This window comes from Cnephaeus nilssonii, assembly GCF_951640355.1.
Source record: "Cnephaeus nilssonii genome assembly, chromosome: 8".
Classification (NCBI taxonomy): domain Eukaryota; kingdom Metazoa; phylum Chordata; class Mammalia; order Chiroptera; family Vespertilionidae; genus Cnephaeus; species Cnephaeus nilssonii.
The window spans coordinates 44134116-44206204 of record NC_137079.1 but is presented as its reverse complement, the minus strand read 5'-3'; the positions used below and the strand labels follow the sequence as shown (position 1 = coordinate 44206204).

Genomic DNA, 72089 nt, shown 5'->3' with positions numbered 1-72089 from the left:
ACCTTCAGGACAATGAGGTTCTGATCTAATGCCAGATGTTGGGTGACATTTAATGCCAGTGGTCTTGATCTGGCATCTAGAAGGGTTCTGGAATCTGGAGAAGGGCTGTGCATAGATTAAATATGAGTCCAGAAACAAAAGATAATTTTGAAAGGCATTGGGGGTCAGAGGAGCCTGGCTGAAGAAACCAAGTTCTCCTTGTCTCAGGACCCCTTGCTTTTTATTAACACAAATTGTCCTAAGCCAAGTTGGAGATATACACTTCAAAGGTAGAAGCATTGTCAGATTGGGGAATAGCCTACAGCTGTTCAGGTGTTTGGCCAGTAGAAGGCAATAACATGTAGATTGAGATGCCCTGAGCTGTCTGGCAGCAAACAATCGTCCTTTTCAGGTTTGGGGAAATGCCTTCAGCCATTCCCAACAGGCGATAACATATGTGACTCAGCCCTTGTTGAGTCCCCAAGTTAAATCAACCTTTCGATGAAACTTGCAATTATGACATGCTGGAATTGGATTCCAGCACTGATCAGCATCAAATAATCTTGGGAGCAAAGCCTCTGGTCTGTGGTCACAGAGACAAAGTTTCAGTCGAACTAGAGATGGCATCCAGGCCTCAGTTGTGTTTCAGCTCCAGGCCCAGAAAAATGGAGAAATAAGACAAATTGACTCCATGGCTGACAGCAGGACCAGATGCAATGACCAATGACCCCTACCCTAGCTCTGACCAATCAGTAGAGACCACAACCCTGACCATGACCCTGACTCCCTTAGTCACCATGATTAATGATTTTTCCCCTATATAACCCATCCCCTCCAAGCCATCAGGGAGCCAGGCCTTTTGAGCATTAGCTCACCTGTGTCTCTGGGCATAGGCCACTTCCTGAAAATAAACCCTCTTTTTTTGCTGCAAACTCTTATTCATGTCTTATTGGGCTGTAATGCATGCAGGCAAACAGACCCTTTTGTCTGGTAACATTTTGTTGACATGGTACCTGGGTTCCAGGAGCAGCTCTATCTTGGGCCTAGAAAGTTATTTCAACACTAGCAAATCTGGAGTTTGCCAGAGAAGCAATGCAACTCCAACTTGCTACCTCTCCATGCCATTGGCCCAAGAAGTCCCTCTATTATGATTATTTAACTCTGAGATACACAATAGGAATTCACACAGGAATAAGCTTTGACTCTGTTGTATACCTTTCTCGCCTCTGTGAAAAATTTACTCATGCCTTAGTTAACTTAATTTCATGGAAAGACTTGTTAAAATAGTTACAATAACAATAAAACCCTTTATCTGCTCTGCCATTTTCATTGTGATTTTCATCCTTCTGCGCATGTGGATGGAATAAGTGTACCATGCCACCCACACACTTCATGTTGCTTATCTTTTCACTTTAAATTGACATTTTATCCCACAAAGAGAGTAAAATCTGTTGGTTTGGAACTCTACATTAAATACTAGAATTAAGTACCTAACTGATGTTTTTATACTTTGCCCTCAGTAGAGTCAATCCTCATGATTTGAGTGTTTGCCAATGTGTCTACTAGTTAAAAATCATTTGTAACCCCGAATCAATACTCAGGCACTTCCACAGCCATTCAGACATGCATATGCACAGAGCGATAAAAAATATGAGTCATGTGATGCACATATTCCAGCTGAGGTCGAACAAGGCGATGCTTTGCTTTCTCATTTCAACTCCCCTACTGTAAACTTGTGTCCATTTTGCAGTCTATTTGAGCTTTTTGGGTGGTGATTTCACTTTTTAAAATGGCCCCCAAGCATAGTGCTGAGGCACTGTGTAGCATTCCAAAACTCAAGGTGCCTTACAGGGAAAATAAGTGCATTAGGTAAGCTTTGTTCAGGCATGTCGTAGTGTTCTTGGCTGTGACTTTAATGTTAATGAATCAACAATATATATTAAATAAGATGCCTTTAAACAGAAACACACATAAAACAAAGTTATACATTGATTGGTTGATGAAAATGTTGAGGCTTGCAGGAACCTAACCCTGTATTTTCCCCTGGGGGAATGATTTAGTATTTGCTAATTCACTGCTGTGACTGTATAGAATGTAACTACCGTGACTAATAAGAATCAACTGTGTCATCAAAATTGCTGACTTCACGTTCTCTGCTCAGCTGGCTCTAACCAAAACTGATAGCATTTGTGATGGTTTGGTTGTGAAATTAAATCATGTCCTTTTTTGTTTGTTTGTTTAATCTTCACCTGAGGATATTTAAGGAGAGAGGGAAAAACAGAGAGAAACATCAATTGGTTGCCTCCTGCACGAGCTCTGACCAGGGCCTGGGCTGGCGCTCTATCCAATGAGTCAAACCGGCCAGGGCAAATCATGTCCATTTTAAGCAAAGTGTTTTTTATAGTCTCCTCTTTAGAATCTTATATTATAGATTTTTAAGTCTTTTCATTTCAGCCACCACTGGACCTCTCTCTAAGATCATGTTTCCCAACCTTCCTCTCCATTTACAAGGTTCTGATGTCAATGGATGGGCTATCTGAGCCCAGAGGAGTCCTACCCTGTGGTTTTGACCAGCATTGGCCCTGTCCACAGCTCTGAGGGCTGAGAAAATCAACATCTCGGATATAAATTGGCTGTGATATCTCTCCTATAACTCTGCTCTAAGGCATGAGACATTGAAATGAGCTATCACAAGGAATATTTGGAAGCCTTCTAGATTTTGCTGGTCTGCTGACTCCACTGAGGCCCTATATGCCTTTGTAGAACAGAGTGAATTGCTCTCCTACCTCAGTCAGTACCCCCCGCAGGCACAGCTACATAACTTACCAGGCCCACAGCCAAATAAAAATGTGGGGTACAGCTTTGTGGATGTGTGACCTGTACACTTGCACAGGTCCGGTGATCAGAAAGGCCATGTGCTTGCTTTAATGCACTATTGAGGTTTCCACAATTGAGTGTGTATGTTTTCTTGGAGGCTCTACTGCCAATGTATTCCTAGGTTTCAATTAACTGCTAAGAAACTCAGAGCTAGATTTGGTGTCCCATTCTGTAATTAAATTATGCCAAGAACAAGACATTATCAATCCCTCTGCACCTTTTGCTTCATTTTTATCTTTTTGGTATTTTAAATTATCCCCTGCTTTATATTTTATTTACTTTTGTCAGCCAAAGTTTCTGAAGATAAGCAAAGCAAAAATCCCATGGAAATGAAATGGCCCTCTAGTCCTTTTTATAATCACAAAACATAAACTTCAGATTCATTAGCTGAGATTCAATGAATGATTACTGAACCCTTGAGTGTCAGAGTCATTTTTGGTGTCTTCATATGTGTTACCTAACTGACTCCTTGCAACCCACCTGTAGTGAAAGAGGTACTGACACCACTTTATAAAAGAAACTTAAGGTTCAGAGAACATATATAATTTATCCAAGTCTAGAACTAGCAAATATTAAAAAAGGAACTTAGATCCAGCTTTCTGATTCTTAGTTTAGTGTTCCTTCTGTTATAATATGCAGCTTCTCCTCTTTACCTTGGTAGATTTTTGATGATCATTTAATCCTAAACCCTTCGATTTTACAGATGGGCAAAATGGAGCTAGTAGAGGCCAGGTTGGTTACCCAAGACCATTCTGCCAGCAAATGGAAGATTTGGGATAAGGTGCCCCATCTCCTGTCTCTGGGCCCACATTCATGGCTCTCCCATGCTTTTTTTCTTTAATCCTTCCCACCTTCCTTACCTTTAGGGTCATGTTGTGGATCTCATCATCTTCAATGCTTTGATGATCACTTCCTTCAAATGAGTTCCCAAACCAGTGACTCCAGCTTTGGAACTTCCTCTTGAATGCAGTTTGCATCTTTAATTTTCTAAAGATTGCTAATTCAAAGAGTCAAAACTATTATTTATTCATTCAATTATTTAACCAATATTTACTAAGTGGCTTTTAGGTGCCAGTAGGGGAAATATAGTTCATTTTGGTTAGGTTTAACAGTTTAAATAAATAGGCATTATTTCATTTATGTTTTATGGCCTAATGGAAAAGAATATTTGAGACTGAGGCTGCAGACTAAAATTAGTCTTGGCCAAATACCATTTACCTGACAGCAGACAATTCTACTTCTAATGCTAGTTAGTAAATATCCAAAGACCTAAGGCATTGAAGTTGGAAGCCCGACAACAAGTATGTATTTCCAGAAAGTAAAATAATATTCTAAAAATTTTAATTATGCCTCCCCATTTTCACAAAATCTCTGATATTTTTTTCAGGATTTTGATTGTCCTATTCTTGTCCTTTGCTATTAAACCCACAGTTAACCAATTTACATTCCATTGAGGTTAAATCTACCCACACTTGATTTCCATCTCTGTCCCAAATATATACAATTTTGTGAAACTTATCACTAGTATTAATCTTCCCCTGTTTGCTCCATTTTTCAGTTACTTTTCTAAAACATTAAGGAGTAAGCATAACATTAAATACTCCAATAAGTACACAAATACTATGGGGGGTGGGGGGGAGGCGGGGAAACCCTAACAACTCTGTTGAAATAGCGGTTGCCTGGCAGGTGGCACCTTATGCAGCATAACTCACAATGCTTATTGGTTTGACAATACATGCAAATCCAATGTGCAATTTGCAAGGCAATCTACGTGTATCAATGCATAATTTTCAGAAGAATATTTCTATCACAGTCACATATGTGAAAGACAACAGGTAAAATAAGCAAAGTAAAAAAACAAAACAAAAACAAGACCTCAGAGAGGTTACAATTCTATATTGAAGACTCAAAGTGTCTAGGCATGCCTTAAGTAGGGGGGCACACAGCTGAGCAGGGGAGAATCTCTTCACTTCTCTTGCTTGTTCTATGAGGCAATAAATAGCTCCAGCTCCAGACTGAGAGAGGTGGAAAGTTAGTCAACCCTTTTCCTCCCAATTGTTCAATCCCCTTCTGTTTCTCTCTCAGAACCGAACTAAGGAGAAGGCAGGATCCAAGGTAAGTCTGCAGTAAATCGAGCCTGAGCCCACCATTGAAGTTCTTAATCTCTTAGAAAGAACTGGAAGTTGGGAACATTTTCTCTGGCTTCACAGCACAGAAAAAAATGAAATTGGTAATGAAGCAGAAGCACCATGTCAATTGCTTCAAGCTCGCTCACATTTAACATTTCACACCCCATTTACACTTCCGTCCTCTCCCCACCAAATGAGAAAGGCAGTGGTGCCCTTTGGGGCGGAACAGGAGGGTTGGCTTCCTGGAAGGGCCTCTCCCTGTCATGCCCTTTCTTCCCTTTTTTCCTCACTCTGTGGTGAGATGTCTTCATGCCACCTGAAGCCACAGTGTCTCAGTGACACTCCTTCCCACCTGAGCATCAAGAAATCACACAGCGTCTCCCATTGTGAATAAAAGAGCATCGATCCCACAGCCAGGGCTCTGCCTAGTTTTCCAGATATCCGTGCACACTCTACAGAGCCTGCTTTTCAGTTTTCGAGCGACAATTGCTTGTCTTAATCAATAGGATTTAACCTGCAGCGTTGGTTTCACACACCAAGCATTCTAAAGAGATTTGACAGATAATGTTAACCTTTATTGAGCATCTTCTCTGTTCCAGGCTGTTATAGGCTGAATTACTAGTATGTCCCCCCAATCTGACTTTGGTTGTCCTCTCAAAATTCATATGTTGAAATCCCAATCCCCAGTACCTCAGAATGTAGCAATATTTATAGGTAGGACCTTTAAGTGGAGGTGATTGAGTTAAAATGAGGTTGTTCATGTGGGCCCTAATTCAATCTGACTGGTGCCCTTAGAAGAGGAAATTCAGACACATAGGAAGACACCAGGGGTGTGAATTATATATGTAATATAATTCGATTAATTCTTACAACAACCTGTGTGTATATGGAGCAGGAACAACATTCTTAATATGTTTTTTGCAGACAAGGAAACTAAAGTCCAGAGCAGTAAAAAAATAGAAACTTAAAAAAAAAAATGTAGGTGACAAGTGATTGAACTAGAATTTAAACACTGGTGCTCTGCGTCCACAGGCCATGGACTGAACCACTACACCCTCGTGTCCTTCTACACCCAAAGGCGCCCTTACTTATGCACCGATGCTTCTCTTGCAATCTTTAAGGAACAAAATTTTTTTTTCCTTTGACTCAATTGAAGGCAAGGATTGTGGTGCCTGAAAATCCTAATATATAAAAAGCCAGGGGCTGTCACAACCAAAACAACCGGATGGACAACCGAACAGGCTGCGTGGGGTGACCAGGCCGGCGGGGGTGGGGGGTCAGTTGGGGGCAACCAGGCCGGTGGGGGTGGCAGTTGGGGTCGACCAGGCTGGCAGTGGGGGCGGGCAGTTGGGGGTGACCAGGCCAGCAGACAGAGACGTTTAGGGGTCATCAGGCTTGCAGGGGGGGCAGTTAGGGGCAATCAGGCAGGCAGGCAGGTGAGCAGTTAGGAGTCAGTGGTCCAGGATTGTGAGAGGGATGTTCGACTGCCGGTTTAGGCCCGATCCTCAGGATTGGGCCTAAACTGGAAGTCGGACATCCCCCAAGGGTTTCCGATTGGAGAGAGTGCAGGCTGGGCTGAGGGGACCCTCCCCCCCATGCATGAATTTCATGCACCAGGCCTCTAGTTAATAAATTAATCAGCTCCTCTGCTTCCTTACTTTATTTTTAAATTCCCTGAAGAGAAGTTTATCAGTTAGGATTCTTCATATTATAAGATAAACCCCAACCCAAACTGACCTACATTTTTTTAAAAGGTGGAGTACCCCAGTTGTTTCAAACTTTTCCTCATGGAGGCAAAATGGCTGTCATGATTCCAGACCTCACATCTTTACACCATATCCCTCAGGGGTGAGAACATGTTTTTTGTCTTTATTTCCTAGAATCCTCAGTAAACATCCCTTTCCAATGTTTTGGCCTTCAGTTTTACATTGGAGCCAGGGATATGAAATAGAGTAATTGATTTAAGACAATTAGGTCCCCACCCAAATCACAGAGCTGAAGGTCTCAGGATGGAAATGAAGACTTCCCTGAGCCTTGCTGGAGGTTATTTAGGGGCTGGGAGGAGGGGTAGATGGGGAATTACTATTTAATGAGTATAGAGTTACTATTTGGGAAAAGTTCTGGAAATAGCTGGTGGTGATGATGTGCAACATTGCGAATGCAATAAATGCCACTGAATTGTACACTTAAAATGACAAATTTTGTCCTGGCTGGGTGGCTCAGTTAGTTGGTGCTTCGTCCTCTACACCAAAGTTACAGGTTTGATCCCCATCAGGGGAGGCAACTGAGATCTCTCTCTCTCTCTCTCTCTCTCTCTCTCTCTCTCTCTCTCTTTCTCTCTCAAAAACAATTTTTAAAAAATATCCTCAGGTGAGGATATTTTTTTAAAAGACAAATTTTATGTTATATACCTTGCCACAAAAAAATTACAGTAATTTAAAAAGTAAAAATTTTCAAAAATGTTCTGAACACATTTCACTTCTATGCCAGCTGAGGCCAGTATTTTATCCTCAAAATGCCCCTATACCATTGAAAATAACCCTTGGGAGCCCTCCCTAATACCTGAAACAGTGCCCGGACCAACGGGCATGGAAAGAAACCTGCCAAATGTCAAGAGAGATCATGTTGAACACTGACTTGTGGCCGGGCTCAGGAAAGACTGTGTTATTCATGGGAGCCTGGAACTCTTATCTTACGCTGCCAGCGAGTTCACAGAGGGAGTTTATTAAGGTGGCATCCTTGTTTTCTCCTGTGACTGTGAATAGTAGGTACATAGGGAGAAATCCTAGCAAAGTCTCCCAGGGATACAGCGTTCTTCTCTCTGACAGCTGCAACAAAGGGGAGCAGATTGCTCTGTGATAAATGCCACTCAGTTGCATTGTCCGCCCAGCAAGAGGAAAACCAGGTCCAAGGCAGCCATCTAGCTGCAAGGTGAGCTCACTCTGACTTCATGTTTTGAGGACCTTGTTTAAAAACAATGCATTTGCATCCATGACACCCAGCGTCAACTTCAGAATGATCTTATCAAGCGTGCTTTTGTGCAGCTAAGCTGGAAAAAGTGGGCTGTGACAGATTGAAGCCAAAAAGGGACACATTTGCATGTTACTGGGTTGGAAGAGCCCTTTGATTGTCGGTGAGGCCCGGTGATGCTGTCAAGCACTGGCAGGCAGCGCACCTGAGACGCCCTCCCCGCGGCTGACAGCGCACGCGGCTGAGAGTCAGCGCCGGATCAAAGAGTTGGGACTATCTCAAGTAAAAGCGTTAAAAACACAAAAAAAGCCTGCATCTTGATAAGAGGACAGGCTGTGGAGAGAAAGGAACAGAAAGAAAACGACCTTGAGTCTGTAAAATGTTACAAGCCTCAGAATTGTAAAATGCCTGAAATGAAAAGAAAATGTGCTGCTCGAGTAAGAGTCTCAGAGCTGAAAGGTTGGGAGTTGTGCGCTTGCCACATTGAAGCAGAGAAAGAGGTTCATAGATAACCGGGAGCATTCTTACTTAGATTACATTTCCGTTCAAGGCCCACCATTTGCTTGCATAAAAAAGTCTGAGACTGAAGACACCAACCCGCGTGCATTGTAGCTGAGCAGGCCTCGTTGGTGTGAAATGAAAGGCTTTGACATACAAATAGTTTTCATAAGAGAAAACACTGGTTAGTGGCAATAGTCAAGACACAACTTGCTTTTTAAAGAAGCAAATTAAAATATTGAAGATGAGACGTTACGCAGAAACAAACAATAGATGTGCTGCTTTGGAAATTAAGTTTTCAGCAAGGCATTCCGTATGGTGACATATTTATCCGTAGGAGGAGTCATGATCCTCCTCTAGGGAAGACTGCTCCTTACAGCATCGTGCTGTTTCCCATCTGACTCCCCAATTTCAGTTCTTGGTTTTGGGGTGTTTTTTCCCCTTTTTCTCCTCTCCATAGGAACAGCTACGGTCCCCGTGTCTGGAATCCCCACTAGGAGAGAAAAGAATAATAGGCAGAACCAGCTGGAAAATTTGAGTCCCAATTTTTTCACGTAAGCAAAACTTCTCAGAATAAGCAAATACAACATGCCCTGCTCCCATTTTGCCCCTTTAATCTTTACCTGGGTATACATACTAGAATAAGCATGTTAAACTCGCGGCCCATGGGCATGTGGCCCACAACAAATATTTGCGGCCCAGCCAATATAATAGTATGTAAGAAACGTTTTAATAAAAATTTTGTAACTTAAGTTTTACAATATCCTGTTATACATAATCCTATATAATAAAAGGCTAATATGCAAATCGACCAAATGGCAGAACAACCAGTCGCTATGATGAGCACTGACCACCAGGGGTCAGACGCTCAGCGCAGGAGCTCAATGCAGGCTGGGCTCATGGCTGGCAAGCGCAATGGCGTTTACGGGAGCCTCCCCCACCTCCAGCAGAGCTAAGGATGTCTGACTGATGGCTTAGGGCCGCTCCCATCAGTCAGACATCCCCCAAGGGCTCCTGGACTGCGAGAGGGTGCAGGCCGGGTTGAGGGACGCCCCCCCCCCCCAAAGTGCACAATTTTCGTGCACTGGGCCTCTAGTTATTAATAATGAACTACAACGTTTGCTAATGACTAATTACTATAATCATGTTGCATTCATTTTCCTTACTTGCCTTATGCGTAGGCACACCATTTTTCTCCACTAATACTAGCAGCGAATATTTTAGCAGCCAATTGCCATGTCATTAGTCTTGTACTGACTTGTTTGGTGTGCACAATAGGAAATATTTTACTTTTGGAGAACAAGAAAAATAGGTTTATTTGCATTATGCTTATTAATTTGTGCAGTTATTCAGTGTCTGGTAAGTTAATGTTCAAGAAAAAAACATTAATTTTTATTTAAATGTTCTATTATTTTATGTTAACGATTACTCACTTATTTCAGCCCTTTGTATTCAGCATGTCTCTATTGAAATAAACCTACGTTTCTATGAAAATTGAAGCTTTTGGGGTTTTTGCGGCCCACATAAACTTAAACCTTGTTTATTTGGCCTTTGTTAGCCTTTGAGTTTGACATGCTTGTACTAGAAGAAAAGGATTTACAAACACATTAAAAAAAAATGTTGTCTTTATTACTTGAATCCCTTTTTCAATCACCTAATATCAACCACTGTAGGCACCCAAATAAATATTTGCTCTTGGTACCATCAGGCCAATAGCCCAGGCATGAAAAGTGAATTTCCCACCATGAAGGATGTTGCCTGACACTGAGCTCACCCACACCCATATTCAGGTATTTATATCTGGTTTCTATTCACTGACCCAGTATTTTTTCTAACATTTTTTTCAAAATTTACCAGCTACCTGGTAACAGTTTTTAATTGGATAAAAAAAAAAAAACTAACTAAAAACATCTCCCCAATATCCAGCTGCAGTATGATCATATAAATAATTTTAACTAAATTATACCCTATGTGTATTTGACAAGCATAGAAGAGTTTTGCCCAGTGGCCTGAAATGTCCCCCCAAATTTTTATGGCTTGCTGGTGAACATTTAATATTTTAAACTATATTCAAAAGGAAATTCTATGTACACATATAATACCTCAATAAAAAAAAAAAAAGGAAATTCTAAGAGCCTTAATTATATGGTGACTTTGCCTACACAGGGAATCATTTCCTTCTAAGTATTGTGCTTATCTGTTCTGATTTCTGAATTCGTGGGAAATCTTCCAGCCTTTGGTTTTTTCTGACCCAGGCAATTAACCACGGTGGGGAAAACTAACCCTAAGAACTTTACCAGATTGTGCAATGTTCTAATAAAACACAAGAGGGCAGGTTTTGCTTTATTGTAAACCCAGTTCAGCTATGCGGTTGATCAGGAAGGTCACTGTGCTAATTACACATTCAGAAATGCTCAGTAACAGTGAATGAGTAATCAGAATGTGTATGCTGGCAGAAAATCTGTGGTATTTTAATAAAGAAAAACAAGCTTAAGCCTTTCTACGAGGCGTTATTTACAACACAGAGCACAATTATAGGTGGGAGACACTGTGATGGTTTTAGCTTTTGTTTATAAACCTCCAAAAGAGCAGAGAATAGCCAGAAGAAGAAAGGACCAAATCCAGCCATATTACATCCAAGAAGGCTGACTTGAATCAAGGTGGTAAATAACACAAGTGGGTTAACGATTTCTGCCAAATAGATATAGTCTTGGGGAATATATAGAGAGCATACAGGCCTTGAGTAGGGACCTTGTGCTTCTCTTTGCTTTGTTTACTTTTAGAAAACTTTGTTATGCTCACAATTTTCTTATGTGTTGTTTTCAAGATTTCACAAGTGTATTTTCAGCTTGAACTGTCATTATAGCTAAAGTCAAAATATCATATAATCTTTAGAGAATTTCTAAAGAAACTCTTGAGCCCATTAGAATAAGAAAAGCACTGGTTTGCCTGGCTAGATAATTTGCCCACTTACTTCTTCCATTGGAACAAGGCTGTTAAGATATTAGGTAGTGGAGGGCCCTAAAATGGCATTGTGAGGACCCAACTTTCTATCCTTGTCCCTAGAAATAGTAGAATTAAGGCCTACTATCAGTGGGGAGAAGATATACCAAAGAAGAAAATATAGCTGAAAAGTATACTTTTGTATTAGGTTGTTTGAAGTAAAATTTTGCCTACCATATGCCCTACTCAGAATCTAAAATATAGTTTATTTCATGGTTCAAGTTCACTTTTAGATTAATTTATTCATTTATTAATAGAGCATTCAGGATGAGCAAGGCACTGTAGAAATGAGAAAAGTTCAACCTTGGGTTTTGCGATTGCATTAAGGAGAGTAATTATCTCCCAGTTCAGAATGAATTGGCTCTTTTCTTTTTTAATATATTTTATTGATTTTTTACAGAGAGGAAGGGGGAGGGAGAGTTAGAAACATCGATAAGAGAGAAACATCGATCAGCTGCCTCCTGCACATCCCCTACTGGGAATGTGCCTGCAACCAAGGTACCTGCCCTTGACCAGAATCGAACCTGAGACCCTTCAGTCCACAGGCTGATGCTCTATCCACTGAGCCAAACTGGTTAGGGCTGAATTGGCTCTTTTATGTGTCTGTGTCAATTAACTGGCAACATTTTCTGATTACTTGAAGTGCTTTGATACAGTGACACTGGAGCCATACAGAAAGGTGTGCCACCTGACCTCTAGGAGCTTCAAGTCTATATGTAGAAGTAAACAGGACATGACCATTACCTCACTGCTTCTAACTTCCTTCTTCTGGGACCTCCAACAAGTTGACTGACGGAGAAGGCTTTCCAGGAGGATCAGTGAGTTAGTAGCTACAGACCCCTCCTTCCTGGTCAGTGACTGGAAGTAGCCACTCTACCATACTCCCGCCCCCCCACCTCCCTCCAGGATCAGTCTTTAGACCATGGGGACATCAATTGTAACTCTTCACCTGGGAAAAACAGGGTACCTCATTTCTCTTACCTATGTAACAGAGAGCCAGGAAGTCTCAATTGCTTAGAAATTCAAAAGTAGAAACATCAGTTTAAGAATTTACTTCCCAAAATGAAGTAACTATTATGTATTTTACATTTGTTTTTAAAGAGTGAAGTAGTTATTATGTATTATATAGACTCATGTTCATATATATATACATATATATGGGAATTGATGCTCACAAATTATTATTGTTAAAAAACAGTAGCCCCGTTAGATGACAATAATCTGCAAAACAACATTTATTTTTATTTTCTTCTTTAATAAGTTTTTTACTTCTTATTAATGTGAGATTAAAATTATTCATTAGGATTATTATAATTAACAATGTTACTAGTAAATCCTAAGCAAGACACAAATTAATGTCAAAGAATTTTAGAATTAGAGGAGAATTGCATTCACAAAGGAAAGATGGCATTGGATTTCATTTCACTTCTGTGTATTAGATTTATAAAAACATTTATTTTGAAATCATAATTCTTATACATATAATTGTTTCTCATACTGAGGATATAGCATATAAAGTTATCTATTCATTTTCTTCAAGGTTGAATTTCCCCCCTATCACTGAGAAGTATAAACCTACAATGCTCATTGATATTTTCTGAGTTTATTTGCATAACATTCAATGTACGTAAATACTAACTCTTTTATTCTACAGGTTTGTTCTACTTTTAAATTTTTAAAAGAAATTCATCATTGATTTATTGTAATATTAGAAACTGTTAGAAAATGTTATTCCTCTTAAAAGAACTATAAAATTAGGAAATTATTTCTTTCAGGAAGACATTATAAAATATAATATTTATAAGTTTCAGCACTACAGATAAAGTAGCTAACTATAAATGACTATCCTTTACTTCTACCACAGATAGATCTTGCTTTTAAACAAATCTTATGAGAATATGATGTATGAAAATTCTGATATACCTGAAAGAGAAGCTAGAGATGGTTATTTGCTTTATAGAATTATTCATAATAGTTCAGCTATAAAAACTAATTCCCCTGGTGCTTTTAAAGTATAAATGATTTATACACAACTTTTCTGGAACATCCTACCATGCACAGCTATATCTTCATTTTAATATACAGTATATCTCCTTTGGTATAAAAATGGATATAAAAATGTGTTCAACCCTGAGTCGGGAGCATACACTTTCCAGAGTGGAGAATGTTAATGAAACATTGTTAAATTTTCCATATGCTGTTAAAGGCAGGAATTCAGATGCAGCTGTGGCTAACAAAGTCTCAGCAGTCCTTCACCCCATGAAGGACTCTGGGCTACCTTGATTCTTATTTGCTGAGCCTACTCTTCAATATATTTGTGGCTTTATGAGACTCAAATTCAGTTCAGATTGAGCTTTGTCCATCTCTCTGGCTTTCCCAATTTTATTCCAGTGGGCAACACTGTGTGTTGGTGAATCTTGTACCCTCTAGGCCCCCATATGTAGAAGGCAGCTCTAGGATCCTCTTAACACCCATTCTTAAGACACATCAATTCCAGAGAGAGGTGCTGAAATGAGCAGACGGGCCACCTTCTAGAACTTTGGCCTCACCCCTGATGCACAAGTATCAGATATGAGCAGATGAAATTTGCCTTAAACTCTCAATAGCTATTAACTTTTGGAAGTGAAGATCATATTGCTAAATTTAAACATCTTAGTGAAAAAATGCCTCATTCTTACCTCTCATGATCTGATGTTTACTAAATGGAACATAACCATTTAATTCTAGATTGTTATATTCTGTATACATGGTTTGCTTTTAAATGATGAGACTTAATTGAGTAACATTCATAAGTAACATCAGTATAGTGCAGCATTAATTAATACAAAGTCAACTCTTAAAAATAAGCCAAATGCATTTTACATGAGTAATTTTTCATCTGAGGCTACCTAGTAAAGAAATAGGTTCAGGATCAGTCAAATGAGACTGGGAGCAATGGAACTCTGATCAAATTGTCTCATATTCTGGATTATATCCTCACCAACCTTCTCCAGTCAGCCTTTCCTGCAAAGAGGGATTCTATTTTTGGTAATGGGTTTGAAATTGTATGTTAGTTAACTGGAAAGCTCTATAATTTAATCCTTCATCTACTTATTTATCACTGTACGATTCATATTTATCCAGCTATTGAATCTTGTGATATGTCTACTGTTAAGAACTTCAGACTCTTGATAAATTCTGCAAAGTCTAATTTATAAAAGAACCAAATTAATCATTCACTCATTTATTCTCTATCCTACTTAGAAAATAAGGCCTATTTTCATCCTCACAGCCATTTTAAAGGCTGAAGAGGAAAAGAAGAAAAATAAGCCTCAGAGAACAATCAGAAAGGCACCTAAAAGCATAGATATTTATAGTTCAAAGGGAGCTTAGAGACCATTGTAGCACCTGCCACACCCTACCCCACCCTATTACAAATGGTGACACTTGGGCTAAGAAAGATTGAACCATAATCTTGTCCAAGTCGCAAATTTCACTAACCATAAAATTACAATAAATCTACACTACCAACTTTTTTTTTTATATTCTCAAAACACGGAGGGGGCTAAATCAATATGGGGAACTATTATGAGATAGCACAAATCTTCAGCTCTATCTTGGTTTGATGGTAGAGATAGCCTCAAGCACTTTAGCTTGAGGCTGTTACACAGAAAAGCAAACCAGAAACTACAGCTAAGCATCTTCTGTGTTTGGGATCATCATCCCAACAGAATGAGCTGTGCCAAACCTTTAGCTAAAGGAAGAACAGAGAGGATTAGTTTATTGTCAGGGTCTCAGCAACAGTGTGACTGGCCTCTTCTCCAGGGTACGGCGTGAGCATCCTAAGCTTCTTCTGTGTATCTCTTACTGTTCAGATGTGTCTCCATTAAGGGTGCATATCCTTTGCGAAGTCTTCTGTACTGAAGGAAAGCCAGCAAGACAAAAAGACCGACCAAAACCACCAGCATTCCCATAACCACTGGGAGAGTCGTGGACCAACTTGGAGTTTCTTCAACTGAAATCAAAGCAGAAGAAAAAAAGTCTGTGATTGGGATTTTCATCAGCTGAACACTCTTCACAAAGGAAAAAATAAACCAATTTGCCTTTTACATGCATTTTTGTTGATAAAGCAAAACAACACTAGCTAGAATAAAATGTATCTTCTCCTTCCTCACCAACTACTTATCATACCCACAATTGTTTTCTTTCTTAAGGCAGCAGGAAATGTCATTCCATTATTTAAATACAGCTTATTGCATCTTTAAAAATTTCTTACAATAAATACTTATACCAAATAAACCCTCCAAGGAAGTATATATAACTACTTCTGTGAGTTAGAAACTCATTTGTAGAAATGCGTGCTATAATGGTATCTGGTGAACTGCAAAATATGCAACCCTCAGGTGGAGAATTCCTGCCATTGTCTCTACCTTCTTTATGGGATGATAAATGATCAAGACAGATCAGATGGGTTATTGTAACAGGAGACATTCAATAGCAGGAACAGATAAAATTGGTACCCATTTAGATAGTTGTGAATAAAATCTGAATCTACTACATGAGAAATCTGATCCTCTACTCAAATGTATTTTATAATCACTCTTCCACAAAATTAATGGATATTATTTCGAGTATATTTATACCTTCTTGTCTTTTTTTTTTTTTAAGTATCTTAGCCTGGACGGCTGTTCTTAAATTCAGTTTCTCTACAATAGGTTCTTGTTCTATATCCTACACTTATCTAAATGTAGATTCTCCTTCTTGTTCTTTTCTTTCAACCCCACAGAGGGCTCCGACCCATCCTGATGGGATTCCCCCAAAAGGATTTTAATTTGTCTCCTTTTGCTCTAATCGAGCAGCATCTTTTGCCAATCTCAGTTTCTTAAAACAGAGATTTTGAGTCTGCATTTCTTTGTTCAGGAACCAAAAATGATTGTCTTTTGTTATTGTCCAAACTGCCCTGCCTCGCTTTTTTAAAAATTAATATTATTTTTTAATTACGGTAAAATACACATAACATCTATTTCACCCCCTTAACCATGTTTATGTATATAGTTCTGTGACATTAAGTACATTCACACTGTTGTACAATTACCACCACCATCCATCCACAGAACTTTTTTCATCTTGTAGAACAGAAATGGTAACCCACCCATCTCCCTACCCCCCAGCCCAGATCCTGGTGACCACCATTCTACTTTCTATCTCTATGAATTTAGCTATTCTTGATATCTCGAAGAAGTGGAATCATACAGTTTTGGGCCTTTTGTGACTGCTTTATTTAACTTGGCATACTGTCTTCAAGATTCATTCTTGTTGTACCACATGACAGGATTTTCTTTCTTTTTAAGGTTGAATAATACTCCATTGTATGCATATGCCACCTCTATTTATCCATTCATCCATCAGTGAATACTTGGGTTGCCTTCACCTTATGTCTACTGTGAATAAAGTTGCTATGAACAGAGTTGTACAAACATCCGTTTGATTACTTGCTTTCAATTCATTGGGATATATATCCAGAACCTGATTTGCTGGCTCATATGGTAATTCTATGTTTAATTTTTTTTAGGAACTTCCATATTGTTTTTCCACAGAGGCTATGCCATTTTACATTTTGACCATCAGTGCACAAGACTTCCAATTTCTCCACATCTTCATCAACACTTGTTATGTTCTGCTTTTTTTGTTAATAGCCATCCTAATAGGTAGAAAATGGTACCTAATTGTGGTTTCTGCCTAGTTTTTAAAGTCCTACATAATCAGGTCCTTCTCACAGATCTAACTTTGTTTTGTTTTTTTAACTATTCAATGCCTATTATTTTCTTTTTTAAATTGAATTTATTGGGGTGACATTGGTTAATAAAATTATATAGGTTGGAGGTGTACATCACATATCCAACTTGAATTCACAATAACCTTCTACCGAAGCCTTATACTACAACCAGGATTTCTTCTCACAGTCCTCTATGTGGACTACCTGTGCCTTTCACAGTCCTGTGCCCTGCCCTTCTTCAATCTAAAATGTTGTCTTCTTTCCTCCTCGGCTACCTAAGATCTACCATCTCTTCGAATCTAGCTCAAAACCTACCTCCTTTCCCAAATCCCTCACTCTCTTCTCTGACTTCTGGTTATAGTTATGTTACCGCAACTGTAAACTTATTTGTCAGACCAGTAAATGAGCATGAGTTTGTGTCTTCTAGTGAGTCAATGCTTTCGGGGCATATTTAGACTCTCAGTCTATACCTCTTAACTGGCTGATTTCAGAGCAGGAAACATGGTCAAAATGCACATTGCAAACTTTTTGGTTATTTTATGTCCCAGAGAAAAGGAAAAGAAGTTTCAGTTGCCCACAGAAATGAAATTTCAAATCAGTAAGGAGAAGGAGCAGCAGTAGATGCAAATTAGAAGGAAAAGCAGGGGACAGATTCTGGGGCCTGAAAGACTCTGAAGTCAGAGACAAATGTGAGCTCAAAAACGGTTCTAATTACTTTGTAGGTGGAGACTTAGTGAAGATGAGAAAGACACGAATGGGAAAAGCTACTGGCAGAGGGGATGTGTGTTTTTTTACTTCTTGACAAATTAAGATATTTGTTATTATTTTAGCTTTCTTTCTCAACCTGTTCTAAGATTGTTTTTAATGAGGTATAATTGACATACAGCACATTATTAGTTTTAGGTGTAGAACATAATGATTTAATATTTGTATATATTGCAAACTAAGATCCTTTAAATGGCACACAGAGCTATACTGGGGCCTAGGCAAAATAAAAATAAATAAATAAATAAATAAATAAATAAATAAACAAACAAATAAATAAAGTGCCCCTATATGAACTTACCAAAATATCCTTCTATATTTTGAACCAAGTAGGAAAAGCAAATAAAAAATCAACAATCTAAAAACATGTCTTAAAAAAAAACATTAATTTATAAAATATACACATGAAGTCCCATGTAACCCAGTCTGTTAGCAGACGATGGTCAGCTTCACAAACCCCACCCAGCAGGGGTGGTATGGGATAATTGGAAAAAATGGTCCAGTTACAAAATACTTCAGGAATATAAAACAAACAACAGCCTGTCTTTATTTAAAATTTTGATAGTGAACTCATCAAAACATTTTTTGCATTAATTGTTTTAAAATATTGCATGATATTATTACATATCTAGATTACTAACATGTTTGGCCTCACCTGAAACTTTGTGGTCCAAACAAGTGCTGCTCTTGCCTCACTCTAAACCCAGCCTTGCTTTCCAGTAATGATCTCCTGGGAGTCCCTCTCCACAAGAGGCTAGTGAATTTTGACTTTACTAATTAGACAGTTCAAACCATGGCCAGCTTTCGATTAACTCAGACAAAATTGTCAAATCAAGTGTAGGAGTAGATATTTCCTCTGTGGAATAAGGTTTGTTCACAACTTTCAGTTTTCTAAAATAACAGTCATCCAACCTGTCCCTTTTCTGATGTTTAATTAGTAGTTCAAAGGCTAATTTTACTAAATATCTGTATCCTAGAAAATTGCCAATAAAGTCAATTTGCTTCAATTTAAGGTCTTGGTTTACATTTTTTATAAAAAGAAAGAAAGCTCCTTTAAAAGATGAATCACCCATTTAGAAGTTGTATTAGTTACCTGGCAGATCAATGGCATAGCTGTAGCCAAGCTGGTCTGCGGTTAAAAAGCATTCCTGATTAGTCACCGAAGGGAAGAAAGGAACCATGTTGTACATCCGATTGTGACCAATGGGTGCCAGCTCCTGAGGCCAGGCATCTGCGGAAGGATTGAATCTTCTCATCCACTCATCAAAAATGGCATCAGTAAAGGCATGGAGGACCTGCAAGACATTGAACATGACCTTTAACGTTTATCAGACTATTTCAGTTAGATCAACCTGGTTGGAGCTTTCTCTATTATGGAACGTGGGTCTTCTTGACATGAGCAACTCTGTATACCCAACCTAATATCAGTCACATGCTACTGGCATTTTCAGTTAAGTTTTCAAGAATGTATAACGTAGCTCTCCAACCAGGATTACAAACCCCTTTGTCAAGTGAACAAACCCCTTTGTCAAGTGAACAGATGAAGGTTCTGTTGCAGATTTAACACTGGTTTGGGAACATTTGAGGCCTTCAACAAGTGTAGGTTAATGATTAGTTCAGAAAAAGGGCAAGGATGTTGAGATACATAGGCTAGTCCAGTGGTCGGCAAACTGCGGCTCGCGAGCCACATGCGGCTCTTTGGCCCCTTGAGTGTGGCTCTTCCACAAAATACCACGTGCGGGCACGCACATACAGTGAGATTGAAACTTCGTGGCCCATGCGCAGAAGTCGGTTTTCGGCTCTCAAAAGAAATTTCAATCGTTGTACTGTTGATATTTGGCTCTGTTGACTAATGAGTTTGCCGACCACTGGCCTAGTAAAATTTCAGGTGCTTTTGCTTTAACAGGAGAGATAGAAGAGGTTGCACTTACCAGTATTATAATACAAATGGACAGTTAAAATATATCTAAAATGGGTTTTCAAATTTTTCTCACCAGGAGTACCCTTCTGTGTACTCACTTGAGAACCCTCTCATTGGAATTTTGAGTATTATGCCAGCAAAAGAAAGTCTAAAAATGTTGTAATGTGCATAGTGCTTATTTTAATTTCCTCAAGGAAGCTGTTAAAGTTCTTAAATGCAGAAATTATTACATGTTTTAAAACAGTCACAGCAAAATTTCCACATGTAGAGCCCTGATTTCACAACAGAATATAAATGTGAGTTCAGCTTAGGCTTTATGCCTGGTCGTTAGAGGTCCTCTTTCATTTCTAGACTGTAAGTTCAAGGAGCTCAGAGACACTGTCTGCTTTTCTTTCCATTGTGTCCCCAGTGCCTGTCACCCCAGGGCTTGTCACATGGGAGAGGAAGGTACTTATTTCAATAAATACTCAATAATAAATGTATTCATCCATTCACCATTGTTACTTCTATCCCAAATATAGCACTGGTCAAATTATACTATAATGTTATTTATTTATCTATTTCCCCTAACAAGACCCCTATCTCCTAAATGTCAGAGGTAAGGTCTCTTTGCCTTTGAAGCTTCAAGCTTAGCATGCAACCTGGACAAAATTGATGCTGAAGAAGTATTTGTTGGCTGACAGTGTCGTGCAAAGTAGTTATATTTTCTGTACAATCAACCCAAACAGGCACCTTTCTAGCTGGTCTGCAAAGTCATTCCTTCCGTTTTCTGGCATCAGAATCTCTCAGGCACGAAGGAACTCAATGGTCCCTGTCCAGGCACATCTTCCCTGCTTGCCCACAGTCAGAATTCTTTGCTCTTTGCACTTCTTAAACCGCTTTAAATGCATTGCCCTTCTGGCTTGTATTACTACTGTCTATTCATTAGGTAACATTTTCATTTACCCGAGGTTCCTTGCGGTTTAGTTGCCCCGGGTCAGGTAACAATGGAGGCTTTCTACATTGTCTCAAGTAGTTGCATTCGGGATAGTAACAGAAATCAAGTTATTTACTGAAGGGAATTTGTTGTCATGAGTAAATTTTTAAAGTTTATGGCAGAGACAATCATCTTAAAAACCAAAATATCAAATTATAAGGCCTGGGATTTTAGAGAGATAAAGGATTTTTTAATTCCAAAGTCTTGGCTTTGAGTAACAAAATTTAAATCCCAAAAGAATAAAGGCATCCCTAGCTGATTTGGCTCAGTAGATAGAGCGTCAGCCTGCGGACTGAAGGGCCCTCCCTTCGATTCTAGTCAAGGGCACATGCCTGCGTTGCATGCTTGATCCCCAGTAGGGGGCGTGCTGGAGGCAGCCAATCGATTCTCATCATTGATACTTTTTTGGTTTTTTTTGTTGTTTTTTATTATTTTTGTTTTGTTTTTCTTCTTTTGTCTCATCATTGATATTTCTATCTCTCCCTCTCCCTTCCTTTCTGAAATCAATAAAAAAAGAATAAAGAATAAAGGCGTAGTTTATTGCAAAAAGCAACAACTTTGGAAAAATACTTGATAATGCAAGTGATCGATGTTTCTCACAAGTAGTGTTCAAAAAGAGTCATCTTTGAGAAGGGTCATCATCCCTGGGAAAGGAGCTAAGCATTTGTCGTTGGTGTATGTCCCTGAAAAAGGTGCCACATGCCCTTTGTCATGGGAAGTCCAGAGAAGGTTAGGCATTTCCCAGAGAGGGAGGGTGTGGCCTGGGGAGACTGGCTGCCTCAAATGCAAGTTTTGCCTCAAGTATGGAGCCCAAGCTCTACAGTGGGACTGTCTAAGGGTGGCAAGCACTGTTGGTTGCTTACTCAATGTCCATTCCCCTCTTTCTCCTTAGTGAACTTTCTTTGCATTTTGAGTGAAGGACTATGCCAAACTATCCATGAGATTTAAGTAGAAGACATTGGATGGGACTTCTAGGGGAGCTCTTTAAAGGTGATTGTTTCACTCTCAAAGTGCCCCTTTCTCTCTCTCTATTTCTTCTTGCTGCCTCTTGGAATGTGGCTGCAGCAGCCTTCAAACAAAGAAGAGCCAACCAGCAAAGTTAAGAAGCCACTCACCAAGGACCGAAAAGACAGAAAGTGTCCGTGATGACTGGACTGCCTGCCCCTGGAACTCTTCCACATAAAGAAAAAGATAAACTTCTTTTTGGTTTAGGTTTCTGTAATTTGGTTTCCTGTTCTAAGCAGTTGAGACAAATCCTAAGTGATACATGGGAAAAGTATCTAGGGCTGTATCAGAATGTATTTTCCAAAGAAGTCCACACAATATTTCTTGAGCTGTAAGATACTGTCTGAATTGAAGTCAGAAATCAAATTGTGATTAGAAAAAAAGACAAGAGACTCTCGGGACATAGAAAGCTCCAGATTTAGTGCTGCAAGAGGCAAATAACTTTTGGAAAGCACCAGAATTCGCCCAGTGCAAAGTGTAAATAATAAAGGAGGGGACAAGGCTCTTAAAGCAATTCACAATGTGAAGAGATAAAAGAACAAGAAAAAGTAATAGGGAGAGATTATAGGTCTCAGAAGGGCTATAAAACATTATACAATAAATGCTCTGGTAGGAACTCTATACAGAGAACCCAATTTATGCAGTTTAAAGGGGTAGTGTGTGCCAAGAAAATGCAAAGAATGCAATAAGCAAAATCCTGGAAGCAATAACATATCCATAGGCTAGAAAGAGAAGTAATGCAACCTGTAGAATAGCTACAGGAAGGGAAAAAAAACCACCAAATTTTAACGTGGAGGCATTATTGAAGAAAACGTGATTGCATGGGCTTTTAATGTTTAAAAATTTTTAAATGTAACCCTTGCAGAAGAAATCAATTAATCAACAAATATTGTACTTACAGGCATAAAGAAACTTAACAAATTACAGATAAAAACATGCATATCTTCAAGATCAGTGGGGGATGAAATTACTATCAAACTTAACCTTAACTAAGATGGTAGCAAGTTCAGAACCTTGCCACGCGGGTGACATAACAAGAGTATTTGCATCTGGAGGAACAGTACCGTAAGAACCAGGGGCTGGCTGCAAAGACATCTGTACGTTAGCAAAGACCAGCACACAGTGTTCAGCATTTAGATTCACGTGTGCTATCCAGAGACGACATTCGATTCAGACTGGCTCTTACTGTAGTAACATGCCAATGCTCTGGCCCTCTGAGAATTTACATGTGAGTGCTTAAGTCCCAAGAGAGACCACAGTTCCATATGGGAAATTCCAATTTAGAACTTAAGGTAGATGGCATAATGAAAACATTGGGTCCGAATTTCTACATTCCTAATGGTAATTCCTAAAAAAACATATTTAATCATGCTTGTTATTTTATAGTAATATTTATTCATTCTTGCCTTGTTCTACCAAGGATTTGAAGCAGTATATAATCGGGATGTTGCGTTTGCATTTTCCTGAATAAGCCATATGCAATAGGCATGGGATAGTTAAATCATACCTAAGCTTCTACTTCCCTCTGCCACGGGGAGATGTGTACTCCACACACAGTGGACTTGGAAAGAGACAGGAAACCATAATAATAAAAAATTTGAATAATAGTCTTCTAGGCAGTGCACAGCCAAAATGATGTATTTCCCATTTTACTAGACAGTAGGTCCTCAAAAATGTTGTTTTATTCATCATTTTGTTATAACATTGATAAAAAGGAAAAAATAAAAACAAAACAAAATGATTCCCAGCCAGGGCCACTGTCTGTGTGCAGTTTGCACGTTCTCCCCGTGTCTGCATGGGGTTTTATTGAGGAACTTCAGTTTCCTCCCACATCCCAAAAATGTGCCTGGTAGGTGAAGTGGGGTGTCTACGTTGTGCCCGTCTGAGAGAGTGTGGGCCTGTGCGTGAGTGTGCCCTGTGATGGAAGGGCGTCCTGTCCAGGGTAGGCACTTGCCCTGTGCCCTGCGCTGCTGGGATAGGCCCCACCCACCTGAGACCCTGAACTGGAACAAGCAAGTTGGAGAATAATTATCTTAACTTCGTTTTACTCATCTTTCTCAAATGTATGAATAGCTCACATTTATTTCAATATTTAATGTAAGGCGTGTTGGGGGTCTTTATTTAGAAATTTGGTGATGTTTTTATGACCAGAAATATGCCATAGGAACTGAACTCTTGTTTCTATCCGTTAGCCTACATTAAAATTGGTTTTATTACAATGTCATTTCACTTAAAGTCACACTTTCTAAGAACCCATTGATGACATTAAGTGAGGACGTACTGTAATTTTCTTTCTATCCTTCCCTATACACCCTTTCAGATAGAGCATCCTGAGCAGACAGAATAGGAGGTGTTTTTCAGGCATTTGGAGGAGTTATATACTTAGGGAAAGCACACTTTCTGTATAGATTTGTTTAATAACATCGCATTCAAAATACACATATCCTATATAATAAAGATGTAATATGCAAATGGTCGTTATGCCATGAAGCGTAACGACCGACCACGTAACGACTGAGTCATGGATCAGCAGGAGGGTGGGGCAGCGAGCTACAAGCAGGTGGTGGAGAGCTACAGGAGGGGGCAGGGCAGCAAGCCATGGGGAGGTGGGGCGGCAGGAGGGAGCTACAGGAGGGTGGCAGCGAGCTACTGGTGCACGGATTCGTGCACAGGGCTACTAGTGTATATATAAAATATATACAAGATATAATAGCAGCATACTAAAAGAAATATCAACAGCATTAAAATTCAGTTGCTAAATCCTGCAGGAAGGAAGCTTGTAGTTTAAGGGTTAAACTTTAAACCGGTGTAAACAGGACTACCAGAAGGTTCTGCTATTAGTATGTCAACTTTAAAAAGCAGTGACCAACACAGCTGGCATGGCTCAGTGGTTGAGCGTCAACCTACAAACCAGGAGTCACAGTTCAATTCCCGGTCAGAGGCATGCAGGAGGCAGCTAATCAATGATTCTCTCTCATTATTGATGTTTCTATATCTCTCTTCCTCTCCCTTTCTCTCTGAAGTCAATAAAAATACATGTTTTAATAAGTGACCAGTTCAGCATTCCTCATAACCAGACAATACAGGTTGAAGAAAGAGCCAAGGTGATGTTAGAAGAGATTCTAGATAACTGAGACACTCCCAGGCCATTCATGGCTAAGGAATCACCAAAGTTCTAGGAGAGAGTAACTCAAAAATCAATGCTAGACCATCTTAGGTTTGTATATAAATTATTGTTTGCCATTAGACTACTCAATTTCAACAATAATGCAGTGTATATAGTTCATCTCTTTGTACAGGTTTAGTTTTTCTCAATAGAGTATGGATTTATCCTTATAAAGTCTAAATTTGAAGAGTATCCCTTCAACTCCATCTAGCCATTTAGCACCTGCCAAGTTAAAAAAAAAAGTATTCCCCAAACTGAGCCTATAGAAATCCTGCCACCCTGGGAAGCCTGCCCAAGCAGGTGGCCAACCACCCTCTCTGGCACCTCAGCTCTTACAAAACTCATTAAGATGTTATACCACTTATGAATATGTGTATAAAATACATATATTAAATAAACAAATGTGGCATTTTAAAAATGTGAATGCTTACTCATCATAAAACCAATGCCCTATCAAGCAAAATTATTCAAACCCGTCCTTTACCAGTTAGTGTTAATTCCTATTAACCTGATCTAACAAGACTACATTTCCTCAGCTATAATGAAAGCAATTATGAAGGGATCAAATTTAGAATTGTCTAAAATGATAAAAGGCAAAATTATAGCTAGAAACACGACATGGGGAAAGGTTCAAGTACGAAACTTTTCTTGTGTTCTCTGCATGGCCACTTACTGGTTCATATGACCTTATACTCAAGTCTTAGCCCCTCTGAACTTTCTTTTCCCCACATGTTCACATTTTTGTGAAGTTAAAAGATTATGTTTGCATAACATCTTGTATAGAGACACATTAATAGATACTCAATAGCATAATATTGTCCTAACAAAAATTTATTAAGCATCTTACTAAATGCCAGGCACTGTTCTGGAGGTTAGAAATGGTGTCAATGATCACATTAGCTCCTCATAAGCTAGTGAAAGCTGAAAAACACATTTTATATGAACAGTGTTAGGTTTTCATGAAAAGTAAGATATCAAAAGCACATGTTGTAATTTGTTACTAATTTACATAGAGATCTCTTTTACTAGTTCTCTTATGAAACGAGGTTGTTGTTTTTTCTCTTCCCAGAAGTCATTATCCTAACAAACAGACAGCTCATGGAAATACAAATGATTCTTTAAATATATTTTAAAAGGTGCTGAACATCATTTATAAGAAGAGAAAGAAAAAATAAACTTACTGAAGTACCATTTTCACTTATCAGATTGGCAAAGATTACAAAATATAATAACACACTGTACTAATGAGAGAGAGCAGAAAATCTGTCACTCTGCTGCATAGCTGGTAGAGGGAAAATCAGTTAACCTTCTAAAAGGCAATTTGGCAGTATCTATAAAAATTTCAAAGACATTTATTTAATTTTTTGACCCAGCGATTCTAGTCTCTCAACTTACCCTACATACTCACTTATTGCAGCATTGTTTGTAAAGCAAAAGATTATAAATCATCCAAATGCCCATCAATAGGAGACTGATTAAAAATTTCAGGGTAAATCCATTCTATAGAATACCATACATCCTTAAAAAAAATGAAAAGAAATAAGAAAACCTGATATGGAGTAAAAAAAACTGGTATGGAGTGATTTAGAATAGGAAAATATAAATGAAGTCACAGAAGTGTCTATGGTATGCTACATTTAAGTAAAAAAGTAGTAAGAAATCTATAAACATATGTGTCCATATTAATAAAAGAATAAATCAAATCAGGGAGAACAGGAGAAATGATCTTGGATAGCAGGGAGATACTTGTGGATAGTTTCTTCAAAGTGTGCCTTTACATTGCAACCACTTATGTGCATTATCTATTTTTAAATTTTAAAAAAGTTTAGAAAACTATATAATAACCTAAAATGTGTGCATTATAATTGCAAACATAAAAGAATATAAAAGAAAATAAGTAGAAAAGTTGAGAGGGAATTATGGACATTTTAAATATTTCTTCAACTGTGAATCATTAAAAATCATGAAACCATTAAAAATTTTAATTGACATAAAAAAATCTTGTTACTCAAAGTACTAGTCTAATTATGACTTTTTAAAGAAAGAGAAATAAAATAGATCTATTTTTATAAGTGCTTCACTCTTGGGGAGAGAAAAGCATTGTCCTATGTACTCCTTTTTTAAAATTGCAACTGGAATCATATTGACTCAGAGATATTTTATACTTGTTATTTTTACTAATTATTAATATTACTAATTTTACTTGAAATATCAGGGGTATATCACTTTGTAAAATATATGATTGTCTACCTACTATGCTGTACACCTGAAACTAATATAAAATAATATTGAATGTCAGCTGCAATTGAAAAATTAAATTTAAAGAAAGAATATGTATGTTTTTTTGTTTTGTTTTTTATTTTGCCATTGTTTTTTTTTTAATTTATTTATTAAGGTATTACATATGTGTCCTTCCCCCCACCCATTAGCCCCCCACTCATGCCCTCACCCCCCTGTCGTCTGTGTCCATTGGTTAAGCTTACATGCATGCATACAAGTCCTTTGGTTGATCTCTCCCCCTTACCCCCACCCTCCCCTACCTTGCCTCTGAGGTTTGACGGTCTGATCAATGCTTCTCTGTCTCTGGATCTGTTTTTGTTCATCAGTTTATGTTGTTCATTATATTCCATAAATGAGTAAGATCATGTGATATTTATCTTTCTCTGACTGGCTTATTTCACTTAGCATAATGCTCTCCAGTTCCATCCATGCTGTTGCAAATGGTAAGAATTCCTTCTTTTTTACTGCAGCGTAGTATTCCATTGTGTAGATGTACTACAGTTTTTTAATCCACTCCTCTGCTGATGGGCACTTAGGCTGTTTCCAAATCTTAGCTATGGTGAATTGTGCTGCTATGAACATAAGGGTGCATATATCCTTTCTGATTCGTGTTTCTAGTTTCTTGGGATATATTCCTAGAAGTGGGATCACTGGGTCAAATGGGAGTTCCATTTTTAGTTTTTTGAGGAAACTCCATACTGTTCTCCACAGTGGCTGCACCAGTCAGAATATGTAGGTTTTAATAAAAACTTATTTAGGAATATATAGTATAGATAAATAGAAGTATAGCTATATAACAAAGAAGGTAGGCAGCAGAAATGCATGGTGTAAGCTGATGGCTGAGGTGATAGCCAAAATAATGGAGTGAAATACCAAGTTAGAACAAGGCAGACATCTTACAGAAGAGCAAAGATGGCTGGGGAGACCTAACAGGTAAGCTCTCCCTCACCCCCCTTATTAGAGGTTGGGACCAATAGTCCACATCTGTGACACCCTCTTCGTTTATTGCTACCACACAGATAGGAGAAACATTTTTTAGAAAGAAGGAACAGCTCCACCAATTGCTCCCATCTCGGGATTTCTTACAGCTCTCTCTTACCATGCTGTTATCTATCTGGGAGTCCAGAACACTCCCTCAGCCTTCACACCACCAGGCAAGCTGAGAGTCGTGGCAGCTATACCTTTACCCTCCCTCTTCGAATCTCCTTTTTTTTTTTTTTGTACTCTGGATGGAGTAATCATCATCTTTGAAATACCTCTGACTTTGTCTTGTCAGTAAATCGCCTTAAGGCACAACTGTCTGCTAAGGAGAACGAGAAGAATCTTAATTAAGGTTTGGAAATTCAAATGCAATACACAGTTTTCTAATTCTGTCCCACCAACTACTATAAAACACATTGATATTTCTGAGATATTCATGTTGCACTTGACAGTTTCTATACTGCCTTCATAATACCCTAATTTATTATGAGTTGCTTTAAGGAACACAACACTTTTACCCAACACCAGACAGAGGCTCTACATAGTTCAGTGAAGCTCCCACACTGCACAAGGCAGGACTGAGTGAAACTGATTTGATTTGTAATCCTGTGCACTTTTGATTTAGTCATGTGGCCTCCCAGGAGTCCAGAAAAATAAACTGCTATACACTGATGGCTTCAGGATGCACTTTGCTATGGACAATGACCCCACCCTCCCCCAAATCTCCAATGTGACTATATTTGGAGATGGGGTCCATAGAGCAGTAATTAAAGTTAAATGAGGTCATAAAGGTGAGACTCTAAGATGATAGGATTAGTGTTCTTCTAAGTTTTAGAGGACCCACCAGGAGACCACTCCCCGTCTCTTTCTGCCATGTAAGGACACAGCAAGAAGGCAGAGGTCTTTCACCAGGAATCCAATAAGCCAGTGCTTTGATCTTGGACTTCTCAGTCCCCAGAACTGTGAGATATACATGTTGGTTGTTTAAGCCACCCCACCTACGCTATTTTTCTGAGGCATCCTAGCAGACTAAAACACATTGCTAAAATTAACATTAAGGTGAGAAAAATTCTGGGGAGAAAAAGAACATATAGTGTTTGTTTGCTGCAGTTAAATCTAATCTGAATAATAATATAAACTCGAAATACTGGCAAAATAAAAAAGGACCAGTAGTGAAATTTCTTCTTTAATTTCTCTGAAACCATCTATGCAAGACAGGTAAGTAAGCCAGGACAAGTGGAACAGGGAAACAGACAGACAGCTAAAAGGCCAAGCAGTTTACAGCTATCTAGAAAATCACAAAACCCTATCTTCTGTAACCATGGACACTTAAGAGAAAATGGTTTACACTTCTCCTCCCCAACCAGAGGGCAAATAGCTTAAATCACCCTACTCAGGAAGATAGATAACAGAAATCCAATTAATGCCATTTGTTCCAATACACCCAATGATGGATCAAGTTAAGGGAATAAATCTCCTTTTGGTACATCAGCATAAAGCTGATGAATATTCTGCTGAGATCCTCCCCTAAGACCTTCCTTAAACTCCCTTTAAAGCCCTCAAGACGAAGGACCAGGGCACATTCTCACTCCCAGGAACACACCCACACCTTTCTTGCCCCCAGGTATTCATCTCCTAAACTCTAAGGCTCCCCATGAGACTTGCAACCAGGGGAGCAATAGGCAGCGGCAGCTCGTCCCAGGCTAACCCCCTGAACCTGTCCCCAAGGCCCACTTTTCTCTGACTTTGTAGTGAGTCAAAGCAGCCCACCTCACCCCACCGCTTTCTCATAAAATTTCTAGGGAGCCATAGCAGCCCTGCCTAGCTTTCCTGTTGCTTCTTCTCTTGTAAGCTCTTCCTTGTTTTATTGTCCCCAGCTTTAATAAACGTATTCTCAAAATCACCTGGACTGGTGTTATAAAATCTTTCCTAAACTAAATCAAGACCCCACAAGCTACAGGCCAGCCAGAGGCAGACCTGATGCAGACCCAATTTCTATCTAGTAACAACAGGACCAAATAATATACCTTGAAGTTTGCAGTCGACCCAGCTCAGTTTGTCATTTCAGCTCTACCAGGTTCTTTTATACTATATCAGAAGCCTCCTGCAATTGGGGGTGTGTAGTGGCCATATGTCCCCCATCTTAAGTAGATTTGCTACTAGGTGGTGTGTAACAATGAAAGCAAGTATGAGACCAAATTCTAGTAAACCCACAAACACTTATTAGTAAGTAGACACAGAAATAAATGAAAGAGCCTGTTCTTGTACACCCAGGGAAACCCATGCTCTCCTCTGGCAAGTGTCTTGCATGGAAGATTCACTCCAAAGCGGACACAATAATATCTGACAGCTGGAGCAGCCAATTCTCAATCAGAATGCTTTGCGAAGTGAGGTGACCAGAACCAAACACCAATTAGAGCTTTGGACTTTGTGTGCTGCTTCAAAGGTGCCAGATTGCTGGACTTCATGCAAGGGTCATGGTGGGTGCAAAGTCCTTGCAGCCCACCATTTATCTTCAATACCACTAATTTCACCAATTAGAAATCATTTCTAGTTATGCTGATTTATGGTATAAATTATGCTAAATTATGGCATAATAGTTAATATCATTAGGCTAATTTCTGAATCTACCTCTGGAAGGTAAACTCCTATCTAGGATCATTCTAAAGCTAACCATCTCCAGAGCACACGTTTCTGATAAGGGGACTTCAAATGCTCTCTAACTACACCAATGGTGCAGATTAAAATTAATTTACATAGGCATATATCCCATTGTTTACACAGAGAATAAAACACATACCAAACTTCAATCTTATTGAAAAGCAAATAAATTCAATATATTATGTAGAAAATCTTTCATCTATGCTGCGGCTTTGAACTTACCACAAATATGGGATCATTGGCTGCAGAATGTGGCAAAGCATTTGTCCCATTCAGGAAGGAATGAACCAAATTATGAAGACTCATCACTTGGGAGTCCAGGGTTCCATCTGCTTTATCAAACCCCTCCAGGGCATTCCTGAGAGGAATTGGTATGTCAGCAACAACAGTCATGAATTGATAAAGGTTTTTCATTTGCCCCAGCCTACTTAATCATCTTCTAATTTGAGATTGGGTAGGGAAATGGGGAGCTCTGCCATGGCTCATTAACTAAGAAATAGCCTTAACTGTTAATGATGATCTCCTCTAAGGGGAGGGAACTCTTATTCAGCGCTGGTTCTTCACCTGCTCAGTTGGGTTATATCTCTTTAGTGTCTGTATGACAATTTTTTACCTTCACATCTGTCTCCCAGACCAGACAATGAACTCTTAGAGAGCAGTTTTCTGAGTTTTATTAATAGGACTCAGTACCACGCCCAGCACATGGTCTGTGATCAGTAAACATTTTTGAATCAACATATACTCTTCTATTCCAATTTCTCAACTAAATAGACCTGCAGCTTGACTGTAATATATATTCAGTGTTCTAAACATATCCCCAAATTTCCCTTTCCTTTTTTTTTTTTCAACCTCCCCATTTTTAGTGTCCATATCCAACTCAGTGATCCTCTAATTTAAGCATACAACAGAATCACTGGAGAAAAACACTTATCTCATGCCCCACTTCCAGAGTTTCTGATTCAGTAGGTTCAGGTGGGGTCCTAACAATTTGTATTTCTAGCCAGTTCCTAGGTGATGCCAATTATGGTTGTCTGGGCACCACACTTTGAGAACCACTCCCTTAAATCTATATGGAATTCAATCTGTGTCAAAAGCATTTGTATCACAATGGAAAACTAATGCATGTTTATTTTCAAAACAATCTTAAAAGTTGCCCTTTATGTCACCTTTGACACTACCCTGAGGACTGTGCCAGCCAATCACAGACCCTGAGATCTGTTGCACTTAGCACCTCTACATTTAAGTTCAGTCTACCCACGCCCTGACCCCAAATAACCCATCAGTTACATAATTTATACACAGGTAAGAAAGAAAACCAAGTTTTGAAGAAGAATATGAATCTATCCATCATTTCTTTTTAGAGTCTCATTTATCTTAGTTTAAAATATTACTTATACACATACATATTTCTCATAATTCTTAAAGTTTGTTTAGAGGGAGAGAATTATTAGCTGACCTTTAAATTTCAAGCAGGGTAATGTCATGCTGTGTTGTAATTTAGGTTACATGAAGCCTGTAATTCCCCCTCTGAGATATCAGAACCCTATTTTAAGTTCTATGGCAGACAGATTTAAAAACAAAAAAACAAAAACAAAAAAAACAGAAAAGTATAAGAAAGATCATGAGCAAAATTATTTTGGCAAATATTTTTAAAATACTATATTTGATGAGGTTCCTTGGTTCTGAAGACTATACCTATATGTGTATATAAATTAGAAATATTAAAATGTTGTTCTAAATAGCTAAAGTATTAAAACTGCACTATTAATTATAGTGGGTGGATGATGACTTTTCTAACACTAATTCCTGGTTATCCCCTCTTATCAAGTCCTCTCCATTACTTAGCTTTGTCTCCTAACACCTGGATTTCCTTTCAATTCATTTTAACCACAGACATGAAAACCTAAGTGCTAGACTTCAGAGCACATACCTGAAGCTGAAAGTAGAGTTCTGGAAGAAAGGAGGATTGTCAAACTTCTTGAGAGACAGACAATCTTCTATGTCTTTTAAGGATGGCAATTTCTCACCGTTTCTTCCCGCTTGATTTCTTCTCAACAAACCTTCATAGGTTCCATTACACAGGGTGACCCGGCGGTTGTAGTCATCTAAGCTAAGATTTGTACGGGGATTAAAAAGAATATGTCTTAATGTGTCGATAGTATCGTAACTTTGGGCCAATCAAACCAACCAGGGTCATACAATAAAATGTATTACATTTATCTTAAAGGGTCAAAGATATATAGTAAAAGTACTGCCTCCAAACGTAATTATGTATTAAAGACTTTCAAAAACTCAGATGCAAAACTATGATATGTGAATGAATAGGTATTCATAATCATTATACTTACTATTCCACTGGAGAGACTGTAAGAGGGTGTACAGATAAGATGTTGATTCCTATTATGTGCATTTGAATCTTGAGTGACTGAAGAGAGAAGAGGGTGACCAGTACTATACAAGCTAAGCCAGTTGGGCAGAAGGGCCTATGTACTAGGAAAGCATTTAGGCAAACTGAAGGCAAATGGAGGTGGTCAGAGTAAAAACAGATAAAACAATACAGAGAGGAGGTATTACGGCAAGCGCTGTATTAGCAAATGCTCTAGGGCAGTGGGGATGGTCCTGTCAAGAACATGGAGGCTGCGAAAGTTCCATGCCCCCAAAAGATTATATTCCCCATGCCTGTTGTGGTCTGACATTCCACCATCAGAATGCCATCCCACTGATAGAAATAAAAATTTAGAGCTGTTTCTGTGTGGGTTTTAATGGATAGTACCAGGGATGCGAGAGTAGAATCAGCGCACAGGAGGATGGAAGAGGCCAGTTCCCTAAAACGAGGCAGGGGGAAAACACAAAGCAGGCCTCCAAGGCAGCGTTTCCAAGTGTGTTCCAGTGAGATGGTCTGTGAAATAAGGGTGCCAGGGTCACATAAGTGTAGGCCCCTCTTGAAGAGTAATAATAACGCTTATAGAAGAAAAGCCCTGAGACATTCTGAAACTAAAAAAAATTTTTTCGTCAGCATTCCCTAAATTTATAGGAATCTCTCTCACATACCACCTATTGATACCTCAAGGCATTATGAGAAGCGATGCTTCATGAAATTATGCTAAGGCACGTAAAAAGCACCTGTTAACACCCCCGTGTGGAGTGGAGCGCTGTTCAGAGGGCTGTAGCAAAAGCTTAGGATAGAGCGATGGGATCCTGCCAGCTAGGCTTCCACCCGTGAACGTAAGCACATGCCCTGGCTCGGGGGGTGTTGACATTGAAGCTTTGTGCCCTGGAACAGCCAAAAGACACCGGACAGGGGAGCTAGATCAGCAGGGTGAAAAACGAGATTTTGTAAGAAGCAAATGAATAAAGGAAGTACTCTTGGGAAATTTTTTTTCTGAGATCTGTGCCAGGAAAGAAAAACAAATTCAAGGACTCGCTGAGGACAGACTTCTTCCTGGGCTGCAGGCTGCTTACCTTCTTCTGTGTTCTTTAGTACTTAGAGCCTGTCCTCCCCCTAGCCCATCCCCCATCCCTCTCAACTCCTAGCACCCTAGGGTCCAGCCACACCACACTGCTTCCAAAGACTTTCTAGCTTCATATGTGATATTCCCTCCACCTAGGACACACTTCTCACCCTCCTCTACTTGGCTGAGATCTGTACCTCCTTAAAGTCTCAGAATAATCATCTCTCCCTCTTAGATTCTTTCCTCTCCTTGGCTTTGCACAAACATCTATTATGATACTTCCCACCTTGTGTTGTAATTTGTTTACAAGCATTCCACCTTTGTAAATATAAAACAATATTTTTAAAAAGCTTTATTGTATTCATCCTTCTATTCCCAGCACTATTACGATGCTTAGAATATGACTAAAATAGTTGATCTCAAAATGATGGCCAAGCTCATTCAGCTCACAAATGTGACTTTCATAATTTTTTTTTAAATCCTCATCCAAGAATATGCTTTTTTACTGATTTTAAAGAGGGAGGAATGAAGGGGGCAGAGAGAGAGAGAGAGAGATTGGTTGCCTCCCTCATGTGCCCCTATCGAGTACTGAACCCACAACCTGGGTATTCGACCCTTCAGTTCATGGCCCTACACTCTAACCAACTAAAATAAGGGTGCCAGGGTCGCATACCTCTATAGAGGCCATGCCTCTATATTTTATGTAAGAGTTTAGAATTTTTAAAAATCCTACCTCCCCCAGGAAAGTCATTTGCAGAAACATGTAAACAGAACCCAACATGCACTAGAAACAGAAATAAAAAGTGACTCGTCATCTCTCAGACATAAGAAAACCCAGTGTCTGGATTTCCAGTCTAGACCAGATGTGATTACCTATCACAGACAATTTCCCAGCTGGAGAATCTTGAGTTCTGACTAATCAGCGTCGGGTCATCTTGTCTTGCTGCCCCAAACAATTGGTCTGTACACACGTCACACTCATTCCTCCCAGTGGCAAAGTTCCAGTAGGGCAAAGCGAAGGACTCATTGCCAATAAGTCGCTAAAAGCAAAGGACATGCCTAGTCACTTCATCCATGCCATCAGATAGAACAGGAAAGCATATAATGCAAAGAATGTTATGGGTCTTCACCAAATGTATAACAAAATGTAAAGAACTAAAAGTATAGTTTTCACCAACCTGGAGATCTCTTTCCAGCCACAACAAATGGTACCGATGCCAGGTGACAAAGGCAGGTCCTTGGTGTGAGAAATCAATGGCCTTGTAAGGGCGGCCTGGTCCTAAAACAATTGGGAAACTAATTAGAGACCACAGAGCAGAGTTTTTTAAAAAGTTAAACCTTACCTAGGATGTGTCTGCAAAGCCAATAAATCCATGGTGTTTTAGTCCAAAATAATTGTTTTTGTCAATTATCTTTCTGAAAGCAGCAACAAAATAATTTCAGAATCAACTGGCACTTTTAGGGTGAATTCTTCAACTCTCCAAAGTTTGAATGTCAACAGAGACCCAGAGAAATTCAGATCACTTTCAGCTTTAAAAGTCCATGTTACATATTTAATGAAATCAGAGCCTCCAAAGGAATAGATCATTAAGACCTAAATGAAATACATTTTTAAAAGATATTTTCTAACTGATACCTTACAAATGAATACATTTATAAGGGAGGGATTAATTAAGAATAAAGCATCTTCTAATGCACTCGGTCTAATTCAGCATTTATATAACCAAAGAGAACTTTCACGGATTTTGCCTTAGCCATCAATCAGTTAGAACTACTGGCTGACAAGTGTGGTCGCCGACACTAGAAGAGAGAAAAATACGTTCAAACCAATTTGGCTGGCCGCTGGAAATGCCAATTTTACTGAAAAGTTGTGGGCCATTTAATGACCTCCCTGCTGCCTGTTCCATCCTTCTTCCCCCTTTCATAACAGCTTTTGATGGTTATGCAGAAACTTTAGCTAACTTTAGTTCTTTTTCAAAGTACCTATAATAACTTCAGAGAGCTGAACAGACATGAATATAAATTTAATTCCTAAATACGACCAGAACCTATGGTTTTTCTTTTACTCTTGAGAGACTAGCTTCTCATAAAGCAAACATTCCTCAGAGTCAGGACGGGAAAGCTATAAAGGTTTACAGCCAGAAGAGCCTCCTTATCTATCGATAAAGACAGATGTGTACTTGAGAGGCAAGTGTTTTAAAGACACATGGAGGAAAGGACCGCAGTTGCTGCTGTTGGCTATGCAGCCCTTTTTAAATGCTTTAATCCGGAAAAAGTTTAGAGTTCTCAAAACAGAATGATGAGGGAGAATAATATTGTATGCCAACTGTAATGGAAAATCTTGTTTTAATTCAAAAAATTAATTAAAGTTAAAATTTAAAAATGATGAGGGAAAATCAAGTGATGGGGAGCCAGTGATAAACACGAGGACAGACAATCCCAAATAATAAGGGGACTATGCAAAGTGAGCTTCATGTCCTCATTAACCCTCACCCCAGTGGGAATAATAGCAGGTATAACCAAGGGTTCAGAACTGCACTGAGCAGACCCTGGAATGGACTCAAGCCCCTCTGGAACAAACGAGGGTTTATGGCTTTCAATTAAGTCAAAAAGGACTGAGGATGGAGCAGAACCTACTAGATTAATGAAGTTCCTCCCATTCCAAGTCCTACCCAGGCCCCAATTTTTAGGATCCAGAAGGGCAAGGCACCATTTTCTCGAGCATCAAACATAACTGTAGTCCAATAAGTGAGCCAGAAGGAACACTACATTGCTGTGGCTATGCTTTTTCTTGACAGTACAACTCCAGAAAAACCCTGGGGATCCCGGCAGGGCATGGGCACCGTAGATGATGACCTGGGAGTCTAAAGACTAACACATGTGAGTTTACTGGTAATGACACGCTTCCAACACACACTCTAATTCTGCCCAAAGAAGTGTCATGTGGTTTAGCATGTGTTTAGTTAATTCCTCTAATTTGAAAAAAGGGTCAGAGAGGGCTCCCATGGCCAGATTTAAAAATGTTTTCTGCTGGAATCAAAAGAAATTTGCCTTGCCCTGGCTGGTGTGGCTCAATTGGTTGAGCATCATCCCATGCACTGACAGGTGGGCCAGGTCAAGTCCTGGTCAGGGCTCATGCCCTGGTTTTTGGCTCTATCCCCAGTAGGGGCAGTGCAGGAGGTAGCTGGTCAATGTTTCTCTCACATCGATGTTTCTCACTCCTTTTCTCTCTCTCTAAATTCAATAAAACTATTTTTTAAAGGAATTTGCCTTCAGTTCACCATCTCTTGCCTTTGAGAATTAATAGCTTTGTAAACAAGAGTTGGACTTCGACTCAAAACACAAGCTACAGGAGAGAACATTTTCCAATGTCTGCAGCTGACGTGCAGGAAGAAACTGCTCCAGCCTAACTTTAGGCAGCATTTGACAGTTCTCTGACTTTTGCACACACCTACCCCTCCCTTCAGGTTGGGCTCTTGTTAATTAACTTGTCTGAAATTACTTTCCATCCAATTACCCACCCCCAAACACAAACCTATGATAATATACGTTAACCTAAGGGGGAAACCCACCTAATAATGTATCTCTAACAGAATAATAATGAAGCCACACAAAGAAATCATAAATGCTGCAGTTGGCGATCTGTGGCTGGGTCCCGTTGGGCCCAAGCAGGCCCAGCCAGTGTTGCGTGGTGATCACGTAGTCAGGGTGTGTGGTGTTCTTCGCGAGGTCTAAAGCACCCAAGAACTGCTCCCTCTCCTGAGGGGTCAAAAAATGAATGTTCTTTCGAACAACCGGTGGTTTCTTCTGATCGCAGTTGGGGCCAGTCCAGCCAAACTTGCAGTCTCCACAGTTAAAGCCAGAAAAGTTTCCTGGAGTATTTGGGATGGGGCGGGGGGGGGTGGAGGAGAGAGAGACGGAAGAAGTAAGTTTATGTCCTTTGGAAGAAATTTCTGAAGTTAACAGTTGAACTTTGGGGTAGAATGGATGAGAAGATGACGGTGCTTGCAAGGGGGAAAAGAAAGCCAATTTCCTTCCCTTACTCTCTTGAAATGTTTGTATCTCAAAGTGAACTGGACACTAGAGAGTTCCCTAGAAAATTTTCCTGCAAAGAAACAGGATATCAAATGTATTACATGCTGCTATGGACTCAACTGTGTCTCCCCCCAAACTAATATGTTGCAGTCCTAACCCCTAGGACCTCAGGATATGACTGTATTTGGAGACAGGTTTTTTAAAGAGGTAATTAAGTTACAATGAGGTCATTTGGGTGGTCCCTAATCTGGTATGACTGGTGTCCTTATAAGAAGAGGAAAGTTAAAGACAGACAGTTGCACAGATATCAGATAGTGAAGACACAGGTAGAAGACAGCCAAACCTGCCAACATCTTGATCTTGGACTTCAGGCCTCCAGACTGTGAGAAAATGAATTTCTGTCAGCTAGTCTGTGGTGCTTTGTTATAGTAGCACTAAGTGCACGTTGTCATCTATACTGTCCTTCCTCTCGTGGGTCATGCAGGGTGTCCCTTCCTAGTCCTCTCCATCTCCCTACCTGAGACTGAGCGGCAGCCTCGATGTCCACCTGCTGAGCCCTGCTACCCTGTGGCATACACTAAAAGGCTGACACAAGACAATTCATTGATTTAGAGGAAAGACTATACACTAAGCTAAAGGTGAAACCAAAATATATAAGCTGATTTCCAAGAATTCAGGTGAAATCTAACATTAAGAAAGTTGGTTCATTTCACAAAGGAGACAGAGTTAAGGCAAAATCAATGGAGTCTGGCAGGTCATAAAAGTGAATTAGCTGCCATGGTATCAAATGGGTTCCCTATGTTTGCACAAATGTCTCTGCTCTATCAACCCAGGGAATGAGAACTAGGCAACCAATCGATGTGTCTCTCTCACATCGATGTTTCTCTCTGTCTCTTACCCTCCCTTCCACTCTCTCTAAAAATCAATGGAAAAATATCCTCAGGTGAGGATGAACCAAAAAAAAAAAAATTGTACATCCACTATTATTGAAAAGTAAAAAAATTAAAAAATTCATTTTACACCATGTCTCAGAAAAAATACTCCAAAGCTCTGCAGATCCTTTTCATTTTTTAGCTTCTAAACCTGGTCTCAAAAATCTGTTAAAATGCTGATGACAACTGAAAAGTGCAACAATTTAAAAATTTAAATGTAGCACCCAAGTGTTTATTTCTTTAATTTAGACTTCCTAGTAGTTCCTTACATCAATTTAACATGTTATTTTTTTCCCTTAATCCACCATAGCAACAGCAAAAAAAATAGAGGGCCCTTTTAGAAATGAAGAGAGAAAAAAAAAATAAAGGATCCCTAGATACCAATCTATCTAGCACTGAGTATGTCCTTGAGCAAAAAATAAATTTAAGAAGACAAAGTCCGATATCTACTTAGGACTGGGATAAAATGGAAAGAGACTAAGGGCAACCAAACAATGCACGTTCCTACACGAACTACATCAGCTCAACCTCAGAAAGCTATTAGACTAAATAAGCTTAAAGACCACCGATTAGTGGATTTATAAGGAGCTCTAAATAGCCTATTCCTTTTAATTAGAGATTCTATTATTTTAATAACAATACTTTATACTCACATAGGGCCTTTCATCTACAGAGCTCAAAAGGATTTTACAGGTGTGGTTTCATCATTATCCCCATTTCAGAGATTGGAAAATGGAGGCCTTAGTCACTTGTACAAACAAGAAGTTCTCAGACAACTATTCAAAAACTATTTGGTGTGCATGTTTTTCAAAAGTCTAAAGACACAGCTGCAACTGGTTAGTCTCAGAAATGCCATCTGGCAGGTATGACTTATAAAGTGAATGGCTAAGTCTCCTGAAATTCAGCTCTTCCTGGCAATTAAGTTCAATAATATTTGTTTTCAATTTATCTCCACAGAGAATAGAGAAATTAGAAATTATCTCTAGAGAATTTGAGCACATAATTCAGAGTCTCTCCCCCGCGCCCGCCCCCCCCCCCCAGAGTTTGCATTTATTTTAATTAAATAGGCTAAAATATTTTACCAACTTCAAGATCATAGAAACTATGGTGTGTTAATTTTTATTTTCATTTTAATTTTTTTGTGTGGTAAGAAAACTTACATTTTTAAGTGTACAATACATTATTGTAGGTACAAAGCTATACAGAACTGTCAAAGTTATTTTGCTCAATCTGATTAATTTAAATAACTCATGTAAGTAGAATCATGCAGTTTTTGTCTTTCTGTGACTGATTTATTTCTTTAGCAAAATATCCTCCAGGTTCATCCATGTGCTTACATATTACAGAATTTTCTTCCTTTCTCGGCTGAATAGTATTCAATTGCACATATATACCACTTGGCTAGGATGTGGAGAAACTGGAAACATTGTGCACTATTGGTGGGAATGCAAAATGGGGCAACTGCTTATGGATAACAGTATGAATGTTCTTCAAAACTTAAAAATAGAACTATTATATGATCCAGCAATCCCACTTTGGGGTATTTATCCAAAGGAATTGAAATTGAGATCTCGAAGAGATATTAGTATCCCATGTTCATTCCCAATAGCTAAGATGTAGAAACAACCTAAATGTCCAGCAATAGATGAATAGTGTGCTTATTTTTCCACTGATTTAACAAAGTTCAAGGTCATCAGTAGTCTATTGGCCAGAAGCTAATCTATACTTCTTTTTTTTTTTTTTCCAATCCTCACCTGAGGATATTTTTCCATTGATTTTTAGAGAGAGTGGAAGAGAAAGGGAAACACAAATATATCGATGTGAGAGAAACACATCAATTGCTTGCCTCCTGCACGCACCCTGACCAGGGCCCCAGATGGACACCCAAGGTACGTGCCCCTAACTGGAATCGAACCTGGGACCCTTCAGTCACAGGCCAACACTCTATCCACTGAGCCAAACCGGCTAAGGCTATACTCCTTTAAATTTTGGGTGACCCCAGGTGAATCCCAGAGTCCTATTTGCAAAGTAATTATGAGGCTACCAGAGAAGAGGGCTTTGGAGCACTCAAGATTAGTTTTAAATTGTGAAGACTGTCTCCTAAACCATGAAAAAGCTACCCTAGGGAGGCAAGCAACTCACTCTTTAGGGAGAATACACGGAAAGACATGTGTCTTGCTTTGGGACATATGACACATCACAGTGATTACTGTGTCTACTAAATAACTTCCCAGTTCTGTCACTAAGGACTTAGTCTGGTGCCCTGAGACCCAAAGAAAAAGACCATCTAGCCAATGTAAGTGGAGCCATCCAAAGTGGGGATGGAAAGAACTATGGTCCTGTATGAGTTTGGATAAATCAACTCATGGAAGAGGGGGGTAAGCCATAACCTGGTAGTGGGTCTCAGAAGCAGCCATGGCCGTGACAATGGCTGGAGTTGGAGACCATACACCATACACCTTGAGGAAGCCCTGCTTCCTTTGACTGGTTTTTGGACATGAGAGGTCCTTACAGTCTGGACTTACAGGACAGTCCTTGTTTCTGGCTCTCTGCCTCATAGGTATGTTTATCCTCCTCGGAACAGGGCATCCCTTTTATGTTTTGAATGTAGGCCACCGTGACCCCAAGTTTCTGACACTTGTAGAGAAATATTTATAAGCATTCCCTCAGGAAAGAGAAATTGCAATTATCCCTTCTATTCTGCCACTCTCTGTTCTTCCCATCCCCACCTTTAAAAAAAAACAAAAAACTTGTTACACAGGTCAAAAAGATAAATAAAGTAGATGGTGATAAGAAGAATGGACATTTATATCTGATTTCTTAATACCTTCTGTCTCAGAGATTTCCAACCTGTGTGCTTGCGTAACTCTAACATTGATTGACTCAGAAATAAGTGTTCTGGAAGAAATTTTGATTCAGCCCATACAAAGAAATTACTGTGTTGTGTGTTTTCCAATCACCCAAGTAATATGAAACCTGCTGTTTCTCATTAGACTGCAAAGCCATGAGAATCTACGAGATAATGTCTATAGAAGCAAATGCTCAATTGGTTTAGAAAAATGGACAGTAATATTCAATATGCTATTAAAAACTCCTGGCCACAATTAATACTCAAGGCAAAATTACTAATTTCTTTGAGTCATAGAATTAACAATATGACTACAAAATGATTATAAAGCCAGAATTATTTTTAAAGTTTAAAAATGCCAGCATCATTCCTACTTTAATATCACAATCCTTTGTACATTCTCTTAGTTTACTTTTTATAACCTTACATAGTTCAATTATCTGTATTTTCCAGGGTTTTGGTATCATATAAAAATATAATAAAACATAATTTAAAAAGGAAAACCCCTTATGCAGCTGGACACTGCAGGACAGTGTCGAAGGGCTTGGCTCAAGTTGCGCTTATGTTTTCTGTGTTTCAAATGCCCTGCCCGCCTTTGAGAGTTGTCACGGCTGTCACCGCTGCTGAGCATGGAGGGAGCCCAATGAAGAGGACCTGAGAAGACTCAGAAGAGCCAGAGGCATAAGAAGTGCACAGAGATTAAAAAGGAACGGGTCATAAGAGAGACCAAGGCCAAAAAGAGGGACACTGCACAACTCTGAAATGCCCACATCGAACCCAGAAAAGAGAAAGAAAAGCCATTGCTCTCTGATAACAATCCTCCCTTTCCAGAACAGAGACAGCTTGGGCCTGCCACATCTCTCCAGCTTTGGCTAAGTTATGACCCACCCAGGCATAACGTCCCCCTGCGTGAGACCTGTCAAAATCATTCGAAACTCGGACACCAAGACGACAGAACACCTGCCTTCCACGCCCGTCTTCCAGATGCCAACCTCACCCACCCCTCTCTTCAACAAGTGCAAACCCATTTCGGGAGAAGCATCGAATCCATCGTGAAAGGACTTGCTCTGGCTTTCAAAGCTGACTCCTGAGCCCTGTAGCTTCCAACAGACAAGCCAGTGGTATGTTGGCATGAGTTCATATAGCCAGGCTTGGCTCATGTAATATTTACTTAGATTCCATAACTACATGTACCAGAGGGCGTGAAGAATATAAGCAAGACATTAGCCTTCCTCAATTTGCTCCCTACGAGAAACAAACTTGGATTGCCTTTCAAAGCCTGGTCTAGCAGGCTCTTAGACGGGGCTCCTTTCCCAACGGGGCCCTCCCCACTCAGTTAGGAGCAGGCCAGGTCTCCCCCAGGGGGTCTGCCTCACCTGTGCACTTGCAGGTCCGGTTGAAGAACTTCCGTGGCCACCGTTCTCGGTCATCCTGGTTTCTCAGGACGTAGGGACCACTCCAGGGCCTGGTGTCGGCTTGCACCTCCGTGCACTGGCCCCGGCCCTCTTGAGAGCCACAGACGTTGGCCGGCTCCACACCCAGCGGCGGGCAGCACTCCTTGGCCACCAGGCTGGCCACCGTCATGCAGACCCGGGGGAACTGCGCCCAGGCTCCCGGCAGCATTCCACAGCCCAGCCAACTGAGCAGAAGCCCCCACCAAAGGGAGCGCATGGCTTTAAAATCAGGGAACTTTCTCTCTCCTCCTATAGACTGCTTTCTTCTTGTCTTCCACTTGAGCTCTTGAGCATTCACTCCGTTTTTTTTTTATTTTTGTTTGTTGTTGTTTTTTTGTTTTTGTATATTTCTGTTTTGCGATCTGTTCTGCTCCTCTTTAAAAAATACCCACAAAATCACAGAACCCACGCATGTGCACGTGTGTACATGCACATGCACAGGCTATTTTATGTGATCCAAACAACTCAAACAAATTTAATTTTATAGAAGCGCCTCTAACAGCCAGATTTAATGAGGGTAGCGCTTCTCACCCCCTTCCCCGTTAAATCAGGCTTTGTCTAATTGAGTTAATTTGCAGAGCACTCCCGTCATACTACTTATTATGCTGGTATTTTTAAAACCCCTCCTTTACTCCTTAGCCCATGACTTTAATTGCCTTGAACTCAGTTCAAAAGCCAAACACCGGGCTGCCTTTATTCCGTCTGGATTGCCAGCCACCGGGCCTCGTGGGGTTTGTGTAAGGGCTGGGAGAAGCCATCATTAGGGGGATTAGTGTTAGAGAAAGCCTCATGGTTAGCACATGACCCAAAGTGCACAATGAAGTAGATAAAGTTTCTGGCTCTGTTTCAAGAGGGAAAAACCATCTTCATTATCTGGGCTCATGTGCTCCAGCCAAGCTTGTGACCTCAGACTTCCCAGGGAGTCAATAGATGCAGTGAGCTCGTTGTCAAAGGCCCTTTACAGACAAGCGTGTGTTGCTAACTACATTCACTCCTGACTGCTCCCTGACGTGCAAGGAAGACCGCTCCAGGAGGTCACACAGCTTCAGAAATAAAGAAACATTTATTTAGGGATGGCATACAAGGAATTGCTTTGTTCCACAATTAGGGACCCTCTTCCTTCCAAATAATAAGGTACTATTCTCCTATTCAGTACATCCAGCCTGCAGATTTTCTCTTAATTACATGAAGTACCAGCCACAAGAAATTCAAAACTGTCATTATCTGATTGTAAGGAAGGGCTTGCCAGTGACATCGTTTGATTTGTGCTAAGTTAAGATTGTCGATCTAGAAGGCAATGCCTCCCCTAGTGCTTCTGGGGCATCAGGCGGGGGGGGGGGGGGGGGGGGGGGGGGAAGGGGGGGGGGTTGGTCCAGATTCATCAGAGCATCCATTCCCTTCTTCACAGTGAAAACAGGACTGTCTGAGTTCCAAAAGGGTCCATACAGACTGCTGATGGTCCAAACAGTTCCTAAGAATACTTTATATTAGGGCACAAAGATACAGAATGCTTTTTCCAGAGCAATTTCCTAAGGTTAAAACATTTTTCTATAGCTGTTCCCGTCCCATGTACTCCTATGTCACCCCATGATATTAAGTTGCTGTGACTAATTAAATGACAGTTTTCAACCCCGACTGTACACCAAAGCCAGCCTGTACCCCAAGCCCAACGAAGCAGAATCTCTGCGAGTGTGACCCAGACTTCAGTCTTTTCCATAAGTTCTCTAGGCCCTTCCAGTGTGCACGCAGAGTTAAGGATCACTGGGTCGGAATAAGACACAGCTCCAATGGAAATGTTGAAACAGAGTCAGCTAAAAGATTCCACGTACCGGTATGTTAGGTTCCCTTGGCTGCCCTAACAAAGTACAGTCCGGGTGGCTTAAAATAGCTGAAATGTATTCTCTCACAGTTCTGAGGACCAGAAATTCAAAACCGATGTGTCTGTGGGACTGCGCTCTCTCTAAAGCTCTGGAGGGGCATCCGTCATGCCTCTTCTAGCTTCTGGGGGCTGCCACCATTCCTCAGCATCACTCCAGTCTCTGCCATGGCCACATGGCCTCCTCTCTTCTGTCTGTGTCTCTCCTCTCAGTGTCTCTTATAAAAATACTTGTCATTGGCTTTAGGACCCAGCTGGATCATCCAGGATGATCTCATCCTGAGATCTTACATCCACAAAGACCCTTGATCATTTAACTTCCCATTCACAGTTTCTGAGGCATGTAATGGCTTCTTGGAGGCCCTATTCAACACACTATGTCATGGAGATGAAGCTTGAATAATACTTGAATTTCAGTATCTCAGATTTGGAAGGGTATTTTGGAGCCCATTCATCCCATGTGTATTTATTGACCCTCTTTATGCCAACCTTGTCGCACTTCGGGATTTAACTTATGTTTTGTGATGCCCTGGTTCCATAAATATGAGATTCAAAGTTTGTGAATACTGACATTGATGGAGTCCATGACTCTTATGTGAGAATGCCCCCAGATCTAGGTCATGGGATCTCATTTCTTTCATAACAGCACTTGCTAAATAACTCCCCTGGTCTGTGGCTTTAAATGCAGGCTATCATGACTCGCCAAATTACATCTCTAGCCCTGACCTCAGCTGTGAGTTCCAGATTCATATACCTAACTTCCTCCTTGACCTCTCATTTGGAGATCTAGACACTTCTCACTTAACATGTTCAAAGCAGAACTTTTGCTTTCTCTTCCCAGATTTGTTTCTCCATAAGTCTTCTCCACCTTGGTAAAGAATGTCCCCACAGTCCTGTAATTGGTTCTTGATTCTTCTCTTTTTCACCTCCCCTTGCATTTAGAGTAAAATCTAAGGTCCTTTCCATGCACTACACAAAGTGTGGTTTACAGATCCATAGACATATGTTCCTGGTCTACATCAAGGTATCTTATATAATAAAAGCCTAATATGCTAAGTGTCTGGTCGTCCAGTTGGCTGTTCAACCAATCAAAGCATAATATGCTAATGATATGCCAAGGCCACTCAACTGCTCATTATGACATACACTGACCACCAAGGGGCAGAGAGTCGACTGGTCAATCAGTCGCTATGATGTTCACTGACCACCAGGGGGCAGATGTTCCAACCGGTAGGTTAGCTTGCTGCTAGGGTCCGGCCTATCAGGACTGAGCAAGAAAGCCAGACATGCCCTGGAGCCCTCCCGCAGTCCCTTTCTGGCTGGCCAACCTCCCACGTCCCTCCCTGGCCCCGATTGTGCACCAGTGGGGTCCCTCAGCCTGGCCTGCACCCTCTCGCAATCTGGGACCCTTAGGGGATGTCGGAGAGCCAGTTTCAGCCTGACAGCCGAACAACCAGTTGCTATGACACGCACTGACTACCACGGGGCAGACGCTCAATGCAGGAGCTGCCCCCTGGTGGTCAGTGCACTCCCACAGGGGGAGCACCGCTCAGCCAGAAGCCAGGCTTACGGCTGGTGAGTGCAGCAGTGGTGGCGGGAGCCTCTCCGCAACAGCGCTAAGGATGTCCTTCTGATGGCTTAGGCCCGCTCCTTCTGGAGATCGGGCCTAAGCCATTGGTTGGACATCCCCTGAGGGCTCCTGGACTGCAAGAGGGCACAGGCCAGGCTGAGGGACACCCCCCCCCCACCCACCCAGTGCACAAATTTTGTGCACCGGGCCTCTAGTTACAATAAGGAGAGAAATTAAAGTCAGCATTTAGAAACTGTCATAACTATTTAACATTGCCATAATGTCAAGCACATGATCTGTGAACTCATCGCATTGAAGACAGAGTACAGTTGGGGTTGGGGGGTGTCAAACTTGCATGGTGATGATCTTGTAACACATGCTGCAAACTAACCATGTTGGATCACATGTTGGCCTGTGGCTGAATTTTTTTTTTTTAAGTTTTTAAAGCTCTTTACCATAGGTAGTTTGATAACTGGTGTGTAAAATCCTCAGTGATCTGTCCCTCACCCACCTTGCTCTCCCTCTTGTTCTGCAGTAGCAGAGCACAGTAACCATTCTGTAACTCAAACATGTGTTCATTTCTTTTTCTTTTTTTTAATTGATTTCAGAGAGAAGGGAGAGGGAGAGATAGAAACATCAATGATGAGAGAGAATCATTGATCGGCTGCCTCCTGCATGCCCCACACTGGAGATTGAGCCCAAAACCATGGCATGTGCCCTTGACCAGAATCAAACCCAGAACCCTTCAGTCTGCAGGGTGAGACTCTATCCACTGAGCCAAACCAGCTAGGGCAAACATGTGTTCATTTCTACCCTGGCCTTTGTACTGCCTTTTTCTTTGCCTGGAATGTTCATGCTCAGAATCCTCCTTGTCACTCAGGTTTCAACTCACATATTAGCTCCTAAGAGGTCATCCCAGACCACTCCCTTTACTGTGACTACACAGTCACCTACTCTCTAACATATTGCATTATTTGTTCTTCATAGCACTTACTACTATTTAAAATTATCTTATTTATTGGTTTAGTTGTTGATTGTCTGTCTCCTCTACTCAGTTCTTCCAGGAGACTAAGAAACTTAACCATGTCCTATTTCCAATGTCAAGAACAGTACTGGGCAAAGAGTGTCTACTTTATAACAATCGATGAGTAACTATTCCCAATTCTCAATTTTTAATTTCATCAGCAAAGCCTCACCATTATAGAAATTGGTTTTATACAAATTAAATGTTATTAATTTTACTATATAAAATAAGTGTAGACTAATAAACACATGTTGGTCTCTGTTGAGGGTTCCTTTTAAGATTTTGTTACATTACTAAAAATGTTTAAAAACCACTGGCTCCACATCACCAATAACAGCAAATTTTCTCCTCAGTGTTTCAGACAAGGTATCACCAGTGTCTGGTTAAATATCTCTGATATTGCTTATCTTGTGGTAAAGAAAGCAATAATGGGAAATTGCCTAATGCTCACTTCTACTCACATTTCATTGGCAAAAGCAAGTCATATGGTCAAGACTGTTATCAAAGACAGGGGCTCTGTAAGTAGGACCCCTACAGGGAGGGTGAGCAAATATTTCATTTTCACTTCATTTAAAATTAACTTAAATGTCTCATATAGCTTTGACACTGCTGCTCTAAAGTCAAATGTCTCTCCTATCTCCATTCCCTGTGCTTTTCTTATGGAATTTTCTTTTGTTTGTTCCAGTTACAACAATAAACAGAAATATACCATATTTTTTCATGTATAAGATGCTATTTTTTTTCTAAAATCATTAGACTGAAAATCAAGGGGCATCTTATACGTGGAAGTCAGCCGAGAAGGGAGCCATGAGGGTGTGCAGCTGCCCATACCTTGTCAAACAGGCTTCCTCCAATCACGAGCCTTATTGATACTGACATCAGCTAATGCCGTAATTGGAGGTGGAGAAGGAGAGTGAGCAGATGAAACAGGGATGGGAGCATTCTGAGCCCATAAAGATGTCAAAAGATAAATACAGGTAAGCGATTGTCTTACTCTGCAAAATTCAAACTGAATGTAATCAACTATGCAAAAGAGCATGGAGACAATTTGGACCTCCTGCAGAGAGACAATTTGGACCTCCTCTCACTGAGAGTATGATCAGACAGTGGAGAAAACAGGAAGAACAACTTCTTAAGATGCCAAAAAAGAAGAAGACCTTAAGAGGAAAACCAGCAAAATGGGAAAACTTGGAGCAGAGGCTTAAGACTTGAATTATGGAGCAGCACCAGAGTGGCTTATGTGTGTCAACCAAGCTTATTCAATGTCAGGCAAGAATGTTTGCAAACGAAATGAACACTGTTGATTTTATAGGAAAAGAAAAATGGTGCTTCAATTTCATGAGGAGAGAAGGGTTGGCCATTAGAACATGAAGAAAGTTCACTCAGAAAATGCCACCAGTTTATGAGGATGATCTCACATATATAGACAGTGACTCAGAAGACAGCAGTGATACAATAGAAGTTGAAGAAATTGATATGTCTGGAGCTAATAGTGATGAAGAAGAGAGCAGTGATGCAACAGAGGCTGAATAAAGTGATATGCTGCATAATATCATAGTACAGGTATGTAAACATTACCAGCAGTAATTACTAAATAAAAATGTGTTCTGTTTTATGTTTAAAATATTGATTTCTTAATTTTGGGTTGGAAAAGTGGGGGGGCATCTTATACATGGAAAAATACAGTATTTTCTCAGTTCTGGAGGCTAAAAGTCCAAGATCAAGATGTCAGCAGGGTTAGTTTCTACTGAGGCCTCTCTCATTGGCTTATTGACTAGTGAACACCACTATTATGTTGGCTGTCCTCTTGCTCTTTCTTCACATGTTTTTTCCCTGTGTCCCCTTGTGTGTCCAAATTTTTTCTTCTTATAGGGACACCAGACATATTGGATTAAGCTCACCCTAACAGCCTCACTTTAGCTTAATCACCTCTTTAAAGTCCTATCTCCACATAATGTCACATTCTGGAAGTTAAGGTTTTAATATATGAATTTTGGGAGAACACAGTTCAACCCATAACAGGGTCTAAATGCAAGAGTTCACTGTCGCTTCTATTTAATGTTGTCATATTAAATTGGTGTGCCAAACAATGTGATTTCTCTCTTTCTTGCCATAGTCTTAACCACACATTTGGTTGGTATGTCATCATTGTCTTCAGAACCCAACTCATTGATGGAAATGATCATGAGAATGTAAAGGTTTTTGCAGGATCCTGGGACATGCCACTCAAACAAAGTCTACTAACTCTGGAGAGTTACAGGATAGACTGAGGGGGTCCTTGAACATCATGAAATTGTATGGAGAATTTGGCATGGGTCTTCTTCCATGAAGAAAATTCATAGATTTGTTTAGCTTTTCAAATGGATCTATGACCCAGACCTTGAGAATTCAGCACAAGCAAAACCTTAGGGTTCTTAAGAAAAAACTTAGAAAGATATTTTGGGCACCATTGGTGCTTCCAAAGGATGCCACAGCCATTAACCACCAGTCTGCCTCTCCACAATGGAGAAATTTGTACAGTTTGCTACCTTTCTCCTAGAATGGCTGAGGCCCAGAGCTTTCTCATACTCACCTGGGCTGGGAGGAAAAGGCTTAAACCCCATTAGCCCTGCAAAAATACAGTCTGGCACATCATAAGCACTTTAAAAATATTTGTTGAATAAATAAAACGTCATCTGTGGGGTACCCTCCTCCCCCCAAAAAGCAGGATACTCTTTATTTCCCATGGAAATACCAAGTTTGAGGCTCAATATTTTGAAAGAAAACATGCACCAAGGAATAATAATACTAATGCTTGATAGGTGAGAAAGGGTAGGAAGAGTATAGATTATTTGATATGGAGTAGAATTGTTAGGGAGTGATTAAATTATTTTCAAAAAGACTTACCTGGGATTTGATTAGGATATGGCTACAGGTTATGCATGTGTTGTGAGTCCTTCAAAGTCACTAGATTCTGTGGTCCTTTTGAGTTCTTATGTATTACCTGATTCTGTGACAGAAATTTAGGAGTGAGAAAGCAGCCCAAGGTATTCAGTCTCTGCTTTGCTCCAAGCACTAGGCTAGAAGCTATTATTTAAGTAGCTAAGTTTTATTTCTTTGTTATCTGGCTATTATCACCATTTACACAGTAGAAAGTGAAGGCTGTGAGACCTCAGGTAACAAGCCATGTGACTGAGCTCCATTTCCCTGACTCCAAGGTCATTGTCTTTTCTATACTGCATTGCCAAACTTACCAGGCAAGTGCTTCATGCTAAGGGACTCATGGAAACTCACATTTCTTTATCTCCTACTCTCTACCAGGTTCTGTGCTAGGCTTGCTTTCCTTACCTGTATTATCCCATCTAAATTGCAATGAACAGCTACTTGTGATAAAATACTTCTAATTTAAATGAATTGTTTTAATCTTGCTACCCTAGATAGAAGCCCTAAGCAGGTCAGAATCGAATTAAGAAATCCTCATCCTGCCCTAGCTGATTTGGCTCAGTGGGTAGAGTGTGGCTTGCAAACAGAAGGGTCCCGGGTTGGATTCCAGTCAAGGGCACATGCCCAGGTTGTGGGCTCAATCCCCAGTAGAGGGTGTGCAGAAGGCAGCCAATCAATGATTCTCTGTCATCATTGATGTTTCTATCTCTCCCTCTCCCTTCCTCTCTGAAATTAAAAAAAAAGAAAGAAAAGAAAAGAAATCCTCATCCTGATAGGGAAACTAGCTGAAGCTGAGAATGCCTGGTTCCTCCTAGCCTTGCATTAACTGAATTACCTTTTGATATCTGCCATCCTCCTACATTAAGGCACATTATGGGAAAACGTCATGTGAAACTTCTAAGGCATTTTTATACCATCTAATATACTTCACAGTGTTACTTTTATGAGGATCCTGGGGAGAGATTTCTCTCAGGGCTCAGTACCCAGAAAAGCTGTACTTCCTCATAGCTTTTAGACCCTGTGACTCTTAGAATAATGTTTCTTTCTTTGCCTTTGCCAGTTATGAAGCTTAGAGCCAAATTTGCAGCCCTCGTGTCATGCAACTGATTCACGCACATTTAGTTTGATATTTTCTTTCCCTTATGTTCCTGGATTCTGAGATTCCGATTTTACCCCTTTGCAAATTTATGCATTTATCCAGCCTATCTCAAATTTCTTGAGAAAGGAGATAGGGAGATATATACATTCACATATATTTCTGTGTCAGTCCAGAGGAATAAACACCCACCCAAGTTATTGTTTGTAAGAAAGCTAGGGCTTAGAGAAGAATTCAAGATGAATTCCTGAGAAATTGATGTAAATCTGAGATCAAAAGACATAAGCCAATTTCTCAGATCATGAGCATGGCTGTAATTAAATATTGCTTTTTTTTTTTTTTTTTTTTTTTTTTTTTACAAAAGGAAAAGTCTTTGCTAGAAACTGCATAACGAAATCCAGTAGGAGATATTTCATGGGTGTTTTGAAACCATTTGTTGCCAATGGAAGCTATAAAACCAAGGAGTATTCTAAGGAATGTTCTGAGACCCAGTCAAGAGAGGCAGCTGAGTATCATAAAACTAAATAAATAATCTGAATGTAGAAAAGTGCTTGATTAGAAAGCGATTCATTTTACCCTCTTCTTTTACAGTCTAGGCAAGCATCTCAATGAAAGAGATGTTCTGCAAACTTATTTTGCGTTTCAGCATCTTGCATGTAAGAAGGACCTGATGCATGTCCATGGGAGGGAACTGAATTACATACTTTAGAGAACTGTGAGCGAATGGTGCAGGGTGTGCCTGCAAAACTTTGCAGACAGGATGCCACTTTGTGCTTTTCCTACATTCAAAGGAAGACTCGATGCCTGGTAAGCAACTGAAGGGGGTGCTAAATGTTTTAGAGCTGTCGCTAAGATTAATCAGAAAAAATCACCTGTATCTTTCTTCTGCTTGTGAGCGAGTTGCCTTCTCTTTTCTCCAGGCCTCTGAATGTAAAAATCCTCCCCATTTTTAGTCCCTGCTGGACTCCTCTGGCTGATGCTTTTTGATCTATTCTCTGCTGCCGCATCATGGGGAAAAGAGATTATATTTTTTTCCCGTGTCCAAATTGTTTCCTAAATGCTGGGCATCTGTACTGATAAGGGTTTTGCTTTCTACATCTAAAAGCTTTTCTTTTCTTGATGGTGTGGATTGTTCTTCAGTGGAATTACGGGTTAGGGATGGGCTGTGTGGCTTCTGGTATTTCAGTTGAAAGAATTTTTTCCCTCCTGCATGCATTTGTTGATAGTCTATCCTTAAGGCTGTGTTTATACATCAAACACGTTTTAATTTCAGATTTTGCATCACTCCTCTATATCTTTATCTCAGTTCTTGGTTATGCAACTTGTGTCCTCTAATTCTTATATTAACATTTTGTTTATTATTTTTCATCTTGGTAATGGGTATTCAATTTGGATTTTTTTAAAATATAAAGCCCTATAATTTACTGACTGCCATGGGGAAGTAATATAGCTACTTCTGCTTCAAAATTTGTTGATCAAAACCAGCAAATACCACTTATACATTTGCAAAAGATTGCACAGGCTTCTCTAGACAACTTGAGTGCTAACAGATCCAACAGATTTTATAAATATGTGATTAAGACTGGTCAGGGTCTGGAAGGATCACGATATATATAGTGTCAAATGAAAATGTAAGGTCCATAACTGTGAATTCACTGTCAACATTCTATGTGGATGGGTTGGAGTGGGGAGGCAGGGAGGAGAGGATGTGACTCTCTAGTCTCTGTGTTTGCATATATAGAATATACACAAGAACCTATTTGAGGGGCTGTTGTTGAAAAGTGGGCCTAAAGGACTGGGGAACCAGAGATGAAAAGAGACTTGTTTTTATTCTATTTTTTTACACATATTGAATTTTGAAACATGGACATTTAGTAGTTATTTTTTAATCATAAATATAAAATTTTAAGTTAAAATTTTTAGAATTATGAGTCCTTGTGAGGATGACATTAGAAAGAGTGGGAGTATATTTGCAAGTAGTAAGATTACTATGGCTTTGGCACAACACAGATTTGTCTTATTGATCTTGACCCTGCTCTTACCTTGGACAATGTGGTTATTCTCTCTCAGCCTAAGTTTCCTCATCTATAAATCTGATATAACAATATATATTACGTTTAACTATAAGGATTAAATACCACACCATATATAAATTGCCTAGTAGAACCTAACACTTAGTAGGTGCTCAACAAAGAGTGACTATAATTATCATTATTTTCATAAAATAATCCATTGATGCCACTGTCAGCCTTTCAAATTCCTGCACTGGCAAATCATTGGTCTGGCCTATTATGTCATTTTGTGTTTGTTTGGAGAATCATTACCTTCTTAATCAATGACCTTTACTGCCTCTATTTCAATGGACAACCAGGATGATCCCACTAGGACACTGAAAAATTCCCACTGAATATTTATTTCAGGACTTATGAATACATACACATGAACATGCACACATTCATACTTATTCATATACACACATCTAATCCAAAAATCTTATCTAATAAAAGAGTAATATGCAAATTAACCATCACTCTGCTGCACCCACCAGCCACGCCCACCAGCCATGCCCACAAAGCCAATCAGGAGCGAGTATGCAAATTAACCCAACCAAGATGGCCTCGGCCACAGAGAGAGCAGGAGGGAGGCTTGGGTTTCCCCAGCGATGGAGGAAGCCAAGCTTTCCACACGCCCTGGCTGGCCCAGGCCTCCGCTTAAGGCTACAAAGTTTCAATTGTAGAAGATAAATAAATCCCAGATACCAGGGCCTCCGCTTGGGTAGCCAGGGAGCGTGGCTGGCCTGCAAACCACCACAAGCCCCTCACCCAGGCCGCCCCACACCCCATGGGAACCCCCACCCTGATCCAGGATACCCTTTAGGGCAAACCAGCTGGCCCCCACCCATGCACCAGGCCTCTATCCTATCTAATAAAAGAGTAATATGCAGATTGACCATCACTCCAACACACAATATGGCTGCTCCCATGTGGACACAAGATTGCCACCACAAGATGGCCAGCAAGGGAGGGCAGTTGGGAGGCACCAGGCCTGCAAGGGAGGGCAATTGGGGGCAATCAAGCCTGCAGGGGAGGGCAGTTAAGGGTGACCAGGCCAGCAGAGGAGGGAAGTTGGGGGCAAACAGGCTGGCAGGGGAGCAGTTGGACATTAATCAGGCTGGCAGGGGAGTGATTAGGGGGTAATCAGGCTGGCAGGCAGAAGCGGTTAGGGGCAATCAGGTAGACAGGCAGGTGAGCAGTTGGGAGACAGCAGTCCCAGATTGGAGAGGGTGCAGGCTGGGGTGAGGGACACCACCCTCCCCCATGCACAAATTTCATGCACCAGGCCTCTAGTCTAATTATAAGGTCCTTTTACAATATTTTTCCTTCTAAATCAGTGCTTCTGATAAATATTTGTGTGGGCAAAGCTTAAATAAGTAGCAGAAACTATGAGTAAACAAGATTTGAAACCATTTTTATTAATTTCAAGAGCTCACCAAAATAAATTATAACATTAAAAATAATAAAATAAAATAAATCTTCAAAAAATATTTTATCTGAATCTGATGCTCATTATTTTATAATTTCTGTCAAAAGCATCTAACCATTATGACTGTCTGACACTCTCATTAAAAATGACCCTTTTTCATTTAATCTCATCTGCACTAATTCAATTGCTTTTAATTTTTTTTATTTATTGATTTGACAGAGAGACAGAGACATCGATTTGTTGTTCCATGTATTTATGCATTCATTGTTTGATTCTTATATGTGCCTTGACCAGGGATTAAACCCAAAACCTTGGCATATCGGGACAATGCTCTATCGAACTGAGTTACCTGGCCAGGACCTAACTGGTTACTTTTAAGAGACCACACACACACATACATAGACACATGGCCCAAAAGAATAACTCTCAACTTCCAATTCATTTTATAAGTTATAGAAAAGAAATATGTTCATAAAAGTCAGGGCAAACAGCTGTCTACTAAATGTAAATTTTGCTATTAGAAATTTTTTATTTCTAAAAAGTGTCTTAGTATAAGAAAAACAGGAAATATATAGCTGTAAGTGAACAAGCAAAGTCATGGGTATTTGGGTACTGGGAACTATGCAGGGTAAAAAGTTAAAGAGTAAAGCATATTTTTTAAAACAAAATAAACCTTCCTATATGTCTTCAATTTCTACTGAGTAAATGTGAACTCATAGAATTTGTCTGAGTTGCCCAAGATTGCACAGATGGTATATTAGTTTTCTATGGCTGTTGTAAGGAATATTAAAAGATAAACTGAATTATATTACAATTTTTAAGAGTTTATTTGAGCAAACATGGATTTGAATTGTGTAGCCCCAAACCGAAAGTAGTTAGGACCATTCCACCAAGAGGAACCAGGGGAGAGGTTTTTCTACAAAAGATTTGGAAGCACAGCAAGGAAATTATCTGTTTAGCTATACTTAAGCAGTTTCAATTGGGGGAAAGCCTAATTGGTTGGTTGTGATTGGTTGCTCTTAACCTTGTGGCTTTTACAGCAATTCACTCTAGCTTGGATCTTGGTTTGCTTATGTAGACTACCAAGGTAGTCTCAAACCAATCGTCTCCTTGTTTGATTAACTTAACACAAAGTACAACAGAGTGGCTTAAACAATAGAAATTTATTGTCTCATAGTTCTGGGGGCTAAAAGTCCGAGATCAGAATGTCAGCAGGGCCATGCTCCCTCTGAAGTTAATATAGAAGAATCTCTTCCCGTTCTCTCTCCCAACTTTTAGTAGTCCCATGGCATGTGGTAGCGTGACTCCAATCTTCACATGGTGTTCTCCCTGTGTGTGTGGGGGTGGGGGGTGGGGGGGTGGTATCTGTGTCCAAATTGCCCCTTTTCATAATGACATCAGTATGTTGGTTTAGGGATCCATTGTACTCCACCATGACCTCATCTTACATCTGATTAGATCTGCAATGGCCCTATTTCCAAACAGGGTTGCATTTGGAAGTACTGGGGTGAGGACTTCAACATATAAATTTGGTGTGGGGGGGACACAGTTCACCTCATCACATGGGGTAAATGGTGAAATTGGGCATCAAAAGTCATAAACTCACTCTCTTTTCACAATCAAGTCACCCTCACCACATTCTCAAACTTTTGAGTTTAGAATGAGGGTTGGTATGGATCACATGGGTGGGAAGGGACACTGTAGAGAAATCAGGGAATCACCATCATAAGCCTTAGCTGTTTTCCAGTGGCATGGAGAATTCTACTTCAACTCATTGGAAATTCCAAATTGAGTGGAGAAGAGCTTATTTCTGTAAAGAGTGGTATTTGGTTGGCAGTGCCAGGATCTCCTGTTTTTCTATAGTTAGTGCTATCCATGGTCTCTTTGAACCATTTCATCTCATAAATTATAGATCTGGGTGAGAAGTGAAGAAAACATTTTAGAGAAGAATTCTCAATTGAGAAAACCAAGGCCCACCCAGAGTGTAACTTACCCAATACCACAGAGCTAGTTAGTGACAGAGCCTCAGCTTCCTGGTTCAGAGTACAGTGCTCTTTCCTAATGTTAGACAATCCAGAGAAGTAAAATATGAGCTACCTTTTTCCTGATATGGACTTTTCCCCTCTCATCTTTGTAGGAAGCATCTCATATTTAAAAGTCACTCAATTTTCATCTTTCTGCCAACTCAACAGTTAGAGATTGACAAATAGAAAGTGCTCAATGAATTTATTAAATGAATTTATGAATGAGAACAGGAAGCACTGTGCCTTTAAAGATAAACTCTTCAGCTGAACATTCAAGAGGTCCCTGACTTACTGCTCTAATGCCGGTGGTCTTGATCCAGCATCTAGAAGGGTACAGGAATCTGTAAAAGGTGCTGTGTGTAAATTAAATAAGAGTCCAGAGACGAAACATAATTTTAGAAGGCATTATGGCAAGCCAGAGAAGACTTAGCTAAAGGAACTAAGTTTTTGTCTCAGGACCCCTTGCTATTTATTAACACAAATTGTCCTAAGGCAAGGTAGATATACACATCAAAGGCCAGGGCTAATATACAGAATCCATTGTCAGATTGGGGGAAATTGCCTACGGCTGTTCAGATGTTTGGCCAGTAGGAGGCAATAACATGTAGATTGAAATGCCCTGAGCTGTCTGACAGCAAGCAATTATTTTATGCATCCTTTTCACATTTGGGGAAATGTCCTCAGCCATCTCCAGATGATTCAGCCCTGCTGACATGCTGGAACTGGCTTCTGGCACTGCTCCTCCATCTCTATAGAAAGATGCAAGGAGCTCCTTGCTTCCTTCTGAATTGGGTGGTGGGTTGGTCTCCTCCTGGAAAAACTACCCCTCTTGTCCTCTCCTAGATTTTTCCTTGAACTGCCTCTTTTTAGTCTCCAAGTGTGGGTCCTCTTTTTTCTGGAGAAAGAGAAGCCTCCTTGTATATGGCACCATGGCTCTTGTAACAGGATTCTGCATTCACTTCAGTTGCCCCGTCAAGGCTCCTTTGAGATTGTGCACTGCTGCATGACCTCCTTTGGGAATATTCTTTCTATCAATCTTCCTTCCACCCCTACAGATATACTTCATGTAAATAGGTTACATTTTTCTGCCCAAAAAGTCCCTACCTGATGACTAGAAACCGTTCCTTCACATTTCTATATTAACTTCCCCCAAGAAAATAATCCAAGTTATTACAAGGTGATTGTAATGTAACCGTTTAAGGAAATATTTAAGATGTAAAGAAAAACCTATCTTGAGAGAAGTCTTCATTAAAGTGTGAGAGTTAATGTTGCAGAAGCTTGCCAAGAAAAAGACAAGTACCTGCTACATATGGATTTTGATGAGGAGCCAAAGCTTTCTTTTTCCTTTTCCTAGATATTAAAATTTCTATAATATGTGATATTGTACTACAGTTTTGTAAGATGTTACCATTATGAGATAATAGATAAAGAGCACATGGAATCTCTCTGTATTATTTCTTACAACTGTATGTGAATCTATAATTATCATAAAGTAAAAAGTTAACCTTTTTACTAAGATAAAGTTGGTGGGAATACAGATTGGTTGAACCACTATGGGAAAAGGTGTAGAGATTCCTCAAAAAATTAAAAATGGAATTGACTTATGACCCAGCAATTTCACTTCTGGGAATATATCCCAAGAATCCCAAAACACTAACTAGACAGAATATATGCACCCTTATGTTCATTGCAGCATTATTTCCAATAGCCAAGATTTGAAAGCAACCCAAGTGCCCATCAGTAAATAAGTGAATAAAAAAAGCTGTGTTATATTTACACAATGGAATACTACTTGGCCTAAAAAAAAAAGGAAATCTTACTTTTTATGATGGACCTAGAGGATATTATGCTAAGTGAAGTAAGCCAGTCAGAGAAAGACAAATACCATATGATTTCACTCGTATGTGGAATCAAATGAACAAAATAAAGCAAGCAAAATAGAACTAGACCGATAGATACAGAGAACAGAGTAACAGTTGTCAGAGGGGAGAAGGGTTGGGTCACTGGGTAAAAAAAGTTAAGGGGGTAAGCAGTTCGAATTGGTAGTTACAGAATACTCACAGAGATGTGGATTACAGCATAGGGAATAGAGTCAATAGTATTGAGATGAGTATGTCTGGGTCCACGAGGGTACTTGAAGCAGTGGGTGGACCACCTGTAAAGTTCATTATTTTGAACAACTTTTCTGTACATCTGAACTAATACAGAATAATACTGAATGTAAACTAATTGAAAAATAAAGTTAAAATCTCTTTTAAAGTATAATAAGATGTAGTGTGCATTAAAAAATGTTAACCTTGCCCTAATCAGTTTGGCTCAGTGGATGGAGCATCAGCCTGCAGACTGAAGGGTCCCAGGTTCAATTCCAATCAGGGCCATGTACCTTGGTTGTGGGCACATCCCCAGTGGGGGATGTGCAGGAGGCAGCTGATCGATGATTCTCTCTCATCGATGTTTCTGACTCTCTATCCCCCTTTCTTCTTCTCTGTAAAAATCAATAAAATATATTTTTTAAATGTTAACCTTAAAAAAAATCTCTAGAATAATGAAGTCAGCAAGCAAATGATGCAACTGCAGTTACCACTGCATTGAAGCATTTTAAAGGCCCTTCCTTGTTTTTGCAGTTCACTGATGGAAACACCAATACAGTCATGCAGAAAGACATTTGTCATTGGAATTGGTGCCATATCCCTAAGAACCAAAACAGCACATTTCTCCTTCTCATTCCAAGCCTACTTCCTAATTGAAATCTTAAGCCCCAACCCTTGACTGACCCTTTCAAATTAGTAAACTGACCTGGATAACTGGTTGACTGTAGAGAAATTTTTCCAAAGGAAGGGAATTACCATTTTGTTCATATTTATATCTAACATCTAACACAGAATCTAGAACCTAGTAACTGAATAATAAGTGTTTACTGGAGGAATAAGTAAGTGAATGAATGAATAAATGAATGATGAATGACAAACAATAACTATCATTGCTGTAGGGTTCAAGTTAGTTCTGAGGTGGGAACTATTCCAAATAACTTAATAATTTCTTACAAATCAAAAGCCCAAATTTGAAATTTAATATAAATTTTTTCACACTACTTTTTTTTTTCATTGAGTTTATTGGGATGATATCCTATCTAATAAAAGAGAAATGTGCAAATTGACTGTACCTCCGCTACACCCACAAGCCACACCCACCAGCCAATCAGGAGCAAGTATGAAAATTAACCCAACCAAGATGGAGGTTAATTTGCATATCCAGGCACAGAGCAAAGACTGAAGACAACATAGAAGGAAGCCAAGTGCTGCAGAAGGGAGCGAAGCTGCGGAGAAGCAAGCAGGGCAGCAGAGAAGGGAGGGAAGCAGGCGGGGTGGCAGAGAAGGGAGGGAAGCAGGTGGGGTGGGAAGCAGGCTGGGTGGCGGAGAAGGGAGGGAAGCAGGCGGGGTGGCGGAGAAGGCCGCAGGAAGCCCTATTCCTGCAGGAATAGGCCCAAGGAAGCCCTATTCTTACAGGAATCTTCCTGCAACGGGCCTCTAGTTGGTTAATAAAATTATATAGGTTTCAGGTATACAATTCTATAATACACCATCTGTATATTGTATTGTGTGTTCACCATCCCAAGCCAAGTCTCCTTCCATCACTATTTATTTCCCTTGGCCCTCTTCTACCTTCTCCAATCCCCGTTTTCCTCTTGTAATCACCATACTATTATCTGTCTTCTGATAACAATACACACATTTATTTTAGACCATTTAAGAAACAAAAAAGTATGAAGAAAATTTTAAATCACTCAAATTCTCACCATCGAGAAATAATTCTAATTAATCTATTGCTGTTTATCATTCCAGGTAAATGTAATTATTCATTCCTCCCATAGTCTTTTTAATAAAATTGGAATTAGAATATATACCTTTTCATAATCTACTTTTTCCTCCATTTAATTATATGCTGAGGACTTTTCCATAGTTTGCAGTTATTGAAGTACAGAGCAGAGGAGGGCTGGAAGTTTCACTCAGTCAAAACCATGTCATTCATATCAAAACATGGCAGTCAGAGAGAGTGTTAGCATCCAGGGGCCCACTGTGCTGGGAAGGTTCATTGTATCAGATTGTGAAATGCTTCATGTCTGTACTGACTCTTGCAACATGACTCTGAAGGAAAAAAACAACTTGGACTCTTTTTATAACTAATACTAGAGGCCCGGTGCATGAAATTCATGCACAGGGATGGGGGGTCCCCTCAGCCTAGCCTGCACCCTCTCCAATCCAGGACCCCTCAGGGGATGTCCAACTGCCGGTTTAGGACATCCCTCTCACAATCTGGGACCACTGGCTCCTAACTGCTCACCTGCCTGCCTGCCTGATCACCCCTAACTGCCCCCTCCCCCCCCCCACTAGCCTGGTTGCCCCTAACCCCTCCCCCACCACTGGCCTGGTCTTCCCTTACTGCCCCCCCTGCTGGCCGGGTCACCCCCAACTGCCCCCCCTCTGCCAGCCTTGTCGCCCCTCACTGCCCTCCCCCCACCCCCTCACCCCCCCCCCCCCCGCTGACCTGGTCATCCCTAACTGCCTCCCCTGCTGACCTGGTCACCCCACGCAGCCTGCTGCTCAGTCATTTGGTCAGCCCTCACTAAGCCCCCTGCCAGCCTGGCCACCCCACGCAGCCTGCTGCTCAGTCATTTGGTCAGCCCTCACTAAGCCCCCTGCCAGCCTGGCCACCCCACGCAGCCTGCTGCTCAGTCATTTGGTCAGCCCTCACTAAGCCCCCTGCCGGCCTGGTCACCCCAAACAGCCTGCTGCTCAGTTGTTTGGTAGTCCTTCACTAGCCTGCCCCCTGCTGGCCTGGTCACCCCACACAGCCTGTTAAGTTGTCAGTTCAGTTGTTTTGGTTGTGACGGTCGCTTAGGCATCTAATCTAATAATAGACAAATATGCAAATTGACCGCACCTTTGCTACGCCCAAGCCACGCCCACCAGCCAAGCCACGCCCACCAACCAATCAGGGTGAATATGCAAATAATCACAACAAAGATGGCGGCTAATTTGCATATCGCGACAGCGTAGAAAGAAGCCAAGAGCTGCAGAAGGGAGCAAAGCTGCAGAGAAGCAAGCAAGCGGGGAGGGGGGAGGAGAAGGGAGGAGCGGAGGCGGGGCCGGGGGAGAAGGAAGTTGAGCAGGCGGGGCCGGGGGAGAAGGGGCAGGGCCAGGGGAGAAGGGAGGAGCGGAGGCGGGGCCAGGGGAGAAGGGAGGAGCGGAGGCGGGGCCAGGGGAGAAGGGAGGAGCGGAGGCGGGGCCAGGGGAGAAGGGAGGAGCGGAGGCGGGGCCAGGGGAGAAGGGAGGAGCGGAGGCGGGGCCAGGGGAGAAGGGAGGAGAGCGGGCTGGCGGAGAAGTTAGAAAAGCAGGGGGGCTGGTGGAGATCGCGGGGCGGGGGACAAGGGAGGAGAGCAGGCAGGGTGGGGTAGAGTGCAGCAGGAAACCCTATTGCAGGATTTTTCCTGCAACGGGAACGCTAGTATATATATATTAGCGTTCCCGTTGCAGGAAATTTGCTAGTATATATATATTAGCGTTCCCGTTGCAGGAAAAATCCTGCAATAGGGTTTCCTGCTGCACTCTACCCCACCCTGCCTGCTCTCCTCCCTTGTAATATATATATTACATAAGACAATATTTGATGAGGGGATATTTGACAGTAGGGCAACCTCTGACTCCATATTATCGGTTACCATTTTCAGAAGACTTGTCAGTAGTTGAAGTCTAGGCTTCTACAGATTCCAGGGAAAATGCCTGCCCTGCTTGTGCTGAGTGAAAGAAGCCAAACAAAGGGGTTCATACTGATGATTCCATTTCTATAAACTTAGAAAATGCAAGCTAATCTCAAGTGACAGAAATCACAGTATTTTCCTAGGGACAGGATGCCAGGTATAACTGTGAGGATAGGGTTACAAATGGGTATGAGGAAACTTTGGGAGATAGTAGATACATTTATTACCTTGATTTAGGCAATTGATTCAATTTCACCTTGAAATATGTGCAGTTCATTGTATCTCAATTATATCTCAGTACCTTTCCCTGTCCCCACACAAATCCTAGTCCTACTTCAGGACCCACAAGGAACATGTTGGGTATAGCACTGAGTTGTCGCTCATAATTGCTCTCCAGTCTGCAAGACCTATTGTCATCATTAATTTCATGTGTCAACTTGACTGGGTGCCCAAATAATTGGTCAAACATTATTTTGGATATTTCTGTGAGGGTGTTTTTTGGATAAAATTAACATTTAAATCAGTGGACTTTGAGTAAAGTAGATTATAATGTGGTGGGCCTCATCCAATCAGTTGAAGGCCTTAAAAGAACAAAGACTGACCTCCCCTGAGCAATAAGAAATTCTACCAGCAGATGGCCTTTGGACTTGAAGTGCAACATCAGCTCTTCCCTGGGTCTCCAGCCTGCTGTCCCCACCCTGCAGGTTTTAGACTTGGCAACCCCATAATCACATGAGCCAATTCCTTAAAATATCTCCCCCCCCTCCCCTCTCTCTTTCTCTCTCTCTCTCTCTCTCTCTCTCTCTCTCTCTCTCTCTCTCACACACACACACACACACACACACACACACACACACACACACACACCTTATTGGTTTTGTTTCTCTAAAGAACTCTGACTAATATACCTGTCTACACTTTTCAATAGAAAAAATTTCAAAATTGTAAGAAAAGGCTACCTTTTAGAGGTCTCAATTAGAGATACTCTCCTCAGGAATCAAATATAGGCTTGAGGACAACAGCAAAACAGAATCATAAGTCTCCTTTCTCCTCAGGAAAGGAATAATGTTGGATGAGTCAGACTCCCTAAGGTTGGTGTTTCAAGGACTGTTTGTAGATAAAAGGTACAGAAAACCAACCCTACAGATACTAAGTGCCCTGCTCAATCCATCAGTGAGAGAAAGCATGTAGGCCCAGCATAACACAGGGACGCTGCCGATTTTCTGTTCAATCCTACAATTAAAATTGTCAAAGAAACATAAATAAATACATTAGAGCCAAACAGAAAATCTTTGGAAGCTATACATTTATGCTCCTGAATAAAATTTAGCATAAATACAACTGAAAGCCTGAAGATATGTATTCCCATTCAGAAGCAGTAAGAGCATTGAGGGAGGATTTCTTTTCGTCTCTGAAGTGCTAAAAACTGGCTGCTGATGGCAGGATAACAGAGAGAATCATATTCTCTTCAGGACGTTCAAAAACAAAATTGGCTGCATGGATTAGGCCTGCCTAACTTCAAATACACAGAACATCTCTGATTTTTTTTTTTTTTACATCTCTGAGTCTTACAAGACAAATACACAAGGTGTGCCATCAGTGGCTAAACATCATTTCAATTTTACATCACAAACAAAAAAATACAGTTAGAAATCATTTGACCCCAAGCTCCAAGCCATGAGAATATTAAACATCCCTTGTCTTCCAACCATGGTCCATCCTGAGTTCCAGATCTTCGCCCTTTTCATAGAAGATGATTATACCCCCACTGTGCTCCAGCCCAAAACACAGCTAGCTTTCACTTTTTAAATACATTTTCATTTGAAAAATCATGAAATAAGGAATATAGTCAATAATATTGTAATAAGTATGTATGGTGTCAACTGGATACCAGATTTATCAGGGTGATCACTTCATACATTATATAAAGTCTAACCACTATGCTGTACACCTGAAACTAATTATATATATACTAGAGGCCTGGTGCATGAAATTTGTGCATGGGGGTGGGGGGTGTCCCTCAGCCCAGCCTGCACCCTCTCCAATCTGGGACCCCTCGAGGGATGTCCGACTGCCCGTTTAGGGATCGGGCCTGAACGGGCAGTCGGACATCCCTCTCACAATCCAGGACAGTTGGCTCCCAACTGCTCACCTGTCTGCCAGCCTGATCACCCCCTAACCACTCCCATGCCAGCCTGATTGATGTCTAACTGCTCCCCTGCCAGCCTGTTTGCCCCCAACTTCCCTCCTCTGCTGGCCTGGTCACCCCTAACTGCCCTCCCCTGCAGGGTTGATTGCCTCCAACTGCACTCCCTTGCAGGCCTGGTGCCTCCCAAGTGCCCTCCCCTGCTGGCCATCTTGTGGTGGCCATCTTGTGTCCACATGGGGGCAGGATCTTTGACCACATAGGGGAGCTATATTGTGTGTTGGAGTGATGGTCAATCTGCATATTACTCTTTTATTAGATAGGATAGAGGCCTGGTGCACGAGTGGGGGCCAGCTTGTTTGCCCTGGTGTCCTGGATCAGGGTGGGAGTTCCCTTGGGACATGGGGCGGCCTGAGTGAGGGGTCTGTGGTGGTTTACAGGCCATCCACGCCCCCTGGCGACCCAAGAGGAGGTCCTGGTATCTGGAATTTATTTACCTTCTACAATTGAAACTTTGTATCCTGGAGCGGAGTCAAGCCTCCTGCTCGCTCCGTGGCCAGCAGCCATTTCTGTTTGGATTTGTTTACCTTCTATAATTGAAACTTTGTAGCATTGAGTGGAGGCCTGGGCTGGCCAGGGCAGGGGAAAGCTTGGCTTCTTCTATTGCCTTGGAAACTCAAGCCTCCCTCCTACTTTCTCCAAGGCTGTAGCCATCTTGCTTGGGTTAATTTGCATACTTGCTCTGATTGGCTGGTGGGCGTGGCTGGTGGGTGTGGCTGGTGGGTGTAGTGGAGTTAGGATCAATTTGCATATTACTCTTTTATTAGGTAGGATAAGCCTGCGTGACCGTTATGACCAAACAATCATAACGACCGGTCGACCAGTGCTATGATGCACACTGATCACCAGGGGGCATATGCTCAACACAGGAGCTGCCCCTTGTGGTCAGTGCAATCCCACAGCCAACCTTCAGCAGCCAGCCAACCTCCCACGGTCCCTCCCCCTGCCAGCAGGCCACGATCAGCCCGGCCCCGATTGGGACTGGGTGAGAGGGCCCTGATTGGCCCTGATCGCCGGCCGGGCCTAGGGACCCCACCTTTGCATGAATTTGTGCACTGGGCCTCTAGTTTAAAATAATAGTGAATGTCAACTTTAATTTAAAAATTAAAAATACCAAAAAAATCATTCCAATAATCTAGCACAAAAACTTATTAGCACAATCCACCACTCAGAGATAACCCATGAATACTTGGTGGCTCTTCTTCCAGTTTTTTCTACCACTGCCAACTTCATACACATTTTTAGTTTCTTTCTTTTGAAATTTTGTTCCAAGAAGAATTAAAGCTGTCTGGGCATGTTTGTCTCTCTGGGCCTCTATTTTCACCACTTATAAAATGAAGGTGTTTTTCATACATATCTGATCAGTAGTTGGGAAAATTAAACAAGTTAGCACACCTAGCACACAGGTTGGCACACAGAAAACACAATGACCTTTCTATCCTCCATCTGCCCTTCCTTCCTTCCTTCCTTCCTTCCTTCCTTCCTTCCTTCCTTCCTTCCTTCCTTTCTTTTCTTATTGATTCATTCACTGAAAAAAAATGTTTATTAAGCACCTGCTGTATGCCAGACACTGCACTAGACATCAGACTCAGAATAATGAGGAAGAAGAAAACCATGGCTCCTGCATGCATGGCACATGGACACAATGAGATAGAGAAAGTGACAGAGCTGTAGGGACACATAGCAAAAACACCAAAACCGAGGAGCGAGGCAGAGTGTCCCAAGCATAGGACCCTGAGACAAGTCATTGTAATGTGGCTGATGCAGCAAACGCAAGAAGGAAAGTCTGTGCAGGAAGAGGCTGGAGCCACCGGAAGCTGGAAGAGATGAGGAGGGACTCTCCACTAGCGCCTCCAGAAAGGGTTCAGCCTGCCAACACCTTGATCTCAGACAACTGTGAGGGAATAAATTTCTGTTGGTATAAGCCACCTAGCTTGTGGTCATTTGTTATGGCCACCCTAGGAAACCATTCTCTTTTTAAAAATTACTCACATAATTATCAAGTGGAGGCCCTGACTTTGTTAACAATTAGAGTCATTAGCTACATGTTTGTGTTTTGCGTGTAAAAGAGGTGGTGCTGAGTATGCATAATTGGGGTAGATATTTTCTTTCTATCTTGTTTGTTTATGTCTTTCCTTGGTGAACTCATTATAAAAGTCAAAGCAAAAATAAACATTAGTTTATCCGAATCCAAAGCCAGATTTGTGAGGTGTTGAATGAATAAGGTGCTAGTATAAATGGTGCAACCTTTGCTATTTTTATAGAATGTCATGCTTGTGTTTGGCTAATGTAATTAATCATCAGCCAACATTATCTGTTCCACATGGACACTCTATTTTCAATGTTTCAAACACTGTTTGGAAAGCACCATTCTGCTTTTGTTTGTTTCTCAAGTGAATTTAGCAGTTTTCCTGCAAGTGGATGCTTGTCTGTTAACTGGTGCAGGGGTTCTCAACTAACACAGCGCACACCCAGCTGGTGCTGTGGCATTTGTTTTTGATCGGGGGGTGGGGGGGACAGTTCTTGTTACTGAAATTCAATAGACAAGAGCCAACACTGTCCCACTCAGAATGCCCATGAGCACCACTGTGAAAATTACTGCTATAGATTTCCAATGCAACATTTGTGACATGCCAACGAGATGCTCTATTGTGAAAAATAATCAAGTGACTTGCATTGGCTTCATCCCTTTGTATCTGAGGTACTTGATGTATAACTCCCTTATAACTTTTTCTCATCAAACTGTGTATTTGCGTGTCTATCTTCCCATGGTCTCTATGCTGTATCAGAACTAAGACAGTGCTTCATTCATCGTTGTACCCTAGTTCACATCAGGAACACACAGCGTGTTCAGTTCAGTTTGATGAAATTGGGTAAACCAAAATGTTTAGAAAATGTTCATAAAAACAAATTATCCCTTTTTTCTTTTTTACAGAAATACTCTTCGTTATCTTGTGCACTCTGGTTCAGTCTTGAAGAAAGAACAAAGGATTTGGGATACTGGTTTAGGGTTCTCGGCATAGGGGTTCTCCCATTATTTTACTAAGTCTTTTTTTTTTCATCTGGGAAATAAGAGTTAGAGTTTGGTCTGCATTATTCTAAAATCTTTTTTAAGTTTAAAAATTATGTTTCCCTAATTTAAAATAATATATGCATCCCTATGTTCATTGCAGCATTATTTACAACAACCAAGCTATGGAAGCAGCCCAAGTGCCCATCAATAGATGAGGGAATTAAAAATTGATAGTACGTATATACAATGAAATGTTACTCGGCCATAAAAAAAGAATGAGGTCTTATCATGTAACAGTATGGATGGACCTAGAAGGTATTATGCTAAGTGAAATAAGCCAGTCAGAGAAAGACAAGTATCACATGCTCTCACTCATATATGGAATCTACATAACAAAATAAACTGATGAACAAAATAGATCCAGAGGCCTAGAAGCATGAAACAGACTGACAAATCTCAGAGGGAAGGGGAGACCGAGGAAAGGAAGAGATTAACCAAAGAACTTGTACGCACATATGCATAACCATGGGCACAGATAATATGCGGTGAAGGCCTGGGAGAGACAGATGCAGGATGGTGGGGGTCAATGGGGAAAAGGGGGACATCTGTAATACTTTCAACAATAAAGATAAATTTAAAAAGAAAGAAACTCAGACAGATGCACATTGACAGGTTTACTATTATGTTACTGGGTCTTGGTTTCTTTATATGGAAAATAAGGGCATTGTAATGAGCAGTATTATTAACAAGTTCGAAGTCATGGAAGACAAAAAAAAAGATTTTCACAGATAAAAGAAGACTAAGGAGACATGACAACTAAATGCCATCTGGGATCGGAAAAGGAACATCAGGGACACTGGTAAAATTCAAATAAGATCTCTAAATTAGTTAATACCATTGTCTCAATAATTAATTGATTTTGAAAATTAGACTATGGTTATATAAGATAGCAACCTAAGGTAAAGTTGGGATGACGGGTATGCAAGAAGTCTCTCTACTCTTTTTTATAACTTCTCTGCAGGTCTAAAGTTATTTCAAAATACAAAGTTTAAAAATAAAAACTCCACCTGGTATTCTAAGTTTGGGGTTCTGATGGTCTTTCAGCCTCACACCACAAGTTAATGGATACAAGACCTTTGATCTAAGCTACAAAAGAGTCTCTCCTTGGTAGATTTTAATCAACCCATATCAAAGGACATCTTGCTTTTGAACAACAGGTGGAGTTTGTGTTTCTGCTATATTGACTATTTTTATTTAAACCCTTATAAAACTTTAGCTCAGTTTTAATTAATCCCTTCTAACTTTATAGAGTCAAGAGTCTACAGGTTTTAGTCTCTGTCCTTCATGTCATTAACGTTAGAAGAAAATTGCTCATTCAAATCATTAGCAAAAAATACGTACACATCAAGATGCAAATATGCTGCTCTTTAGTCGTGTTTTTACATTTTTCCCATGACTTACATAGTCAAACATCATTTATCTGAAAATATGTCCAGAACGTGCATAGCATGGTATATTTCATAATGATATGAGGGAAAATTGATCACTAACCATTCTGTGTATTATGTTGGTGGTAGAAGCTGTCTAATAGTGCCTTAATTATTTGTCATGATAACTAACATTTTATTCTTCTTATATGTCAGTCACTGAGCAGACCACTTTATGGATTATTTCCTTTAATCCTTCAATAGCCCTGTGAGGTTGGCACAGATGATGCAGCAAACACATTGGCTAATAATTTCTGGCTTTAGATAAATGCACACTGGACCTATTTGATCAATCCCCTTTTATTTATCTCTTAAACTGGATCATTCTGTTAACATTGGCATGGAGGGGAGAAGGGAAAGTTAGTGACGGGCAGGAGGGAGGGAAGGAATGGAAGGAGGAAAGGAGGAAAGAATCATGTCAAATTGTATAAAGATTGTCAATGTCACAAACATGGAACTTTCAGCTTGATGTGTTTTAAATTAGAGAATTTTCCACCTGGAGGAGAAAGACTCAGGGCAAATGTGAAAGCCATCTCTAAAAATGTGAAGGGCTGTTTAGAGAAAGAGGGATTAGAACTGGTGTGTGTGTGATCTGAGAGGGAAGTTTAGAGAGAGCGATTTCAGCTCATTATCAAGAAACTTTCTAACCCAGATATCCAATTACAGGTGAGGCTGCCTGAGGACTCAGTGAACCCCTGGTCCTGGAGGACCAACGCTTGAAGAAGGATAAAGGCAAGGGATTGGTACTTAAATTAGAGGCCCTTGAAAGTCTCCTCCAGCCAAGAAGCTCCAGGAGGAAGTCTGTGCTTCCACTTTGCCACTGGATCAGACCCTCTGAGAAATGACAATTTGCAGCCACTTGCTCCAGGTGACATAGCTCTAACTTAGTTATATGTTCAGTGTGGAGAAGCAAGCTGAATAGGTGTTTGGGGAAAAGACACCAACTTAGACAACCGGTGGGTTGATGTGAGAGTCATGTGGAGCCAAAAGGGACCCTACATGAGGTCTAAATTTTGGAAAACTTACCTTTGTGAACTTGACTCCCTGATGATCCTGCTCAGCCCTTACCTATAAGAAGAGCTGGTAAAATATAAATTTTGTGACAAACTTAGTGCTCAAGCCAGACCACCAAAAACGGGAGGGGTGGACGGGGCTCACCACATATGAATTCAAGCTGACTGTCTGCACCATGCCCTCTTGTTTCCTGACTGCGGAGGCTGGACGAACCACTGCAGAGTCTGGATGAGGTCAGCAAAGTTAGCAGCCAGCTCCCTGGAGGCCACTTGTTGGGATTCTTTGGCTGGCTTGAGTCACTGGAAGGTTCTTTGTGTTCCAGGGCTACAGCAGCCCAAGAGGAGGCAGGGGCATGACCCAGACTTCAGGGCAGCGTCAGCAGAGGCTGTGCTTACTTGTGAAAGATGGACAGGCATTAACCAGGCAGAGCAGGGACTAAATAGGCAAAGGGAAGACCACAGCAACAGGCAAGTAAATGACAAAGGCTGGTGCTTTTAAGACGTTCAGTGTGACTGGAATAGAGGGTGTGTGTTGGGGGGGGAGGATGAAGATACTAGTAGAGACCTAGGAATAGTATAGATGGCCTTGTGTGGGAGGCAGAGGAGGGTGGATGCTGTACTGAAGAGCTTGAGAGGTTTGGGGATAGGATTAAGGTCATCAGAGTTGTATTTTAGACAAATTAATCTGGCAATGTGTGGGAAAAAATGACTAGGTTCAAGGGTGATAGAAGGCAGCATACATATATAATTGCCAACCCAACTTAGAGGTCATGCAGGCACTTTAAATCCAATGTGTTTAAAACTGATCTGAAGCTCTCACTCTGCAAGCCTACTTCTCTAGGTTCCACGCTGATCACTTTTCTCTACTTTCACTGATATTCTTTTCACCATCATGTGTAGCCTGAATTGGGCCATTGCCTCTGCACAAAT

The 72089-nt window shown here is 40.6% G+C and overlaps 1 protein-coding gene across 2 annotated transcripts; it reads right to left on the bottom strand.

Annotated features, from left to right (window-relative positions):
• Positions 1 to 15277: 15277 nt before the first annotated feature.
• On the bottom strand, positions 15278 to 43981 carry DCT (dopachrome tautomerase; the record flags this gene model as incomplete). 2 transcript variants are annotated; one of them, XM_079778800.1, is made up of 8 exons in its annotated part: positions 15278 to 15450; positions 19070 to 19271; positions 31189 to 31324; positions 32897 to 33076; positions 35292 to 35458; positions 35597 to 35697; positions 37991 to 38290; positions 43610 to 43981. In XM_079778800.1, 8 exons carry the CDS (start codon positions 43902 to 43904, stop codon positions 15278 to 15280), a joined length of 1554 nt encoding a protein of 517 aa, XP_079634926.1. The 2 variants fall into 2 exon arrangements, with proteins under 2 accessions (XP_079634926.1, XP_079634927.1); XM_079778801.1 differs by having other exon boundaries at positions 15278 to 15477; positions 43610 to 43904.
• Between the last annotated feature and the right edge of the window lie 28108 nt (positions 43982 to 72089).